Source organism: Talpa occidentalis, unplaced genomic scaffold (assembly GCF_014898055.3).
Source record: "Talpa occidentalis isolate TD23 unplaced genomic scaffold, MPIMG_talOcc4v2.1 talOcc4.5, whole genome shotgun sequence".
Taxonomy (NCBI): domain Eukaryota; kingdom Metazoa; phylum Chordata; class Mammalia; order Eulipotyphla; family Talpidae; genus Talpa; species Talpa occidentalis.
In genome coordinates this window covers 22,597,509-22,669,597 of record NW_023604861.1, presented here as the reverse complement: position 1 = coordinate 22,669,597, position 72,089 = coordinate 22,597,509, and the positions used below count along the sequence as shown (strand labels likewise).

Genomic DNA, 72,089 nt, shown 5'->3' with positions numbered 1-72,089 from the left:
TGAATCATATGGAAGCTCTATGTTTAGTAGGTCCAGAAATCTCCACACAGCTCTCCATAGTGGTTGGACCAGTTTGCACTCCCACCAACATGTACAAGCAAGATTCCTTTTTCTCCACATCCGCGCCAACATTGGTTGTTGCTAGTTTTTTTTAATATGTGCCATTCTCACTGGTGTGAGATGGTATCTCATGGTAGTTTTGATTTGCATTTCCCTGATTACAAGTGGATGTTGAACATTTTTTCATATGTCTGTTGGCCATTTGCATTTCCTCTTCAGAGAAGTTTTCTTTTAGCTCTTGTGCCCATTTTTTGACTGGATTATTTTCTTTGTTGTTGTGAGTGAGTCTCATCAGCTCTTTGCAGATTTTGGTGATCAGTCCTTTATCATAGTGTTGGGTGCAAAAAATGTTCTCCCCAGTTGGTGGGGTTTCTCTTGTTTTTTGTTATTGTCTCTTTTGCTGTGCAGAAGCTCTTTAATTTGATGTAGTCCCAGCTGTTATCTTTCTCTTCACTATCACTGCTTTGGGTGATGTGTCTATAAAAGATGTCTTGGATGTGCAAATCCCGTAGTGTTTCGCCTATATTTCCTTCTATGTATTTTATGGTTTCAGGTCTTACGTCTAGTTCTTTTAATCCATTTGAGTTGATTTTTTGTGTATGGTGTGAGGTAGTGGTCAAGCTTCATTCTTTTGCATGTAGCGACCCGTTTTCCCAGCACCATTTATTGAACAAACTTTCTTTGCTCCAATGCATAGTCTTCGCTCCTTTGTCAAAGATTAGTTGACCATAAATCTGTGGGTTTATTTCGGGATTTTCTATTTGATTCCATTGGTCTGTATGTCTGTTCTTGTTCCAATACCATGCAGTTTGATGATTATGGCTTTGTAGTAATAGTTTGAAGTCTGGGAGTGTGATGCCTCCATTTCCTTCTTTTTTTTCAGTAGAGCTTTGGCTATTCGGGTTTTTGGTGATTCCATATGAATTTCATCAATAATTGTTCTATTTCTTTGAAGAATGCCATTGAGATTTTGATTGGAATAGCATTGAATCTGTATATTGCTTTGGTAGGATGGCCATTTTAATAATGTTTATTCTTCCAATCCATGAGCAGGGGATGTCTTTCCATTTCTTTGTGTCTTCTTCTATTTCTTTTAAACAGTGTTTTATAGTTTCTTCTTTGTATAGGTCCTTTACCTCTTTTGTTAGATTTATTCCCAAATATTGATTTTTTTTGTTTCGATATAAAAGGGGCGGTTTTTTTGATTTCTTCTTCTTCAGATTTAATTGTTTGTGTATAGGAGGCTACTGACTTTTGCGTGTTGATTTTTGTATCCTGCCACTTTACTGAATTGATTGGTGAGTTGAATTAGTTTTTCTGTGGAGATTTTGGGGTTCTCTATGTATATTATCATATCATCCTGCAAATAGTGATAGTTTGACTTCTTCTTTTCCTATTTGGATTCCTTGGATGTCTTTCTCTTGTCTTATTGCTCTGGCTAGGACTTCCAGTATTTATTGAAAAGCAGTGGTGAGAGTGGACATCCTTGTCTTGTTCCAGATCTTAATGGATTGCTTTCAGCTTTTCACCATTGAGAATGATACTGGCTGTGGCTTGTCATAGATGGCCTTTATGATGTTGAGGTATGTTCCTTGTATCCCCAGAATTTCAAGGGCTTTTATCATGAATGGATGTTGCACTTTGTCGAAAGCTTTCTCAGCATCTATTGATATTATCATATGGTTTTTATATTTCTTTTTGTTGATGTGTTGGATAACGTTGATTGATTTTCGGATGTTAACCATCCTTGTGCCCCTGGAATGAATCCAACTTGGTCGTGGTGAATTATCTTATGGATACAGTGTTGGATTCTGATAGCTAAAATTTTATTGAGGATTTTTTGCATCAGTGTTCTTAGGGAGATTGGCCTATAGTTTTTCCTTTTTTGTGTTGTCCCTTATTCAGTTTTGGTATTAGTGTAATATTGGCTTCATAGAACGTGTTTGGTATTGTCCCTTCCTTCTCAATTTTTTGGAAGAGTTTGTGAAGGATAGGCACTAATTCGTCTCTGAATGTTTGGTAGAATTCATTTGTAAATCCATCAGGTCCTGGGCTTTTGTTTTTGGGGAGGTTTTTAATTACCATTTCAATTTCGCTGCTTGTAATTGGTCTGTTTAGGTGTTCTATTTCTTCTTTATCTAGCTTTGGGTGATTGTAGAGTTGTAGGAATTTGTCCATCTCCTCTAGATTGTTGAACTTGTTTCCATATAACTGTTCATAGTAGTTACTGATTATTCTTTTGATTTCTGCTGTGTCCGTTGTGATTTCTCCTCTTTCATTTATGATTCTGTGTATTTGTGCTTTCTCCCTTTTTCCTTTGTGAGCCTGGCTAGGGGTTTTGTCTATTTTATTTATTTTTTCAAAGAACCAGCTCTTGGTTTCATTGATCTTTTGGATTGTTTTTTTAGTTTCAATTTCATTTATTTCTGCTTTGGTTTTTATTATTTCTTTTCTTCTACTGGTTCTGGGGTTTTTTTGTTGTTCTTTTTCTAGATCTTTGAGCTTCGAGATTAGGTTGTTTCTTTGAGTTCTTTCTTGTTTCTTGATGTGAGCTTCTATTGCTATATATTTTCCTCTTATTACTGCTTTTGCTGCATCCCATACATTTAGGATATTGGTGTCCTCCTTGTCATTCAATCAAAGAATTTTTTATTTCTTCTTGATCTCCTCGTTAGTCCAGTGGTCTTCCAGTAGTGTGGCTTTTAATCTCCATGAGGTAGGATAGTTCCTTGCCTTCTTTTTATGATTTATTTCTAGTTTGATGCCTTCGTGGTCAGAAAAGATGGTTGGTATGATTTCAATCTTGGTGTATCTGTTGATGTTTGTCTTGTGCCCCAGTATGTGATCGATCCTGGAGAATGATCCGTGTGCGCTTGAGAAAATGTGTACTCCGTTTTTTTTGGTTTAGTGTTCTATAGATGTCTGTTAAGCCCAAATGCTCTAGGTCCTTATTTAGAGCTTTAGTTTCTTTACTTATTTTTTGTCTTGTTGATCTATCCATTGTTGATAGTGGTGTGTTGAAGTCTCCCACTACGTATGTGTTTTCTCTGATGTCTGTTTTCAGAGAGGACAACAGTTGTCTGATATATTTTGGTGCTCTTTCGTTTGGTGAGTATATGTTAATGAGTGTTATTTCTTCTTGAAGTATTGTCCCCTTAATCATAATGTAGTGACCATTGGGGTCTCTTTTTATTTTTTTGAGTTTGAAGTCTGTTTTATCTGATATAAGTATAGCTGTTCCTGCTTTCTTTTTTGGCCCATTTGCTTGTAGGATTGTTTTCCATCCTTTGACTTTGAGCCTATTTTTATCTTTTGTAGCTAAATGTGTTTCCTGGAGACAGCAAAAGGTTGGGTTTTGTTTCTTAATCCAGGCTGCAACTCTGTGTCTTTTTATTGAAGAGTTTAGTCCATTTACATTTAGTGTTAATATTGATATGTTAGCATCTGTATTTGCCATTATGTTTGTCTTTCCTTTGATTTTATTTATTTATTCTTTAATAACTTTTTTTTTTTTTTTTGGTCTTCTTTCGTTGTTATTCGTCCCTCTGAGGTTCTGGCTTTAGGATTCCTTGTAGTATTTTTTGGAGTGGGGGTTTAGTCGCAATGAAATTCCGGAGTTTCTCTTTGTCTGGGAAGGTCCATATTCTTTCTTCATGGAGGAAAGAGAGCTTTGCGGGATAGAGTATTCTTGGTTGGCATCTGTTTTCTTGGAGTCTGTTGACTATGTCCCTCCACTCTCTCCTTGCCCGTAGTGTTTCTTCAGAGAAGTCTGATGTCAGCCTGATTGGTTTTCCTTTGAATGTTATCTGTTTCTTCCCTCTTGTCAGCTTCATTATTTTTTCCTTGTCCTGGATTCTTGGGAGCTTTACTATTATGTGTCTTGCTGTGTTTTTCCTTTCGTCGTGGAAGTTTGGTGTTCTTCTTGCTTCTTGTATATCAATTTTCAGCCCCTTCTTCTCATTTGGGAAGTTCTCTTCAATTATATCCATGAATATTTTCTCTGTTCCTACATCTCTCTCTCCTCTCCTTCTGGAATTCCTATAACTCTTATATTTCCTTTCCTCATGGAGTCAGATAGTTCCCGAAGTCTTTCTTCATTCTTTTTCCTTCGTACTTCTCTTTCCTTTTCTGTTTTGGTTCTTTTTATTTCTGTGTCTTCAAGATTACTTATTCGTTCTTCCATTTCATCTATTCTGCTTTCATTGCTTTTCCCAGAATTCTTTAGTTCCTCCATTAATTCTTTGATCTCCTGCATTTCTCTTACTTCCCTCTTTAGGGACTCAATTTCCTTCTTCTGATCTATCACTTTTTTAATCATGGCAATTTTAAATTCTCTTTCTGGAAGGCTCAGAAGTTCTTCCAAGTTGCTGTCGTTGCAATCTGGGGAGTGGTTTTCTTTTTGTGGTGTGCTTCTTTCCTGAGGAGTTGTTAGGTTGCGTTGGTTCTTCTACTCCCTACTGTCTGTTTTCTAATTTGTCGTATGCGTTGGGACACTGTGTTGCTCGGACTGACTGACATCTTGGGTGAACTTCTCCGCTCCCCTCTGGCTCTTCCAGGAGCCATCTCTGTCTTCTGGGGGAGCTTTCTGCTGGTTTTAGGCAGTTTTTACTGAAGAAATGTCCCTGTTCTCAAATGGCGAAGCGGGATGCAGTCCCTGCGCCTCCGGTTTCAGGCACACTCTTCTGCGCACCCGGTCTGCCCCGGACGTGGGTGCCTGCTCCCTCTGTGGGCTCAGACTGCTGGTTGGAAGGGCCTGGCGTGGAATAACTTCCCGGCTGGCCACTGGGTCCTCCAGAAACCTTCTGCCCTTTTCAAGCAGTCTTAAGAAATGTCCTGTTTTATAGGGTGTTAGTGACTTTTTTTTTCCTGGTCGCTAGGTGGCGCCAGAGATCTCTCCTATTGTCCTTGGGGGGCTGTTTTTCGCCTCCCCCCACCCCGTGGGACAGAGAACAGAGCGGGAATGGTAGGGTACACCTCAACAGCTTTGGGGTGCTGTGTCTGCCTTGTGCCCCACCGTCGTGGAGAACCCACGCCCCGAATTTTCGTGCCCCGGGTCTCAGTTCAAAGCCCTCAGTTCCAGGACGCGGGCTGTAGCCCAGTTCAGTGGCGCGGGAATGGCGCCTTTTGCACTGCTCCAGTGCCTGGGCGCCTGGTTCCTGCTCACTCAGGGAGGGACCTTCACGTCAGTGAGGACCTCCGCGTGTCTCCCCCCGCAAGCCTAGGTAGTCTCCCCGCAAGCCTAGGTCGCAGGCGCGGGGACCTGGGCAGCCGCGATCCAGGTCTGCACTTGCTTTTCAAGTGCGCGGAGCATGCCGCTTTCCCGCGCCAGCTTACCGGCAGCCTGGGCTGTGTGTGCGTCTCCCGGGGTCTTTGTTCTTCTCTAATGGAGCCCGGAGCCGTTCGCTCACCGCCGCAGCGGATCCTGCAGGGTTCGCCTCAGCTCCCGTTCACGGGGTGTGGTGGCTGCAATAGTTTTTCCGTTCCCAGTCCCGCTTGCTGCGTCGTTTGTTCTTGTGGGCCGTTTTGGTTTGTTGTTTCCTCCTCTCTGCCCGGTCGGAGAGTGCCGCCTCTGTGGGCGGGGGAGGGGAGCAGGGTTCTGCGCTTCCCTCCCTTCTAGTCCTCTTTTATGGCCAACTTTCTTCTTCGGGCAGTTCGCCTGGCGTCACCCGTTATCTTCCGTGTCCCAGTTCTCACTGGGACCTGCCGCTTTTTCCTCCCTATTCACTTTTTTAATGGGAGATCTTACTCGCAGCGTCTCCTCGCCGCCATGTTTGCTCCGCCCCTTTGTATTTTAGTTTAAATGTAAAAATGTGTATTTAGAAGTGTTTACAATAGGCACTGACACTTAACTAACTGACTACTGTTAGAAGTGATATTCTTAATGAGCTCTTTTTCATGCTGGCAGTATGCTAGCACTTTTGTGTACAGTATTTTCTGTATCTAATCTTTATACAAATGTAAAGTAAAGTAAATGGCACCTAATTAGCATGTGATGAGTCAGTTGTCAGTTTGCTCTTCAACTGCAGTCTTACCTTCTTGAGAATTTGCCTAAGTGTCACTCTAGGAAAGAAATGCATGATGTTGGCAATAGGATCTTATTTTGAAATACTAGTCTCTTAGTATTAATCAGCGTCCAGATAATAACATGTGTTTGATTAATATGATGATGCACTTTGGAATAAAGTCATTAAGGGGGTGGCCCATCATTAGTAGCATTATACTTATGATGTACTTAAATATCTCTCCCATCACCTATCTTTGATATTAAAGTCTCCTTCTAATGTGAGTATTTTAGTGTTATTACCTTTTCTATGACTCTATTATATATCATTTACTTACAGAACAGTCCTCATAACTAGAACTAAGAGAGCAGCATGCAACAAGAATGGCATTTAAATCAGTACTTTGCTAGATTTACATCAAAATGTTATGAATTATTACAAAAGGCATCTTTCCTCTGAAAACTTGGATTCTGTGCTATGTTATGGCTGTCTCAAACATTTGGGAAGAATAGTGATAAAATTAGAAAAATATCACTGTTATGTTAGTTGGTATTCCTAGACTGTGTGAGTACAGATCAACATAAATCTAGTTGTCCACAACAATTAAATATAACCAGTAGCATCTTGAGGGCTGATGTTATAGTTAGAAATAAGGAAGAACAGAAGTTTAGGAGACTAGAATTCAGTACAAAGCTATAAATTTTTAGATCATGGGTATGTAGTTCAAGAGAGTGCTTCTATTATTCAAAGTCACAAGATCATCTAAGACTTTTGGTTAAGTAAGACTTTTTCTTTCTCCTGTGACTACTCTAAAGCTAGACCAAAGAATTTTTGTTTTAAAGCATCAACAGATTAGAGTGAAAGTATGGATTGAACCGTGTCCTCCTAAAAAAGCTGTACTGAAGTCCTAGTCCCCCAGTAACTCAATGTGTGACCTTGTTTGGAAAAAAGGTTATTACAGATATAATTAGCTAAGATGAGGTCATAATATATTAGAGAGGTCCCTTAGTCCATTATGAATGGTGTCCTTGTAAGAAGACCAAGAAGAGAGGGGAGCTGCCATGTGGAGATGGAGACAGAGATTGGCATGATGCATCTGCAAACCCAGGAATGCCTGAGACGACCAAATCATGGAAAAGCCCTCCCTGGAGGCTTTGGAGGGAGCAAGGCCTCCTAGACTTCTAACCTGTAGAACACTGAGAGAAATGACTTCTGGCATTCACCCATTTGGGGGTAATTGATTATGACAACCCTAGGAATTAATACCTTGAGGTACTGGGAGGGGAGAAGAAGAATGGGAAAAACAGCAAATTGGAAAGTCTTTGCAAAAAGCATTAATTCAGTAGAACCTAGAAAGCAGATTCTCCAGCTTACTATGGGGAAGGTAAAAAATGACTTAATTTACATTGAACCCCCAAAATGCAGGATGAGGTAATACAAGAAACCTATGGAGGCTGGGGGTTGAAGGGTGTGTGTATGTGTGTGTGTAGGTGGAGAGATAGAGGGAGAGGGTGAGAGGATTGAACTCTAGACAATTATATGGTAACAAAGGTCAACAAACTGACCCTGTGGGCTTTTTAGTAGAAAGAGATGAGGACTTTTGAGAATTTTCCTGAGTTTCTGAAATATAGCAGCAGGCAATTTTTATATTAACAGCCCAGGAAATCTATGTCAGGAATGGGGAGGGAATTTTCAAGAGTGCTGAGCTTGCAGAGACATACCTCTTGATATTTTAAAGTTTAAATGGTGTGACAATACAATTTTTAAAGATGTACAAGGCAGGAAGAAAGAGCAGCTTGCCAAGAATATTACAAAAATAGTTGCATCTTGGCAACTGTGATTTGACAGGTTTTAAAGAAGATGAAGTCAAATTGGAAGAAGTTGAATTCTCTGTAAATGTTTTCTGGTTTAGAATAAGCTTGTTAGAAGGATATCCACTTAACCCTGGAGTTTAGGAAAAGGGAGGTTAAGGAAATGATATAGCATACTCCTGCTCTCAAGGAATTGACAGTTAGTGCCCTTTAGGACTATAATAAAGAATCACCTCACTCTACCTACAAAGAGTAAATGCCAAATTTGAAACTGAATTTTAAGTATGAAAATCCTATAAGCAGTTTATTAAAGATTTGCTTTATCTGGTTGTCAGAGTTCTCAAAATGACTTGGTGTTTTACTTTTAAATATAGATGATGTGTGTAAAAATTCACTTATTTCCCAGGCACTTTTCATTTGGAAAGTAATTGGTTGTACTTCTAGGCTATTTCTCTCACTCAAGGATGAAAAACAATGGACCTAATAGCAGCTATAGTATGAAAGATGTAAATTCTTTGGTGTGTTAGTAGAAAAATCACAAATTAGATTAACCCGTTAAGTAAAATCCCCTAAATCAAAATTCCTTAACTAGAATTAAACTTCTATTGTTTTCTATAAAATATTTCTGTTCAATGGGAACACATATATTACTGTATGACTAGCAGAAATACATTTATATCTGATTAAGCCATGTGTGTTTATTTTTTTAAAGATTTATTTATGCATACAAGAACTGGGGTCTAGGTAGAGGTGCAGGGGGTGAGAGGATTCACCAGAGAAAATGGGGAGCAGAACAGGCAGATCTACTGAAGTACACTGCTGAGGGGAGCAGCAGGCAAGACAGGAGAGGTCTGCTGCACAGTGTGGATCAGCTCCCTGGCTGGTGATCGAACTTGTGCTGCAGTGACTGGCCATAGGTTGATAGTGTGAGATTTTAACCGCTGTGTCACCAGGGGGGAGACCCCAAGGCCATGTGTGTTTAAAGGCTTAATTTAGGAAAATGATGGAATAATAATATTGATGTTTAACTTAATAAAGTAGTATAGACTTTAATTTTCCTTGACTTAAAAATAACCTTGAAACTAAAGCCCCCACACTTCTTATTTTGCCCCAATATTTTCTCAGCTGCATGAAGCCAAACACTATGTTAATTTGGCTAATAGGTTAATTAGCCATACAATATGTTAAACATTAATTTCTAATTATGTTTAAAAACTGTATAACTAAAAGAATTCAAATAATCTTTTAAAAATAAATCTTAGATGGCCTAAACAAATAATTCCTGTATAATTTAAGTATGACATTACATTCCCCAAAGCCAATAGAGGTCATTTTAACTGTTAAATGTGCTATTAAGTAAACACCTTAAATGTTGAAGAATTGGTACATGCAGACAAAATATTATTTTTAAAAATAGTTTATTTTCTCACTTGTAAAATAGTCTAATACCAATTCTTTTTATTCACAATGTCCTATTTTTTAAACTGTGTAGTTAAAAAAAATGGATTTAGGTTAAGGGCTATTTTGAAAATCAAAGAGGGTCAGTAATTCCCCTAAAGAATTATAACAAGTTGTGAAGTGAACCAGTTTTTCTAAATGTTGACTGGATAGTGTATATTGCTTGGATTCAGGTATTAATAGCAATAATGCTTTTTCAGTCGTATCATGTATATTTCAAAAAGAAGCTTTATTCACCTCCAATCTGATGTTACTCTTGTTTTGTGTATGACTTTCCCTTAACTATTAAGTAGTTTGTGTTCTCAAAAGGCAAGGAAGGCTGCATATATCAGAAAGTCAAACTATAAATTTCTTCACAAACTATTCAGTTCAATGAGAAATTTAAACTGAAAATATTTTGATTGAAGAAACTTGAAGGATACCTATTATATGGAAAGAATCATGATCATTTTGACATACAAAAAGATGAAAAATAATGATTTGATATGTGTAAAGGCAATGCATCTAAATAGAAGAAAATATTTTTCTACCACCGATTTAAAAGTTAGAATTGTTTACAAAAATTCACTCTAAAGATAAATGTTTCAAAAATATTGTTTCCATCGCTGTCAATTCCATCTTCATCAAAAATGAACATAGACATGCATTATTTTGAATAATGACTATGCTTCAGCTCACCATAATGCAATAAGCTATTCTATTGTTTTGGAAGTGGGAATGGATTTATTCTGATCAACTTTAGCATTCTTATTTAGTGTGATTGATTGTTCCTTATGATCAATGTTACCCTGGTGAAATGGAAGGAATTAAGTGGGCAGCATATTGGTGCTAACAGCTATCACTCTATTAGTGTTTAGGCTAGACACATTGAATCCTTCACAAATTAATATAGTAAGTTTTAGAATAACCCAATAAGCTGTGTACTATAATTATTCGATTTAACACAGAGAACTTAGGTAACTTTTCCATGGCTACACAGTGGTTAAGTGACAAGCCAAATTCAGATGTTGGTCTTTAAGACTGCCCTAGACCATAATGCCATAGCTCAGGGTTTTATTTTACTTTTATAACTCTTTATTGAACTGACATTGCATTTTAAGTGTTAGGTGTGCATCATTAAAAATCAACGTGTGTATATTCTACCTTAAGATTATCACTAAAAGTTCAATTCTATCCTTCACCTTACAATTAGTCCCTTTTTATCCAGTTTATCCACTTCCTTCCTCTTTCCCTTCTGTAACCACTAATTTGATCTCATAGTCCAAGAGTCTCATAGTCTTTGTTCCATTTAGTTCATTTATGTGTTCAGTTTTTCTATATAACACATAGTGAAATCAAGGCCTTAAATAGCTCTATAGAGTTTTTCACTCATACACTTAATATTAAAAATATTGGGGTGAAAAATGGAAGAGGAAGGAGAAGCTACTCTGATGTACCATGTAGTTAAGGGGCTATATCAAATTCATAATCTTTATATTTGTAGAATTTATCCAATGACCTGTTTAAAGTAGCCTTCATTTCTGGGATATTGAAAATTATAAAAAAGAAAGGAATAACTATGAAGGGTCACCTAAGACTTGCTGTTCAAACCACCAAGGGGCTAGAGACACAACAGAAGAGCCCTTTGGCTGATTTTGATCTTGGTCACATGGACATTTTCAATAAATTGCTTATATCTGACAGTTCCAACAATTCAGCTACTTTCACATCTGTCAAATCAATTAAAAAATATGGACAAGGGCCTCCCCGGTGGCGCAGCGGTTGAGCGTTGGGTTGCGAAGCTGCCCGCGGCCTGTGCGGTGCCGGTTCGATCCCCGGCTTGTCCCCGGCCACCGGAGGAGGGTCCCACATGGCGCGCAGACCTCTCCTGCCGCCCGCTGCTCCCCTCAGCAGTGTACTTCGGTCCTTCTGCCTGCTCTGCTTCCCGCTCTGGCTCTGGTGAATTCTCTCACCCTCCCGCACTTCTGACTGTACCCAGTGCATGTATAAACAAAACAAAACAAACAAATAAATAAATAAAACATGCCTCTATTAAAAAAAAAATATATGGACAAGCGTTAATCAATAAACATGTAGCATCAGCTGGACAATTACAACCAAGTGTCTGAAAACTGAGAAAATGGGCACCTTCCTTCTCTCTGGACATAAGTTCTGCACAGCAGGGTGACAAATGGGTTTCAGTGAGTGTGTCAGGTCCAGTGACTTGCCAGGCTGCCTAGATGTTCAGGTGCTGTGTTTGGTGAGTTCTGAGGCTGCACCCAGACCCTAAAGGGACAGAGGCCACAGTGTGTTATCAATAGTTATGGGGTGTCATCTGGCTAGAGGTAAAATGTTTTAATTCACATAATTATGAAGAGTTCCCAGCTTAATGTGTAGCACTGATCAAATCCTCCCTGCACCTCAGTTTGCTTTTCAGAGATGGCAATTGTCTACTTATACTACTCTGCCTCTGTAGGTTGTCAGGACACAATATGTTCCTAATTTAAAGTCTTTTCAGTGAAGGTATTATGGGAATATAAAGCATTTTAATTCACTCTTTTTAGGTAGAGGAGAATAAACAAATGTGGAAATATACCTCAAAAACTTGATGGCTTTCTACTTGCTATTCTTAAGAAGCTTTAATTCCGGAGAAAGTATTTCCTTCCTTCCGGGCAGCAAAGTACAGCTTATAAAATGAGCGCTCATGGCACTTGAGAAGTAATCGCCTGTTTGCAATAAAGGAACTGAGTGGGATTCTCAGCACGTGAACACAGCATCTCCTAATCACAGCTCTTCCTGCTTGTGCCCATTCTGCAGCCATGTTTTAATTCAGTGAGACAATAACTACCCTGTGAGCAGGTTTCACAGTCACAGACTGCTGTAAAGAGTTGGTGTGAGAACACCATTAGTAATGAGTTAACTGTTATAAATTACTCAGCATCTGGGCTTTGGGGTTGCCAAGAACCATGTTGTGTTCTTGATTGTTGGCTTAAATTCTGGAGCAGATGAAGGATGAGGAAGAAGAGCAGAATCCTGTGCTGACAGGGGATGAGGCAGGTGCTAAAGTGACTAATGGGAGGAAGCTGCATGCAGTACCTTTAACTCAGCAAACATTTCTGGTCCATGGTTTTTAACTAGAAAGAAAGGAGGAAAAATGGAATTCTAATCTTTAAAGGTGCAACTGGAGTTACTTCTGGCTAGAAATTCAGAAGTTTTCTTATCTCCATATATTTATGTGGTTTTCTGAGTATTAGGACTACTGCACATTTAATAATAGCCAAGAGGGGGTTGTGAGGTTTGAATACTTCAAAGTTCATGGGTCTCACAGGAAAGCACAACAGTTTGATTCAAATTATATCCATTCTTCAGCAGTCACAGTGCTCATTAATTGCTCTGTTTGGTTACAAGTTTATAACCATTGCTCTGAGAATTCCCCGGTGCTGTGGGGGTGCTGGTCGGCCAATGGGGTGACTCCTGGGCACCTTTTCATTAATAGGAAACTCTGATCACTATCCTCATTCAGCCCCCTGGTTTTGGTTTCCCCTCTAATGTTTCTGTGCCTTGATATGGAATTTCCTCAGTTGGGAGTGACAGTCTTTCTTTTCTTGTCAATAAGAAAACTCATTAATTATTGAAAAATAAAGACTAATGTCTAAAGAGCAGCTGAAACAGAGACATTTCCCCTAGATCTGGCAATGACCTTCACCTTCAAATCTCTCCACAATGGGGTCTTACTACTCTCACAGGAACTCTATTTAAATTAATGGTATTTATTTAAGGGTGGGTGTGGTGTTTTTGTTCCAGGGCAGGGTTAGGGTCACCCCAGGATGCCCAAACCTGTTTGCTCTAACTAGGTTCTGCCAACTGTCACGTCAAGACAAAACATATTCTAGTGTATAAGACCTTCAATAGAAAATAACTTTAATAATATTAGTGTGCAATAAAAAGAAGAGAAGAATATAGTTTAAATAGTCTCTGTTTAAACACCCCCAATTACCCATCCCCTTGTGGGTAAATGTCCAGTCAAACAGCGTTGACCCACAGAAGCCCAAAAGCTTGCTACATCTAAGGCAGTTTCTGGTGGGGAACCACAGAAAAGGGACTGAAGGGGCCGGGCAAGTCTGGAAGGAAAAGAACAAAATCAAAACCCAAGTCAAAAAAAAAAAAGACTGCATTGTCAGCCTCTCCATTGGCCTTTCACACAGCTCTGTCTCTTTCAAGTGTTTCCAAGGCCCCCACGTTCCTGGTACAAGTCCAAGGCGGAGAAGCAAGCATGGCTTCTTCACATGTCTCTATGCCATGTGGTTCTTGAAGCTTTCCTGCCTGAATCTCCTTCCTGCCTTCTCCCTGTCTTCTCTCCACTTTCTCCTGCCTGCTCAGCTCTACCCTCCCTTAGTGGGGGGCAGGGAACCTGGAACCTTCCCTTCCCCTGGGGTTTACCATTACACTTGGGCACTGATTTGCCCCAAAGGAAAAAGGCAACAAAAGAGGAGATACATATAGACTATTGGAAAGCATATTCCCCAGAAGTTACATCAGCCCACCATTCTCATGAGGGATTTAATTACTTTCTACATACAAATCACAGTTAACTGTGCTGACCACCTTTCACCCGGTTACAGGTAAACTGAATTGAAAGCTCCATTTTAAAATAGTTGGCTTTCAGATGTAATTGTTCTATCAGGTGGGGGGCTTTTCTTTTTTTGTTGGAGCAGAGCAGAGAAGGATTTCAGTGTGTTCTGCACTCTCTAAAACAATAGGTCTTTTATTTTTTTTAAACTATCTTGAAAATATAGGTCAAAATTTCAGCTTCACCTTAAAAAACATGGCACTCTTTAGTTAAGTCTGCCCTTGGCTCATGTCCTTCGGAGCATTGTTTAGAAAATTACTTTTACTGGCATATTTTCCTTCCCACAGCACCCTTGGGAATATCACTACACGGAAATGGGAGGGTAATGACCCAACATCTCCCCAAAACTCTTAGGGAATGATTTGCAAAGATATCTAATTACAAATAGTACCAATTCATGCACACACAAATATTTCCTCAGGAAGAGTCTAAACTTGTGTTGTCACTGGAAATATGTCCGTTATTGTTCCTAGACTTTTGGGAGGCCAAGCAGGCACTGGTCTCTTGTTCTAGTGGAGAGCCACTGAGCCATCTCCCTGGGTGGACCAGTCTGCGCTTCTGGGTACGCTTCATTTTCAGCCTTTTTACAGCTGGTGATTTGTTCTCAAGTCATGAGGGATTGTAGAAAAGAAACTTCCTTTTTTTTTTTTTTCCTGGGCAAACTAGTCTTCTCTTTGCCTGGGAAAACTTTCCCTGAGATTTTTATTTTTTAACTTCCAATAATATCATATTGGAAAAAGAGTGTGAATTTATATATCACTTTTCTATTTGCACAGCACATTTAATTCACATAACATGTGAAACAGATATCACTGTTAGACACCAAATAAATTGGATCTTGAATTCACACTGATTCCTCCAAGGCTCATGTCCTTACTCATGTCATCCATTTCTTTGGAGAATTGGGTTGTTTTTTTTTTCCATCCCTTGACAAGTGTTCCAAATGATTCCACTTTTTTTATGGCCTCAACTCTGGCTTAGCAACTATTAAAGTGCTCTTGTGATCCAAGTCAATCAAAGTCCTTCCTTGGAGTTTTATTTTTCATATTAAGGGTGAGCATGGTGGGCAGGTCAATAAGTGGATAGGAAGTAAGTCTGGAGCTGCTGACAGTCATGTCCCAACAGAGTGGCCTATGGTGCTTTCAGAGAATGAAATCAGCATGAAGAGAGAGGCTGAGATAAACTTGGCAGGAAGAAAGCTCCCTCCTGCAGTTTGCTTACTTGAGCCAATTAATTACCTTTTACGTGTTGAAGCCATTCTGTACAATCAAAATAAATACAATCAAATGTATTTATCCCAACTTAAGCTTGAGAAACTGAAATCTTATAAAAGGAAGTGACTTCTGAGATTTTAATTTTTTTGCCCCTTTATAATAACTTCTTTTGAACTATTCTTTCAAGCCATTAATATAAACTGAAGGAATATAAAAATAAAATTCACATTATTTTAACTCAAGACTCAACCTGTTGTTCACTAACCTGGTACAGTGTTTTGACCTGTGGCTAGGGAGATATTAGTGGGAAGATGTTTTCTTGTATCTTAGGACAAAGAAACACCTGGAAGTATAAGGGAAAAATAGATTTTATGAATAAATTTATTGTATCTTGAAAACATTACATATTTTATTTCTTCTTTTTGATTGGCAAAATAAAAGCTTACCTGTAGTAACTGCACAGAAATACAGAGTTCACGTTTTCTACTGTTCATCTTGCCTTTAGTTTTATTAATTTTTGTGCATTTTTTCCATTGTATTTTCAACAAGTATTGATTTCACTCCCTCTGGCTTTTTCATTTTGTAAATAATCAAGCAATATATAAATGAAATGAAATAATAAGTAACTAAATAAATGATTTGTGTTGCAGTAGACTAGGTTGGTATGCTTGCTTCCAAACTTCCATTGAAAACTATTGAAACACCATTAAGGCAGAAACAAGCAATTGTACCTTAAGTTAAATATAAAATTATAGTTGAGGTCCTTTTTTAATCAATGTGGTTGAACGATAGTTTCCCTTGTTGGAGAAAAATGAACCTCAATCCTTAACCCACTTCATACACAAAAATACCTTCTGGACTGTAAGAAATACAGCCAAAAGTTCAAGTGCCCAGAGAGTATTAAGGAGAATGTCCATCTGGAAACTGGGCAGGAAGGAACCAGGGTTTGTGCTAAAGGTCACCCAATAATCAGGCAACAGGTGTGTATCAATCGAGAGGTCAGGTGGTAGAATAAACACAGAGCCTAACTATATCTTCAGGGCTTCACATAATCACACACTTCAAGTGAAAGTACTTCTCAAATGCACCAAGTTATAGAGAACATGGAGTTAGCTTGAAGGTCATGAAAGTTCACCAGACTGAGCCTATCAATTCCATTACGGCTAGAAGTAAGATTCTAATTACTGCACTTACTTAAATAATCTTTTTTTGAACATTGATTTTAGCAGATCAAAGGACACATTCTGCAGATTAATCTAAGTTGGGGGCTCATCATTCGATTATACTTCAAAGTGAACTTTCTTCCCTATTTTTAACTTAAATTTCTCCTTTTTCTCCATTTTCTCCTTACCTTGTCAGTGTGAAATGTCAATTTGTGGGTTTGAAAGGAATCTTCATTGGGGCAGAAGAGAGGAGGAACTCTGCACTGGACTGCCTCAGCACTGTAATTTTACACTCCATGAGCAGAACATAGAGTCAGAGAAACATCTGGAAACCTATAAATAACCATTTAAACTTTCTAATCTCTTCCCTCCAGAAACTCTCCCGATTATTAACAGATTTTTGCTAGAATTTATGTGAAACTATGAATTAAAGCTAATAGATTTAGTTGCTGTTTACTAAACAAGAGGAAGTGACCTCTTTATTTTTCTATAGGGAAAAATGTCAGAATTGGAATCTGAAACACCCTGAGAACTATTATAAATTTTGAGTCACAATAAAAAAAATGCTATGCTCCAACTGTGAAAAACAGTTGAAATCCTAGAAAAGGGCTAAAAGAAGCAGGAAATGAACGAGTGTTTTACAGTGAAAACTCAAAAGAGGCAAGAGAGAGGAGAAAAGTGAAGGGACCCATTGTCATCAGTGGAAATCAGACAACCGCTGGCATTCATTACATCAAATCTCTAGAAACCAATCAGCGTCCCCATAATCAAGCCTTTGATCAACTCCTCTGTAATGAATACTGTGTATGACTCTTGAGGATATGTACAAGCACATATATAAATTTTAAGACTTAATGTATATAGATATTTACACTAACACCTGAAAATATAAATATAGTCTATAGTTTGCCTTAGGCACAGAATACATAATGCAATTTTAGGACTTAAGAAATCTCCACTAACAACTAAGAAAGTTTTCCCTCCTGTTTTCTACATATTGAAATTGATTTATGGGTGTGAAATAGTTAAATGACACCCTCTATATCACTGACTTAAGGAATATATGCCTGATATTAATGTTTTCTATTAATAGAAAGTCAAAATGGGAGGAAAGAACAGAGTTCTTAACAAGAGGAGACTTCATTTCCTTCCAATTTTGCACAGAGCTGGACATACATATGCCTGATTTATCTCAGCTATAAGAGAGGAAAGTTTGAGAATGAAGACAGATTTTCTTTACCTTTTGTTTGTCTTCTAGCCCTTGTTTGAGAATCTGACCAAAGCTATAAATTATGCCACTAAAAATATATATATACATAGAAATACACACACACTTTCATTCAATATTGAGGGACAATTTCAGGGCCTCAAAGGCTCTGAAATCTATCCAAGATGGCAGGCTGAGAGCCGCTGATCAAAGGGATTGTTGACATCACTAGAATAATGGGGTGTCTGTTAGAAGTCCTGAATGTAAAAAGTGCTTTCATGTTTCGAGAGAAGGCATGAGAGAGGTCTGGAAATAAAATCACTCAGCGGCATGTGGAGTGAGTTGGTTCATCTGGAGTGAGATGTGGAAATAGATAAAATAGAATCAAAAATTGTAACCAGTACCCTGAACAAGTACAATCTATAGGATTCATTTCATAGAGCAAACTTATTTCCTCTTCTCACTGGTCTTTTAGTGCTTGGTGAGCTGGATTTCCCCTGCCTGAGCATGAAAAGGGGCAGTTACAGGATTTCACAGAGTGCAAGCTGAAGATTAGGATCATGTAAGTCACAAAATTGTCTCATTTTGGCACCTACATATAGAAATTAATGCTTCCAACTTCTGCTGGATTGAAGAGGCATCCCTTCCACCTGCTTTGATTCTTCTCCTCCGTGCACTGTCCCTGAAGTCTCATCTTTTACTCTGAGGGTAAAAGATGGAGAGTCAGTGACAGGGAGATGGGAAATTTCTTGCTCTCATAACCCATTGTCTCAGTAGGTGTGAGTCAGACCTAGGTTCGAGCCTATTTTTTGACTAAGAAAAAAAGACCCCTCCCCACTGCTGGAGATATTTTACTGGGAATTCTTGAGATGCAATGATGGACGATTCTGGATCCTCACCATGCCTCCTCTGTGGCCCTTCTTACCCGTGGCCCCTGCCCTGACCCTGGGGAACAGTCATATTTCCTTTGCCCTGACACATTTGAGCCCACTGGTACAGCCCCTTTATTCCTGCTGCTAGCAGAGCTCACCAGCCTCTCTCCTGCCATTTGCAATTTTCAGTCAGGATTTAAACTCAAGTTAGTGAAATCCCTCAACTGCAACTCAGCTGAAGGCCCCATGGGAATTGAGAAGCAGGAGGCAGTACATACCACTCCCCCTCCTGCTGGTCATGGGTGCCCTAAAAGCCAAACAAGCTCTCTGCAAAATTTTTCTTACAAATTCTCCCAGAATCTTTTATACACATGATGTGGAAGACTTATTGAATATCATTTTATACAATAAGCATCTAATTTTTTATACATTCTATTGGTTGTTTTATCTCACAACCTACTTTACAATTAGATACTTATCATCTTTGGGTAAAAAAATGAATAACACTTAAAGCCCACACAAAATAAAAACATATCTGTATGGTTTTACAGAAATGAATATAGAAATTCAAGCATATTCATAATTTTAAAAAATAGCTGTGAATCAATATATAAAAATTTAACAAATTTAACAAACACTATTGTCAGCTTTCCAAACATTTGACAGATAAACTCATTTAATCCTCATCGGCATATTGTCATCCCCATTTTCAGATAAGGCAACTGAGGCCAGAGATGCTCAATAACTTGTCCAAGATCACACAGCTGGTAAGTGGTGGAACCAGGACTTAAACCTGGGCAGTCTGGCTCCTGTGTGAGTGGTAGGAGCCAGTAAGCCATTCTTCTTTCAAGGTACTGGAATGCATAAGGACTTCTAAAAAAAGTAAGTGAATATTTTATCAATCTGAATTGAGCGTGTGTGATTTCAACTACTCTGTTGCCACTACTCCCAGATGCTTTGCTTCCTCATAAAACTGTTCTTTTCTCACCTGGAAAATCAGACCTTGTCAATTCTCTACATAAAATCATTTGTGTTTTTTATTACTCACCTCAACCACATTTCCTAGTGATATATGTAAAGCCCTTCATGTTCATGTTTCTTTTAACTTCACAACCTCATTCCAGGTCATTTCACCAAACATTCTTCACTTCCAATCTACTTGCCCTTCTCCTGAACGTGTAAATGCTATTTTATTTCTCTATGCAATGGAATCCACATGAAAAATCCCTATCGTGTATAGGGATTTATAGCAATTTTTACATATTGATTCACAGCTATTTATACCTTTATATCAATTTACAAGTGGGCTGATTTGTCCCTTCAGAATTTGTGTTCGACCCTCCCATCCATCCATATATCCATTCACCCACCCATTCGCCATGGAGTCACCAAATCCCACAAGTCTCAGAGGAGTCCAGATGTGCATCAATTGTATCACCAAAGTAGATACAATCAGCATTTCTTTCTGTGATTCTCTCTTAATCTATGGAAATAGATCCATTTTGTCCTATATCACATCAACTTGTAATAAGTTTGTTTATATCTCCCTCCCATACTATGATCTAAGATCATTCGGGTCCCTAAATGGGTCTTTAAACAATATTATCTCTATTCTCCAGCATCCCAGCAGTGCTCAAAATGTATATAAGATGCTTAAGAGGTGGACCAGTGAGTTAGCTAATAAATCCATATATTAATTAGAGGTAAATGAATAGATGAATCTAAGGATATCACTTGTGCTAATTTTATGTGATTTTTGATATAGCTAGTAAGTGTTATTCATAAGAGAGATGTTTATGGAGTCTAGGTTGGAGACTTTAGAGTCTGAATGGGTTTCATACCAGCTGTGAAAATAAATGTGGAGCCAGAAAAGATTTGACTTCAATTAGGAAAGCATAAATGTGAATCTCTCTGAAGGCAAAATGAGTTTTGAAGACATTCTGTGCCATCCAGAAACTCTTGAATTGACCAAAGATGGGAAAAATAGCAAAGAGATTTTGGAAGTTCTTAAGAACTATGGTTTCATTTTTTTCTATCCAAGACTAGATACTTTCCTTCAGTTTCAAGGGATTCCAATAAAGGGTTTGATTTTTAAAGACAAAACAAGTAAGATCTCCTAACAAGCCATGTTACTCAGTTTTCTCATGCACAATAAGTTAAATATTCAAAGAAATTAAAGGAAGGTAGATTTAAAATTATGGGTCTCTGTTGACATGTGTTCAGTACTGGATGGGGCTGACTTTCAGCACATTTTCATAAATCCATCATCTGGACTTCCAAAGCATTATTAACAACTCAAAGAAAAGAAACTGGTATTTTTATGCTTATCTAATAAAATAAATAAATAATATTAGTTTCTTTGATGTCACTGTATCAAGTATTAAATTTCCTCTAAGGAAATTATTCATATCCTTTCCACAATATGGTGAAAACGATGAGTCACCTGCCATTGACCTTCATATGTTTATGTGTACTTATCTAAACCACACATCTGTTCTTTATTTTCCAATAAAGAGACCATATGCCCCTTGACTCACATATAAGAGCATAATGTTCTAAAACAAACACACTAAAGTTAATTTAGGGGATAAAATGAACTTTGAAGAGGATCCACATTCAGTGCTCAAGCTGTGAAAAATAGCAGCATTAATCCCTAAACTCTAGTGCAGCATTTCATCCCTTCTTCCACAATACACTGGTGAATAAAACAGCTTGATAAAATAAATTTGTAAGAAAGCTAAAGAGTTAGCATACATTACAGGTGAGTTTTTAATCAAAGGTTATATATAAAATTGTTTTAACAACCTTTGTCTAACTTTTAAGCAAACACCTTGTATCTCAGGAGACATCTTTTAAATTTTTCTCAAACTTTTTTAAGTAGTCAGTTACAGTCATAGAAAAATATCAGTCACAAGTCTGAAATTCACAAAGTAATAATAAAAAAAGATATTTTATATATCCAACAAGGGGCTAACATCCAAAATCTGCAAAGACCTCATTCAACTTAACAAGAACAGGTCTTGGCAAGGATGTAGAGATAAAGGAACCCCGATATACACTGTTGATGGAAGGAAGACTAATCCAACCCCTATAGAAAACAGTATGTGTGTTTCTCAAAACATTAAAAATATATCCAACATATGACCCAACAATTTCACTCCTACTTATCTTCCCAACAGTCAGATGAAGAGATATGTAGGGAGGTTTTAAAGTATAGGAACTTATTTTTCTATGGACCTGGGGAACATTACCCTTCCGATGTATGGATGTGTTTGTTGGCTCCTTGCTCTCCATACATGCATCCATCCAACAAATATAGATTGACTTCCTACTAGTGCCTATAACAGACATTGGGAATAGCTAAGAGAGGAAGGTATACGTGGTCCCAGCCCTAAAGTATTTTAGAGTACAGCATGGAATCAAACATGGTATAATTAAAATAATTTTCCATACATAATTAATTGCAATTATGAAAAGTACATATAAGAAGTTAGGGACAGTAAGAAATAAAGCAGAGATAAGGCTCAGCAATGAAGGAATATAGAGTATCTGAGATTCACACAATAGGTCGTATTTTTCTTCTCTGTCTCCTCTTTCACTTTTTATGAAATTAAGTGCCCATTGATTGCACTGGATGCCAAGGAAGGAGTTATTTATAAAGTGTCATGTTTTTCATAATACAGGTTGACCCAGGGAAGGAAACAGATGTTCTTAATAAGAATAATGCAGAGGTAGCTGTTTAAAACGCAGAGTTGAAGTTTAATTAATGGGAGAAATATTCTTCATGTAAAATTTGAGTGCAGTCTGGGTGAAAAATCAGTGCTCACTTGAATGAGGTGTACTTATTTCTTAATGAAGAAGTAAGCACTATAGGTTTACAGTCTTAGGTGCTTGCTCTCATCAGTTTGCATTTCAGGAATGTGTTTTTTATTTAAATTTCAATTTAGGATAATTTTAGATTCATATACAAGTAAAAAAGTAATACAGAGAGATGCCATGTATTTTTCACCCAGTTTTCCTCCATTGTACTATGCTGCAGGGATTGATGTTGATAACATAACTTACAGTAAAATATCACAAACAAGAATTAGTGTTAATTTAACCTTATTTGGAGTTCATCAGTTTTGCATACGTTTATGCATGTACGTTTTAATTTTTATATAATTTTATGACATTTATAGACTTGTCATTTGTATAATATAACTGTCTTAAGTGTTTTCTCTGTTTTCATGAGAATGACATCAGACTGTGGCATAATTTTTGTTTCAAATGTTGTCAAAGATGGTTGAGAAAATGAGAGGAAAAGGAATATCTGTTGTACTTACCCATACTTTTACTCTTCCTTGCATAGCGACCTTCCTTTAGATATTATTTAGGGTCTGCTGGTGACAAAATGTTTAGTATCTTCATCTGAGAATATTTGGTTTCTTTACTTATGAAGAATTGTGTCAAAACTTGTTGTTGTTTTTCCCCAGCATTCAAAAATACCAAGTAACTTTTTTCTGGCTCCCTGGTTCTGAAAAGAAATGCATGCTCATTTCTATGGTTTTTCTTCTATTGCTAAGGTTTCATTTCTTTCTTGCTGCTTTCACAATTTTTTAAAAGAATTATTTTACATTTCAGAAGTTGACAAGATTTGTCTCAGTGTGGATTTCTTTTTTTCTATTTTTTTTTTTTTAAATTGAGTTAACATTGGTCTACAACTCTGGGATGCAGAGGTACAGTATCACACTGGTGTGAGTTTCTTTAGATTTTTATGTTTTGCGAATCCATGTCTTTTGCCAAATATGGGGAATTATTGGTCATTTGAGTACTTTTTTTATCTCTTCTTTCTTTCTCTGCTTCTGGAACTCTAATGGTAGAAGTGTTAGATCTTTTAGTATAGTCTCATCATTCTCTAAAGCTCTGTTCAGCCTTTTCAGTCTATTTTCTCTCCTTTGCAGATTGGCTTTGTATCCATTTTAAAGTTCACTGATTTTTTTTCCCTTTGTCCCCTCTGTTCTATTGTTGAATTCAGGAATTTCAAAAATTTAAGTTATATTATGAAGGTCTAAACTTTTCCACTTAGTTCTTTATATTTTCTGTTCTCTTGCTGAGACTTTCTATTTCCCCATTTGTTTTAGTATATTCATAATTTCTCAGTGAAATATTTTTATGATATCTGCTTTAAAATTTGTCAGATAATTCTATCTGAATCATCTTGGAGCTGGTATCTGTAGTTTTTATCATTCAAGATAAGATTTTCCTGGTTCTTAGTGTGACAAATGGTTTCAGTGGTTTCTCCACTGAAACTTAGGGCTTTATGTTATGTAATTCCATGTCTTATTTAGGATTTGTATTTTAGATGTCTTATTTGAAAGGGTTATAGATTGTTGCCTCATTACTGGCAAGAAGGGGTGGAAGTCCAAGTCTCTGTGAGTTAGGCGAAGAAGGAGTAAAAGTCCTCAATAGTGCAGCGTGGGCTTGGGGTGGGTTTCCCCACCTCCATCAACCTTCATCCATGGAAAGTTGAGAGCTGAAGGTACATCGCTCCCTGTGCAGCCCTAGCTGAAACCATTATCACTAATAATAATCTCTCATCAGCATATTCTCAGTGAGTTGTGTTGAAAGTCCTGATGCTCCTTTGAGCTTCCTCTGATGCCATGTTGAATGGGGCCACCTCCTTACTCTTGGGTGGGGATATAAATAGCAACTCCCAACTTGGCTTTGTGTGAGACCACTCTGTGGTGTGTTAACACACCTTTTTACAACCCACTGAGGGTGGAAATCTAATTGCTCCATTGAGCACAGTTTTTATTCTGAGACATTTGACTAAAAAGCAAGCCTTAAAGTGCTCTGACTTGCTAGGCTGCCATTTTCTGGTTCTTTGACTTGAAAGAGCAGGCTTTTCTGAGTGATTTATCTTATTTCATTTTTGCCTCTGTTTATGAGTGTTTTCAGGTTTCTGTCTTTTCTGGAACACAGTCTAGGGTAGAAGCAAAAGGAAAACTCTGGAATGTACCCCCCTATCATTCCTTGAACTCCAACTTTGCGAGTCTCCTTGTGCTAGTTTTATCTATATACCCATGAAATGGTTGTAGCTGTAGTTAGCAAAAGAAATAGTGGAAAGAATGTTGATACTATCTTTTGAAGCAAATGTGGAAATCATTTTTGAAATGTAAAAATGACCCTGGCTTGTAGGATGGTAGTGGTGATGGATTTGTGGCAGAGAGCAAGTCCTGAGGAAATGCTCCTTAGTCTTCCTCCAGGGGTGATGGGTACAGACCAGTTCTGAAGCTAATGATTCTAAAGAAAGAGAATCTAAGTTTCATTGACAGAGATTTTTCTTTAATATATTCAAGAGGAAATGTGATCAACAAGAAAGTCTGTTATTCTCCTCCCTCCCTCGAAAGAATAAATTAATTCTAAAGGTGAGAGATAGAGGGGAAACTAGATTTATTAGGATGGGGTGATTATACTAAAGCAATAGGAAAAGATGTAGTAATAGTTAGAAATTAAGCTTTGGGATATATGTGTAAATGGATTGAGAGGTTGCTATTCTCAGAACCCTGAGGAGAAGGAAATCTCATCTCTGTGAGGACATTATATGAGTTTTCAAAGAAGAGCTGTAGGAAATGAGAATAATGTTACAAGAAAGAAATAATAAAGAGTAAGTCACAGATTTGAAAAATTATATTCTCCAAAATAGTTTCTCTCCTTTTTCCCAACTTTTTTCTGCCTGAAAATTTGATGAATTTCCTACAGCTATAGAAAGAATATTTGCAAGGCTGATTCATCTAGAATTCCACTTTCTATTTTGTTCATTAATGTGGCAAAGAATAGATACATTCTGAAGGACAGAATCCACAATAAAATATCATAGTTAGGAGATCCTCTGGGGACTTCCCTGATGGCACAAGGATGTAAGATGCAACCTATGAGGCTGTCCAAGCCACTGCAGCAGAGTTCAATCCCTGGCCAGGGAGCTACCCACATGGCGCAGCAGACCTCTCCTGTCTCACCCGCTGCTCCCCTCAGCAGTGTATTTCCGTCAATCTGCCTGTTCTGCTCCCCACTCTGTCTCTGGTGAATCCTCTCACCCCCCACACCTCTGACCTGTCCCCAGTTCTTGTATGCATAAATAAATAAATCTTTAAAAAAAGAGATGGTGAAATCATTCAATAATACAATGATGATGAAAGCATTCAATAGTAGAATATTATTCTAATATTAGAATAGAATAACAATAATAGAAATCTAATATTAGAATAATAGTTGTGGAAGAAAAAGTGAACTTTGAAAATAGAAGTTGGAGCAATCCTAGTCATATGCAAGTATGATGGCAAATTATTTCTGAGTGAGTACTAAGGCATAGTACAGCCTAATAAGTAAAAAGTAAGTTACATGTAGCAAAAAACTATTGTGCAGATTTATCAATGTACAGTAGTTATGAAGTCCCTCTGGTAATGCACTATCCAGAACAGTCTTCTGAATCATCACTCATTTAGTAAGCAAGTAAATTATTGAAATTTTTTTGACACATTCATGTTAAAGTGTTATATGTGCTTATTCATGCATCCTATCATGTGTACCAGACTGTGATTCAAAATAAATTAAATACAGACACCTTGAATTACTTTTAAGAGTTTGTGGGCCATTTGTAAAGAAGTCTGTTATGATTACATTAACCCAGAGACCATATACATGCATGATGTTTTATAAAATTAGCTGTACTACAATATCTAACATATGATATATTGAACTATGAGTGAGCATTTCACTCAAGCCAGTAGTGATTTGATGATAAAAAGAATTTCTATAGAGGGTACAAAATGCAAGTAGAATTTTTCATGTTGGCTAAATTTTATTACCTAAAAATATAGGCTGAAACTAATTGGCCTTATACAAGTTATTTAAATTCTTTAAGCCTAAGTTGTTAGCACAATTTTGGTACCTTAACCCTAATTGAATCAGAAGTGTCAAAATTTAAAAGAATTTGAGAACCCAAACCATTTCTTTTTACTTTTTAAGATTTATTTTTATTTATTTATGCATACAAGAACTGAGGTGTAGGCCAGAGGTGTGTGGGGATGGTGGTGAGAGGATTCACCAGAGACAGACTCGGGAGCAGAGCAGGCAGATTGACGGAAATACACTGCTGAGGGGAGCAGCGGGTGAGACAGGAGAGGTCTGCTGTGCCATGTGTGTCAGCAACCTGGCCTGGGATTGAACTCATGTTGCAGTGGCTGGTAATAGCTTGATAGCACTGAGACTAACTTCTGAGCCCCCAGGGTGGCCTGAACCCAAATCACTTCTACCTATACAACTTACTATCTACCTTAGCAAAACTGTACTGTCTAGTTGTCTTCAGTAATATCACTTTACTATTCTTGGAAACTTTTACTCAAGAAGACAAAAGTTGCAAATAGTTGAGTTTCACCCCCCACCCCACCCCAGGAACTACCCTTTCTTCCAAAAGACATCTAAATGAATGTTAGACATTCAAATTTTCAATCATTCCTTCCCCTACCCCCTCAAATTACTCTTTTCTTGTCGTTACTGTTTGAAATACTTGTCTAAAAAAAATCTACTTCTTTTGTGTTCCTGGAGACTGTTACAGCACGCCCCTTATCCAATCGTGCTAAAGCTCCCACAATAAAAGATCCACTTTAAATCATGCTTCCAAACCTCACAAATATTCCAACTTTATCCTCCACTTTTTAAGAAGCTACTAAGATTCTATCAATATAATTGCTTTCACCTTGAAAAGCAATACAATCAGCTTTATCTTGTCAACAGTTTGTTTTAGTTGTATTTTTTTGGGAAGCCAGCATTCTCTAAGTTACTGAGAACTAATAGAAAAATTGTATACTTTCAAAATAAAAGGTGATTTTCACATTAGAAAAAATTAACACAAATGGTAATTATAGGAAAGAAGGAAATTAAATTGAACCTCATTGTGTAGACTATAGGTTATGGCATAAAATGAAGTGAGACTAGCCCCACCCCTTTCTCTTTTTATCTTGGTGGCAATGGAATTGGAAACTAATTGAAACTCTCCCCAATTATCCCAGATGGCGAAGAGAAAGCCTTGCTATGTTTACTATAAAAAGTTGCATGCCACCGACTATAATGCTCTGCAAGATCCCATGTGTGCAACCTCACCTCCTGCCATGGGCCCCTTACTCACTCAGCTCTAGTGAATTGTCCTTGATTTTCCTCAAGAAAATTGCTCCTTTCTTCCCAGAGGTCTTTGGCTCTAGGTGACCTTGAGCCTCACTTCTTTTCTTTGTACAAATATTCAACCTCAGGGTCTCCCTGGTGGCGCAGGGGTTAAGTCTCAATACTATCAAGCCATCACCAGCCACTGCAGCATGAGTTTGATCCCTGGCCAGGGAGCTAAGCCACATGGCACCGCAGACCTCTGCTGTCTCACCCATTTCAGTCAATCCACCTGTTCTGCTTACCACTCTGTCTGGTGAATCCTCTCAACCCTCACACCTTTGGCTTATGCCCCAGTATTTGTATGCATGAATAAATAAAAATAAATCTTTAAAACAAAACAAATATTCAACCTCAAAGAGTGTTTTTCCCATATCCTTACTCTATTTCTTTACATAGCTTTTGTTTTCTTCCTAGTACTTAATAAATTGTATCATAGCATTATAAATCTATTAAAGGTTTTTACTGTGTAATCACCAAAATACAAAGTCCATAAGACTAGGATTTTTTGTGTGTGTGTTTAATTGATATTTTGATACCTAACACTTAGGTGCCTAGGACATATTGAGTGTGCAACAATATTTGGAGGGACTTGGGGAACATTGGAGGTGGCAGGACTGGATAAATGATGGCTTGGCTGCCTGGGGAGTCTGGTCATTTAGCATGCTGCCCCAAGGAGCAGTGGAGAGAGCTCTCCAGTGGGAGACAGCTTAGTGGGGTATCCTTGAGGTTGCGCCATTTGACAGTGTGACAGATGGCAGGAGAAGCTAGATACACAACGATGATGGCAGCTTCCCCAGCTGAGGGGATGCTGTTTGGATCTGCCACAGAGATGAAGAGCAGTGGACTTGTACTCTGTGGTCAGATGGCCTGGTTTGCATCACAATGGTGCTGTTACTACAAAATATGCTGCTCTCCACAAGGGAAGCTCACAGATGTTCTCAAGGCCACAGAACTCACTGTCTACCTCCGTGTGACCTTCATAGCCATTGGCTCCTCGGTGCCTTTATTTACCTTCTTCTTACATAAGCATAACCTTAGCATCTACTTCAAAGGGTTGGTGTAGATTAAATTAGGAATTGTGTAAAGGCTTTCATACAAATAGAATTTGGTTATTGGCTGTTAATAGCATTAACTAATAACTAAATGAATTCCCTCAAGCAAGACCTTATGAATATAGATCTCCTCTGACATCTTGAAGAGATACAGCCAACTATTTCATATAACTTGACTCAGAAATTGTAAGTACATCTATTCCTCGCTTTAATCTCGCTCTATTCTTAACTTTATTTCAAGACCAGCAAGGTGACACATGCAAGCTGTTGATACTTATGTTTCAGTGCGCCCATACACACATGCTGAATGCTAAACAGACCCTCCTGAGTAGCAACCAAGTCTGTATCTGAGGAAACCATCTCCTCTCTTGGATGATATTTTAAAGGACTTGACCTTCCTCTCATGCCAGTTGAGATTACTGAGCCACACAGAGAAGTTTCTGATAGGAGATAGTCATAAACAAGCTTTTGGTATGCTGAAATATAAAATGCAATTTGCAGACTATATTATTCCAGAAACCAGTTGAAAATGGAGAGCTATTCATTTTGTACATGGTTTTGTTTTTGTAAACTGAATATCTTTCTTATGATCCCTATAGCAAAGCTTCCACCCGATGGAAGAACTACAACAGACTCAGAATGGCCCAGAATTCTGGCCCTATTTTCCCATGTACTCTGAAGAATCAAGAATCATCATAACATCTCTAAGTCCCACACATTCTGAAAGGGACGCATCCAGCAGGCTCAGGGTCTCTTTCAGTCTAGCCCTGACCATGTGGGTTTGGGGTCCTGGCACAGCCACCCACAAAACCCTGAGCAGGCTCTCTATATTTATACCCTTATTCCCTCGGAAGATTAGTCCCACTCTAAGAAGTCTGACAGGCGCACGCGGTATTTAGTGAGAAGAATCAATGTTTCCAAAGTCGAGGACTTTCAGGAGAGGAAGGACATCCTTCCCCATCTGCCCTCTGACTCCTTGTGTCCCTCTGTGACCATTAATCCATCACATTGGGCCACAGGGGTGCATCTTAAACAGAAGATTCTCTTCCTGGGCACCTGGTGCAAGTGTAGTGCTTAAATATTCTAAGACACATCCATTTAAGTTATTCCTAGGAATCCTACACCTTGTGAGTGACCCACAGGGATCATTGAATAAGCCTTTTTTGAATAACAAAATAATTTGTTGAAAGTAGTGAATTGGTGTGTAAGGACGGTCTGAGATGTAATCACTGCATTTAAGCCTCTGTTACTTGCTAGTTATTAAGCAGTCACTTTCAAATATGTGGTCTTAACTACCTTCTTAAAGTGAGTGCTATTATTTTTATTTTGCTTGTGAGAATACTGAATCCCAAAATGTTTTCTCTAGGGGGATGTTGGCGTATGAGTTCAGTTAGGATTTGTATTCATGTCCGCATCTCAAGATCAGCTTTCTTTGTATAAACTACCTTGAGGAACATAACATCATCAAAAGAAAATATGCCTTAGAAAGGGATTTTGAAGGCACAGAAAAACACGAATTTTATTTCAGGAGTCACTGGCCTTGCATACTACAGGTAAATAATTAGTGATTTTCTATATCGATATTTTTTCATGAAATGAAAGGCAACTGATTTAGTGCACAGTTAAATCTTTTTGTTTGTTTGTTTTATGTTCTTTTTTGAGTGTAAGATGTTTTATTTGCCCTTTTTAAACTTCAATATAGACAAATTTGAATTGTTAAAAGAGTCTTCTAAATTTAGGACAAGCTCTATAACTTACTCAGCTTATTTGTAAGAATAGAGGCAAATGCAATGAAGAGGTCTGGGTGGTGATAATTTCTCCTTTTCTTTGACTCCTTATCTGAGAGGATTTTAGCTTTTACTAGAGATATTGGGATGCAATGAAGAATGATGTGAGAAAGTGCATTTTCATGTTAAAAAGTTTGATTTTTCTAGCTTGGTGGGTGCTGCCTGGTAGATTTGCACTTGGCTGTAGTCGGGGCCGGGGGCGAGGGTCATAGGAGTCTTCTGTATTTTCAGTGATGGACTACTTTTTAAAAAAAAAAAAGATTTATTTTATTTATTTAGGCATACAAGAGCTGAGTTGTAGGCCAGAGATGTGAGGGGTGAGAGGATTCACCAGAGACAGAGTGGGGAGCATAACAGGCAGATCTACTGAAATACACTGCTGAGGGGAACAGCGGGCAAGACAGGAGAGATCTGCTGTGCCATGTGGGTAGCTCTCTGGTGGGGGATTGAACTCATGCTGCTGTGGCTTTATAGTGCTTTATGGTGCTGAGAGTTAACCACTTTCATCACCAGGGAGGCCCAGTGATGGACTACTTTTGACTGCTTTCTGGACACTTGCTTTTCACTGTTAACTTGGACAATGTAAGAATATGAAAAGCCAGTATGGAAAAGTTCTTATGAGTGGAAGAGGAATGAAGTGGAATGTTTGCTTCTTTATATTTTTAGAGTGCCCTATTTTTCTAACAATGGACTGGTGGCAAAGACATTAGGATTTGGATTTGACCTCTGCCATTTTTTGGCTGTGTTGACCTAGTCACATTATTTAAATTCTCTATATCTCGGTTCTGTTCTTCAGAGAGATAAAGATACCTGCTTGAAGTAATTATGAATAAAATTAAGACTTAGTACTCAAGTAGTTTTGAAAGCATACCTGGCAAAGGTACATGTTAGCAATTTGTATTAATTATGTTTGGTATCTTGAAAGGCATATGAATTCTTGAATTCAAGAATTGAATAATGTTGCTGACATTTCATGTGAAATATAAAAACAGCTGTTCATTCTTTGTCCTTTTCTTTATTTGCAGCATATTTCATTAAAATTATAATAGTCTTAGGATATAGGCCTGAGCTCTTACTCTTGATTTAGACACTGAGAAATAATATATTTCAATATATATCTACATTTCTATGTGTCTTTCATCCAGGGAAGCTGTCAGCTCTGTGTAGGAGTCAGGAAAAATACTATTGACATTTAGGGATGGTATTCAGGAAGGTTTTCATTCAAAAAGAAAAGTTGGCATTGTTATGGTGGTAGCAGGCTAGAATTTTAAGTGACCTGAGCTAAAAAAAGACATGGATGGAGGAGTTCTAGCAAATTTGATTTCTTGGCCCTCATAGAAATCAACAACCCATATGAAATGGGGAGTGGATAAAATACCAGGTAAAAACCCCACAAATGCTTTTTGTAGTGACAAAAGTCTTCCAAGTATTACTTAAAGATAGTATTGCAGATTCAATTTAAAGAGTTAATACCTTGCATGTGAGAACTCAATTTTACTAGATCAAAGATGACAACTGAGTTAAAAATTATGGTTAATTTTATCCAGATATTGATGAATGTATCTTGAGAAACATCTAAATCAACAACTGAACTCACAAATAAAGAACCCAAGACGTAGTGTGATTCCAGGAGTATTTATTTTTTTTTTTTTTTTTTTTTTATTTTTTTTTTTTTTAATAATAAATTTTTTTATATTACCCCATACAATTGCAAGCGCCCCATTCTGACCCCAATCCTTCCCCTCCCGCCCCCACCCCCAAAAAGTGTCTCTGGTTCATAGTTTTTTGTTGATTTTGATTTTCACTTTCTTATATTCATTTTCCTGGTCCCTTATTTAAGTTTTCTAGATTCCTGCTATGAGTGAGACCATCCGGTATTTTTCTTTTTCTTTTTGGCTTATTTCGCTGAGCATGATCCCTTCCAGTGCCATCCATGTTGCTGCAAATTGCATGTGTTTATCTTTTTTGAATGCTGAGTAATATTCCATGGTGTATATGTACCACATCTTCTTGATCCAGTCATCTATTTTTGGGCATTTGGGTTGTTTCCAAAGCTTAGCTATTGTAAACAGTGCTGCTATAAACATAGGAGTGCAGGTGCTCTTTGGAATTGATGTTTCTGTGTCCTTTGGGTAAATACCTAGGAGTGGAATTGCTGGATCATATGGAAGCTCTATGTTTAGTAGGTCCAGAAATCTCCACACAGCTCTCCATAGTGGTTGGACCAGTTTGCACTCCCACCAACAGTGCACAAGAGTTCCTTTTTCTCCACATCCTCGCCAACATTTGTTGTTGCTAGTTTTTTTAATATGTGCCATTCTCACTGGTGTGAGATGGTATCTCATGGTAGTTTTGATTTGCATTTCCCTGATGACAAGTGATGTTGAACATTTTTTCATATGTCTGTTGGCCATTTGCATTTCCTCTTCAGAGAAGTTTCTTTTTAGCTCTTCTGCCCATTTTTTGACTGGATTATTTTCTTTGTTGTTGCTGAGTCTCATCAGCTCTTTGCAGTTTTTGTGATCAGTCCTTTATCATTAGTGTTGTGTGCAAAAATGTTCTCCCAGTTGGTGGGGTTTCTCTTTGTTTTTGTTATTGTCTCTTTTGCTGTGCAGAAGCTCTTTAATTTGATGTAGTCCCAGCTGTTTATCTTTCTCTTCACTATCACTGCTTTGGGTGATGTGTCTGTAAAGATGTCTTTGATGTGCAAATCCCGTAGTGTTTCGCCTATATTTCCTTCTATGTATTTTATGGTTTCAGGTCTTATGTCTAGTTCTTTAATCCATTTTGAGTTGATTTTTGTGTATGGTGTGAGGTAGTGGTCAAGCTTCATTCTTTTGCATGTAGCGACCCAGTTTTCCCAGCACCATTTATTGAACAAACTTTTTTGCTCCAATGCATAGTCTTTGCTCCTTTGTCAAAGATTAGTTGACCATAAATCTGTGGGTTTATTTCTGGATTTTCTATTCGATTCCATTGGTCTGTATGTCTGTTCTTGTTCCAATACCATGCAGTTTTGATGATTATGGCTTTGTAGTATAGTTTGAAGTCTGGGAGTGTGATGCCTCCATTTCCTTCTTTTTTTTCAGTAGAGCTTTGGCTATTCGGGGTTTTGGTGATTCCATATGAATTTCATCAATAATTGTTCTATTTCTTTGAAGAATGCCATTGAGATTTTGATTGGAATAGCATTGAATCTGTATATTGCTTTTGGTAGGATGGCCATTTTAATAATGTTTATTCTTCCAATCCATGAGCAGGGGATGTCTTTCCATTTCTTTGTGTCTTCTTCTATTTCTTTTAACAGTGTTTTATAGTTTTCTTTGTATAGGTCCTTTACCTCTTTTGTTAGATTTATTCCCAAATATTTGATTTTTTTGTTTCGATAATAAAAGGGGTGGTTTTTTGATTTCTTCTTCTTCAGATTTATTGTTTGTGTATAGGAAGGCTACTGACTTTTGCGTGTTGATTTTGTATCCTGCCACTTTACTGAATTGATTGATGAGTTGAATTAGTTTTTCTGTGGAGATTTTGGGGTTCTCTATGTATATTATCATATCATCTGCAAATAGTGATAGTTTGACTTCTTCTTTTCCTATTTGGATTCCTTGGATGTCTTTCTCTTGTCTTATTGCTCTGGCTAGGACTTCCAGTATTATATTGAAAAGCAGTGGTGAGAGTGGACATCCTTGTCTTGTTCCAGATCTTAATGGAATTGCTTTCAGCTTTTCACCATTGAGAATGATACTGGCTGTTGGCTTCTCATAGATGGCTTTTATGATGTTGAGGTATGTTCCTTGTATCCCAAGAATTTCAAGGGCTTTTATCATGACTGGGTGTTGCACTTTGTCGAAAGCTTTCTCAGCATCTATTGATAGTATCATATGGTTTTTATATTTCTTTTTGTTGATGTGTTGGATAACGTTGATTGATTTTCGGATGTTAAACCATCCTTGTGCCCCTGGAATGAATCCAACTTGGTCGTGGTGAATTATCTTATGGATACATTGTTGGATTCTGATAGCTAAAATTTATTGAGGATTTTTGCATCAGTGTTCATTAGGGAGATTGGCCTATAGTTTTCCTTTTTTGTGTTGTCCTTATTCGGTTTTGGTATTAGTGTAATATTGGCTTCATAGAACGTGTTTGGTATTGTCCCTTCCTTCTCAATTTTTTGGAAGAGTTTGTGAAGGATAGGCACTAATTCGTCTCTGAATGTTTGGTAGAATTCATTTGTAAATCCATCAGGTCCTGGGCTTTTGTTTTTGGGGAGGTTTTTAATTACCATTTCAATTTCGCTGCTTGTAATTGGTCTGTTTAGGTGTTCTATTTCTTCTTTATCTAGCTTTGGGTGATTGTAGAGTTGTAGGAATTTGTCCATCTCCTCTAGATTGTTGAACTTGTTTCCATATAACTGTTCATAGTAGTTACTGATTATTCTTTGGATTTCTGCTGTGTCCGTTGTGATTTCTCCTCTTTCATTTATGATTCTGTGTATTTGTGCTTTCTCCCTTTTTCCTTTGTGAGCCTGGCTAGGGTTTGTCTATTTTATTTATTTTTTCAAAGAACCAGCTCTTGGTTTCATTGATCTTTTGGATTGTTTTTTTAGTTTCAATTTCATTTATTTCTGCTTTGGTTTTTATTATTTCTTTTCTTCTACTGGTTCTGGGGTTTTTTGTTGTTCTTTTTCTAGATCTTTGAGCTTCGAGATTAGGTTGTTTCTTTGAGTTCTTTCTTGTTTTTTGATGTGAGCTTCTATTGCTATATATTTTCCTCTTATTACTGCTTTTGCTGCATCCCATACATTTAGGATATTGGTGTCCTCCTTGTCATTCAATTCAAAGAATTTTTTAATTTCTTCTTTGATCTCCTCGTTAGTCCAGTGGTCTTCCAGTAGTGTGGCTTTTAATCTCCATGAGGTAGGATAGTTCCTTGCCTTCTTTTTATGATTTATTTCTAGTTTGATGCCTTCGTGGTCAGAAAAGATGGTTGGTATGATGTCAATCTTGGTGTATCTGTTGATGTTTGTCTTGTGCCCCAGTATGTGATCGATCCTGGAGAATGATCCATGTGCGCTGAGAAAAATGTGTACTCCGTTTTTTTTGGGTTTAGTGTTCTATAGATGTCTGTTAAGCCCAAATGCTCTAGGTCCTTATTTAGAGCTTTAGTTTCTTTACTTATTTTTTGTCTTGTTGATCTATCCATTGTTGATAGTGGTGTGTTGAGGTCTCCCACTACATATGTGTTTTCTCTGATGTCTGTTTTCAGAGAGGACAACAGTTGTCTGATATATTTTGGTGCTCTTTCGTTTGGTGAATATATGTTAATGAGTGTTATTTCTTCTTGAAGTATTGTCCCCTTAATCATAATGTAGTGACCATTGGGGTCTCTTTTTATTTTTTTGAGTTTGAAGTCTGTTTTATCTGATATAAGTATAGCTGTTCCTGCTTTCTTTTTTGGCCCATTTGCTTGTAGGATTGTTTTCCATCCTTTGACTTTGAGCCTATTTTTATCTTTTGTAGCTAAATGTGTTTCCTGGAGACAGCAAAAGGTTGGGTTTTGTTTCTTAATCCAGGCTGCAACTCTGTGTCTTTTTATTGAAGAGTTTAGTCCATTTACATTTAGAGTTAATATTGATATGTTAGCATCTGTATTTGCCATTATGTTTGTCTTTCCTTTGATTTTATTTATTTATTCTTTTAATAACTTTTTTTTTTTTTTTGGTCTTCTTTCGTTGTTATTCGTCCCTCTGAGGTTCTGGCTTTAGGATTCCTTGTAGTATTTTTTGGAGTGGGGGTTTAGTCGCAATGAAATTCCGGAGTTTCTCTTTGTCTGGGAAGGTCCATATTCTTTCTTCATGGAGGAAAGAGAGCTTTGCGGGATAGAGTATTCTTGGTTGGCATCTGTTTTCTTGGAGTCTGTTGACTATGTCCCTCCACTCTCTCCTTGCCCGTAGTGTTTCTTCAGAGAAGTCTGATGTCAGCCTGATTGGTTTTCCTTTGAATGTTATCTGTTTCTTCCCTCTTGTCAGCTTCATTATTTTTTCCTTGTCCTGGATTCTTGGGAGCTTTACTATTATGTGTCTTGCTGTGTTTTTCCTTTCGTCGTGGAAGTTTGGTGTTCTTCTTGCTTCTTGTATATCAATTTTCAGCTCCTTCTTCTCATTTGGGAAGTTCTCTTCAATTATATCCATGAATATTTTCTCTGTTCCTACATCTCTCTCCTCTCCTTCTGGAATTCCTATAACTCTTATATTTCCTTTCCTCATGGAGTCAGATAGTTCCCGAAGTCTTTCTTCATTCTTTTTCCTTCGTACTTCTCTTTCCTTTTCTGTTTTGGTTCTTTTTATTTCTGTGTCTTCAAGATTACTTATTCGTTCTTCCATTTCATCTATTCTGCTTTCATTGCTTTTCCCAGAGTTCTTTAGTTCCTCCATTAATTCTTTGATCTCCTGCATTTCTCTTACTTCCCTCTTTAGGGACTCAATTTCCTTCTTCTGATCTATCACTTTTATAATCATGGCAATTTTAAATTCTCTTTCTGGAAGGCTCAGAAGTTCTTCCAAGTTGCTGTCGTTGCAATCTGGGGAGTGGTTTTCTTTTTGTGGTGTGCTTCTTTCCTGAGGAGTTTTTAGGTTGCGTGTGGTTCTTCTACTCCCTACTGTCTGTTTTCTAATTTGTCGTATGCGTTGGGACACTGTGTTGCTCGGACTGACTGACATCTTGGGTGAACTTCTCCGCTCCCCTCTGGCTCTTCCAGGAGCCATCTCTGTCTTCTGGGGGAGCTTTCTGCTGGTTTTAGGCAGTTTTTACTGAAGAAATGTCCCTGTTCTCAAATGGCGAAGCGGGATGCAGTCCCTGCGCCTCCGGTTTCAGGCACACTCTTCTGCACACCCGGTCTGCCCCGGACGTGGGTGCCTGCTCCCTCTGTGGGCTCAGACTGCTGGTCGGAAGGGGCCTGGCGTGGAATAACTTCCCGGCTGGCCACTGGGTCCTCCAGAAACCTTCTGCCCTTTTCAAGCAGTCTTAAGAAATGTCCTGTTTTATAGGGTGTTAGTGACTTTTTTTTTTCCCCTGGTCGCTAGGTGGCGCCAGAGATCTCTCCTATTGTCCTTGGGGGGCTGTTTTTCGCCTACCCCCACCCCGTGGGACAGAGAACAGAGCGGGAATGGTAGGGTACACCTCAACAGCTTTGGGGTGCTGTGTCTGCCTTGTGCCCCACCGTCGTGGAGAAACCACGCCCCGAATTTTTGTGCCCCGGGTCTCAGTTCAAAGCCCTCAGGTCCAGGACGCGGGCTGTAGCCCAGTTCAGTGGCACGGGAATGGCGCCTTTTGCACAGCTCCCGTGCCTGGGCGCCTGGTTCCTGCTCACTCAGGGAGGGACCTTCACCTCAGTGAGGACCTCCGCGCGTCTCCCCGCAAGCCTAGGTCGTCTCCCCGCAAGCCTAGGTCTCAGGCGCGGGGACCTGGGCAGCCGCGATCCAGGTCTGCACTTGCTTTTCAAGCTCCCCGAGCGCGCCGCTCTCCGCGCAAGCTTACCGGCAGCCCGGGCTGTGTGGGTCTCCCGGGGTCTTTGTTCTTCTCTAATGGCGCCCGGAGCCGTTCGCTCACCGCTGCGGCGGATCCTGCAGGGTTCGCCTCAGCTCCCGTTCACGGGGTGTGGTGGCTGCAATAGTTCCTTTCCACTCCCAGTCCCGCTTGCTGCGTCGTTTGTTCTTGTGGGCCGTTTTGGTTTGTTGTTTCCTCCTCTCTGCTGGTCGGAGAGTGCCGCCTCTGTGGGCGGGGGAGGGGAGCAGGGTTCTGCGCTTCCCTCCCTTCTAGTCCTCTTTTATGGCCACTTTCTTCTTCGGGCAGTTTGCTGGAGTCGTCCGTTTATCTTCCGTGTCCCAGTTCTCACTGGGACCTGCCGCTTTTCCTCCCTATTAACTTTTTTTAATGGGAGATCTTACTCGCAGCGTCTCCTCGCCGCCATGTTGCTCCGCCCCCTTGATCTTATCCATTCTTGGCACTTCAGTTATCACTTACTCACTGATAACTCCTCTCTCATCCTAGGTTCCTTCAAAAGCCAAGTGAGGCAAAGACTTGAGTGCCAGTAGTTTATTTGGAAAGGTATCCAGGCAGTGGCAGCAATGCAGGGGAAGTGAGACAGGGAAGGAGGAAAGGCCAGCAGATGGATGCTTTTCAAGTAGACCCTCCTGTGCAGGGGCCTGGCGCTGGAGGCTTCCAACATCTTTTTTTTTTTTTTTTATTCCTATGTGATGGAGATATGAATAATTTTAATGATCTTTTCATACATGCATATTCTATTTTATATTCTCTATATATTCTTTTTAAAATATCATTCTTAACAATAGCAAGATATTGGATTATCTAGATATTACATTATTGTAAATTATGTAATAAATTTTCTTTTTGTGGACTTCAAGGTTAGTACTTATTTTCTTTCCTAATTTATATAATACTGGCTTGTACATCTGTAAACTAATTTCTTTTTCAAAATTTCTATATATTTTCTTTTTATTTATTTATTTATTTATTTATTTATATATTTTTATTTTTATATTCCCCATACAATTGCAACCCTCTTAACAAATGAAGCTCAGATTGATCTGCCCAAAGGAGAACAGAAAGAAGCATTTATTCATTAGTTTCTACTTCCCATTGATCAAGGGTTGCCTCTTAGGAGTTAACTCCTCATCCCTCTGGGGCACACATATACAAGCCTCAGGCAGCTAATAAAGACAAATGGTTAAAACCCAGGAGTGGAAATATTTGCAAATTGCAAAATACATTCCAGACTAACTTCATATTTCCTTAATACATAAAGAATTCCCACAATAGAAAAATGAGCAAACATTTTACAGAAAAAAATTACAGAGTGACTAATCAGCTACATGGTGAAAGGCTAAAATCCACTTTGAAATCCACTTATAACTACGCACATTTAAATACAACAATACACCATTTTTCTCCTATCTTATTGAAACACTAAAATGTTTTATAACAGCTAGTGTTGGCTAGAAGAAACAAATATTCTCAAATTATGTTGAGATATTTGGAAATACCAAGATTTCTTGTGAACAGTAGCTCATAAAAAGGAATTTATCTAACTGTTTTACTAACTGTAGAGATGTTCATTGAGGCTCAAATCTTGAGACAACACCATTTTCATCAACAGGAAATATATTAGTGATATCCTTTCATTGTGCTACTTTGCAACTGTGATTAGAAATGGGTAGGTTTAGGGCCTCCCCAGTGGCGCAGCGGTTGAGTGCTGAGTTGTGGAGCTGCCCGCAGCCTCTGCAGCACTGGTTCCATGCCCAGCCAATGGGCGAGGGTCCCACATGGCACGCAGACCTCTCCTACCACCCGCTGCTCCCCTCAGCAGTGTACTTCGGTCCTTCTGCCTGTTCTGCTCCCCGCTCAGGCTCTGGTGAATTCTCTTACCCTCCCGTGCTTCTGACTGTACCCAGTGCTTGTATAAATAAATAAATAAATCTTTAAAAAAAAATGGGTAGATTTAGCGACTTACATGGAATGTCAATATATTGGTTAAGAAAAGAAAATTGTAAAACACAACACTTGTGTAAACAAAAGGATCATTTACTTATCATGTATACATAGATTTTCCTGGGCTTATATATGCAACTGATAATATAGTTCAATCTGGGCAGTAACACCCTAATGGGAAGGGAGATTGGTGGGGACAACATCACCTGCAAAAATGCCTCGTTGTTCACATCATTTTTTTAAAAAAGATATATTTATTTATGCATGTAAGAACTGGGGTACAGACCAGAGGTGTAGGGGTGAGAGAGTTCACCAGAGACAGAGTGGGGAGCAGAACAGGAAGATGTACTAAAATACACTGCTGAGGGGAGCTGCAGGCGAGACAGGAGAGGTCTGCTGTGCCATGTGGGTAGCTCCCTGGCCTGGGATTGAACTTGTGCTGCAGTGTCTGCGGATAGCATCATAGTGATGTGTCTTAACCTCTTGTGTCACCAGAGAGGCCCTGTTCACATCATTTTTTATAAGCCATATTTTATAAGCCTGGTTATTTATAGATTTCTATTTTTCCAAAAATGGCAACTCTTCTTATCTCTGTCATTTTAGGCTGAGACAGTTTTGGGGGAATATCATGTTGTTCTGAGACACCATGTGTCTTCCTGATAAATGATGGCTCTAGAAATTGAAATATTCATGCTCTGATGGTGACAAATCCCTTTTGGGGTTAATTTTTATATTTATAGTTTGCTCTGACAGGAATACTAAAATCCGCATGTGCTTGTCACTGTTAGGACATTTTTGGCACGAGCAGACTTTTGCTGCTCCAGGAAAGAAAAGCTGGACGCCTCCAACAGGAGCAGCAATGAGCTGGCGTGGAACAGCCCCTTTAAGTTTGGCATTTCCCACCTCTGACTTTTTTCTTAGTCCTTTGCTTTTTTGCATTTCCCTGTGGGTTTGTCAGAAAAAAAAAAAAAAAGACTTCACACAATTACTATTTTATCAGTTGCTTCCTGGTAAAATAAGGAAGGAAATGTTGCCTCTCTGTGTGATTTAATTATCCAACATGGAAGCTTGGCACGTAACAGTGTAACTACAGCTTCAGCTAATTAGGTGAGTGACTCTTCTGATTCCCTTGTACCTTCTGTACCTGATGCTGAAGTGTGTTACTCACTGATAACTCCTGTCTCACCCTAAGTTCCTCCCAAAGCAAGGCGAAGACTTGCATGCCCTGCTTTGTTTGGAAACGTACCCCAGGCGTTGGCAGCGATGCGTGGGAAGTGAGACAGGGAAGGGAGAGACAGAGGCATATCAGGGCAACCCCTTCCACACCATTGAGCAACTCTTCAACACCAGCTGGGTGAAGCCCAGTGCAACTCCATCCTGACACTGTCTCCCCGCAGACCACAGGAGAGTCCACAGGATAAGAGCTCAGTCAAACAAGCCTGCGTCTATTTCCAATGCCAGTCACAAGTGCTGTTGACTGCTGTCCTAGCCACTGACTAGAGGTCTAAGGGGTTCCACAAACCTCTCTTTGGGTTTGCTTAACTTGCTCTGGTGGCTCACAGAACTTGGGAAACATTCTACTTACTAGAGCTTTCGTGTAGAAGGATGCAACTCAGGACCAGCCAGCTGGGGAGATGCCGAGGACAAGGATTGGGGAGGGGCACAGATTTTTGTGGTGTGAGTGTGCCAACCTCCTGGATCCTCCTCCTGCTCGCCAACCCAGAAGCACTCTGATCCCTGTCCATATTGGTTTTTATGGCGGTATGAATGATTAAATAATGATTTAATCAATGATTAAATCATTAAATGAAAAATCATTAAATCTCTCTCCCCAAGGTCAGTAGGTGAGACTATACACTCCAACCGTGGATTCATAAGGTTGGCTGCATTGGCAAGAAGTCCCAGTCACTAGCTACTAGGAACTTTCCAAATTAACATAATAAAAGACACCTTCATCTCTTTGATGACTCAGAAGTTATGAAGGTTTTAGGAGCTCTGTGCCAGGAAAAGGTTGAAACCTAAATATATATTTTTTATTATAAATCGTAGTATTTATGATTTGGTCAGAACTTTGAAGGTCTGTACTATAACAAATACGAATGAGACAACAACATAAAAATAAAAATCATGGTGGGTGTCTTGCCTATTGTCCTTTAACCCAGAGGTGTTAGTTTCTAGGATTTTAGTGGATTCTACCTATTTAAGTCAAGGGCCAGCATTCAATGTCCTTGGGAAGAATAACAGGGCAAAGACTGGTTATTTGTAGCCATGTTTTTGAATTGAATTCCTCATCATTAACTCTATAATAATTGTTCTCAATTAATGGTTGTTTTAAAAACTTAGTAACTTCTTAATTTAATTTAGCGATAATGATAACACAGATACAAAGGGCCTTTATTTGGTGATCGTTCAAAGAATTTATTGACTGTCATACTTTTTTGTTTGTTTTTTAAATAACAATAGGCATGCAGAAGACAAAAATTTCAACTTAATATTCAGTGTATTTAATCAATTAGAAAAATAAAATTATAGTTAGGAGCCAAATTGCAACTATTTAAAAGTAAGAAAATATATAATTCTTCATCTCTCACTATGACAGATGCCACCCCCTTTCTACAGGGACAAACAGGCTTCCTGGCCAGGTCGCTTGTGTTGCTCCCCTTGCTGGTGTCACTGGCTGGTGAGCGTCAACCTGTGCTCAGCCCCCATGTGCAAGATAAGGCTTTCCCTTGCCTGCTGGTTTTCTGCATGGGTCGTGACCTCTTTCTCTTGCAGATACTGTCTAACTTTCATGGTGGTGTGGGCAGAGCTGTTTGGTCCAGGCCTGAGACAACTTGGGCTGTCTTCTCTTGCTAGTTGGAGATCCTGAACATGGGACTGGGTAGCTTTCTCTGCTGGGTGGAATGATGAAAGACCCTGTCACTATGCTTTTCCACCAATTCACCTTCCTCTTTCCCTCATTCAGCGTTCTCCGTCCATTGCCTCTCACGTTATTTCTAGGGTTATAGCTACACGTGGTGAGAAGAGGGAAGAAGAATATATGAGCCTCTTGTCCAGTCTGGAAATCTCAATGTCTGTTTCTCCTCCACTAAATTAGCAGTGCTCAAGTAAAGGGACCATATTTTATTTTGTGTCGTCACCGTTTAACACAATTCCTGACACATAACTGGTACTTATTAAATAAGTATTAATGAGTTAGTATACAGAATTGATTTCAACTTTGTTTTTTTACTACAGTGAACAGGAGATTTCTGTGTGGTGTTACTCGGCAGTTGTAGCTAAGGCAGATTAGGGCTCTGTTTGGCAAAATAAAAATGTGACCTTCTCTCTCCTTGTTTGGATGCCAAACTTTACATCTGTCTTTTAGTGTTATTGCCATTGCATGGAACTCAAAGATATCAGCAAAGGATTTCAGCATGCTTTATGTCACCACAATATAAGCATCAGAGAACATGTGAGTGGACAAAGAGCTTTCTAGGAGAATTTTAGAAAATGATCTAGAAACAGTTTGGCTACTCAAGGATACTGTAAAGGTAAAAAAGGAATTTTTGCTTTTCTAATAGCAGATGAGTCTATGAAACAATAGGCAACGAACATAATTAAGCATTTTATTAATTAATTTAGTGCCATGCTTTAATGGAATTCTGGGGCAAAAATAAATATAGGTTAAGATTGTTTTATACTAGTAGTAGCAGCTCCCTCTTCTTCAATGTCTCCTTGTGTGAAGCCCTAATTGAGCCACAGTACTTCTATAACTAATAAACTTCACAAATCTCCATTCTGTAGAGACAAAATTGTGGATTAGAGAAATTATATTATCTAAAGTCATATTATGTGTAAATGATGAGAATTCAACCTCAGGACTGTCCATTTTATATATTTTTTAAAAGATTTATTCATTTTATTTATACAAGAACCGGGGTACAGGCCAGATGCTTGGGAGGGTGAGAGGATTCACCAGAGACAGAGTGGGGAACAGAACAGGCAGACTGACTGAAATACACTGCTGAGGGGAGCATCCGGCCAGACAGGAAAGGTCTGCTCACCATGTGGGTTGCTCTGAGGCCGGTGGGGATCGAACTGGCACTGCAAAGGCTGCGGACAGCTTTACAGCACTGTGCCCCCAATGCCTACGCCATCAGGAGAGGCCCAGGACTGTCCACTTTAAAGCTACTGAGCTTTGCTTTCATTATGTCTCTGACAAAATGCAAAATTTCTTAAGGGAAGTATGAAAATGTAATGTGTGACAGAATAGGATTCTATGAAAAAATTTTTCTAGATTTATACAAAAATATCAGAGTGAAAACTTAGTTAATATTACAGGTTGATTGGCTGCAGTGATAGTAACAACTGTCTTTTAACAATACAATGAATTGTAATTAGCTCATTGAACTATAACGAAGAACATTGTTTCCAATGGCAATAATGTCTTATAATACAGTGACTTCTGCCCTGCCCCCTACTGTGTTATTTTCTTTCCTCCTCACTGACAAAAGCATTCAACAAAATGACAAAATAGTAGAGGGCACAGCTGAAACAAATTTTGAAACAAACAGCCAAAGATAAGTGTGTCACATGAGAACAGCTCTTAATTGTTCTGTGATAATTCACTCAAAATATAATGATGTTGTTAGAAAGAATGAACTAGTTTCTTGCAGATTAAGAGAAAATCATTTGTAGAAGATGAAAGGGCATCTAGCATTTGAATAGACAGAGAAAAGAACTGCAAGAACATGAAATTACTTTTTTGCCTGATAAGACATTTATCTGTGTTTCTCTATCCTTTTGCTAAATGAGGTCTAAAAGTTAGAGTCCTTTGAAAGCAGAAATAGTATTAGGTTGGAATTCTGTTCCAACCATTCAGCAGACAGACATAAATAAGCATTGCATGGGGCTGGTTACTAATGAGGAGACCTCTACTGCAAAAATTATCTTAACTAGCATTTTTTGTATTTTTTTTTCCTGGAAATTGCTCAGGGCTTCTTACCAAAAGCCAAGTTCTCATGCTGTATATGCAAGGAAATAAGCAGTGTAAAGAGTCTAACCTTCACTGGGAGAATTTGGAATCTAAACTACATTAGCTCAAATGGTGCTTCTAATGTTCATACAGATTTCAAAGCAGATAGGTCATGGTAATTGCCTTAGAAGATAAGTCCAATCCACTCAATTTTTTGAACAATTCATTCTTCTACTTGAGGCTGCCTAACAATATAAAATAGACTTTGGATTGAACTTAAATTTGAGCTTCCCAATCTGTGACTTTTGTTGTTAGCATCCAATATGGAATCTTTATCCCACTTTATGATTGTCTCTCCTACTCGAAGTTGAACAGCCCATGGATGGTGTGTTTGGCAGGTATGGGAAGAATCTGAAGTTTTTGCATGAAACAGTGAAATTTGGCTTTTAAGTGTTTTCAAAATTAATAGATGGAAATTCTTGGAGACTTCTTGGAGTAATATTCCTGGGAACTTTTTGCTATAAATCTTTTCAACAAGGGTTTCTCTAGAAATAGGGATCTAACTAGTGTAATGCAGAGGAATGAAAGGATGGAAGAAGGAGGACTGAAATTATAAGGGTTAATTCTAAGCAATATAGCACATAACTGTTTCTGAGAGACCCACCTACTCAATATAACCAATTTGTGCAGAAATTATAAATGTGTATATTCAAAATATGCATATCAAAAACTCATGGACGTGAAACAGACAAAAAATTGAAAGAATGTATTTGAAACCTACTTATTGATTATATCATTTTCCAGAAAATACAAGGAATTTGTATCCATTGAGAAATGTTTGGGAATTCTGATAATATCAAGTACTGATGCAGATGAGGATGAGTATTCAGCGATCCAGTGATTCACTCTAGGTTTATAGACAAAGGAGTATTTCTCATGTGCCCTAGGGGACAAGTGCAAAAATGTCCAAAACATTCAAAATTATTTTGAACATCCACACAAATGCTACATACTTACTGTTAGGGGAAATCATGCCCCTCCCTCCATTCATATGTTGAAACTCTAACCCTGGTACCTCAGAATATGGCTATACTCGGAAATGGAGACTTTTTAAGAGATCATTAAGTTACAACAGGTCATTATTCATTATGATGGTTTCTAACCCATGTCTGGTGTCCCTGTAAGGAGAGGAGATTAGGACACAAGAGAGATTCTGGGATGGGGGAGAAGGTGACCATCTCCAAGCCAAGGAGAGAGGATTTAAGAGAAACAAAATCTAAGGACACCTTGGGCTTCCATCCTCCAGGAAATAAATTTCTGTTATTTCTAACACCTAATCTGAGATATTTTGTTATGACAGTCTTAGCAAACTAATAAACTTATCCTGTTTGTAGAAAAAGCAATCCAAATATCCATCTGCAGGAAAATGTATTTTTAAATGTAGTATATTAAAATCATACATAACATAATATTACACTGGAGTAAGCAATTATATATTATAATTGCACTGGAACTGCAATTATATTAACTCACACTCCTTCAAACATAGCATTAATTAAGTGAGTACTACAGATGCATGTTTTGACCAAGATGACCTTAATTTTTCTCTTCAGCTGACTACACTTGAGATTTATTCCTGACTACAGGATCTGGACCTCCCTTTTTATAGTGTTTATTTTAGAAAACTTTTATTCCTAAATTTTTTTCTGGGCCCCTTTTAGAGGTCTGTCTTCCAGCCTCCTGCCAGCTTTATAACCCAGGAAAGGCTTTGTCATGGATCTGGGAGTCATTTCCTTTGAAATGTAATCATCAAGCCAAGCCCCTATCTCCCAGTCTCTGTGGGAGATGGTCTGAAATAAAGTCTTCTTATCTGTTTAACTTTTTTTCCCTTTGACAATGTGAAGTATAATACCATTTCTAAGAAACCTTAATCCAACAAAAGAAATGTGTAGCTCAGGGATTTGTATATATGTGATAAAACCATTAAAAACAAAACCTCTAAAGAATGAAAAGGACACATTTGGAAGGTGGTTTTCTTTGGGTCAGATCATTTACACAGTACTAGCGCTGTTCTATTTCTTAAATCATTTCAGAAGTTTTTAAATAATTTTATAATGACTCACAATGTATAAATTTAATCTATATTATTTCTATGTATGTTGTCTGTAATAAATGGAAAGAAACCAATAAAGTTAGGTCTACCTTTAAGAAATCATATCATATGCTAGAGAAAGGAATTAAACAGAAAAGCAAAACAAATAATAAACAATAATAATAATGAATAATAATTGAGAACAACCAAGTTGGGAGGGAGTTGGCTACACTGTTAGATTTTTCAACCATACAGAAAATTTGAAATGTATTTATAGTTGAAGTGGAATTTTCATCCTTTATAGATCAAATTCTAGTCTAATGACAGCAGCTGGACCCAGAATTGCAGCACAAAGCTATCGCCATAATCGGAACAGTTCTCATATACAAATTTTTCGTTCTTACAGTGTTCCAGGTATCTCTTGTACTCTTACTGTTTATAGAGTTAAAGAGCTGGGAAACCAAACTTCTGGAAGAGCAGGAGCCCAAGGCAGGGCCAGAATAATCAGCAGTAGCGATATATGAGCCTTGTCCTGAGATAAAACCTTTACTGTAACTCAGTGTGAGGGCACCTCATCCCCCTGCATTTCAATTATTTCAAGTTCCCGAAATGTAGAAGAGAATCTGATTCTTTGCCTGGAGCATGGACAAAGGCGGCTCCTGTGGGTTAGTCCACCAGTTTGAAAGAAAATGTCAACCTGGGATGATCTCCAGCAGTTGAAATGGCAGCCCAGATAACCCCCGCTGTCAGGGAAGGTAAATGTTTTTCTATTCAGAGAATCTGAATGGTTCTCTGACAAATATTTTAGGGGCTCTTTGCCTTCCTCTTGTGCTGTGTTTTCTCCACCAGATCTGGCACTCATCTCTTGAATGTCCAGAAGCGGGAAGAAAGATGAGAATCAGATTTTAGGGGTAGAATAGTAAGATTTTTAAACCTGTACTAGAGTGGAGTTTATTTTAATCTCTTAGTGTCTCCACTCCTTTTGATGAATGTGTGCCTCTAGGCAGACAAGAAGACTTGAATGTTAGATTCCAGTGCTCTGTCTCATAGGAATTTTGGAAGGTAGATAAGATTATAGAATAACCATCAATCAAAATTTATAAGATCTGGTATTGAGGAATTTTCTAATAATCTGTAGAGTAAGGCAAAGCTGACTGTAGATGAGGAAGAAATGAACTAATTTATCCAAATAATTGTTTTCTATTACCTTCAAAATAATAATTGTTTACATACTAATAACAAGCAAAGCACACATTTAGGAGATACATTCTGATAATTATGTGTAGTAAAAGTAGTAGGTCAAAAACTTAACTGAAGTTAAACATGTTACAAATAAAAAAAAGTGATTCAACTCTATTCATTTTTCTACCAAAAGTTTTAAGTTTTGTGTGTCAAACATAGATAACGAAAATGGTTTCAGCTAGAATTTGACAGTAGAGGCAAATATTTGCATAAACAAAAATGCTCTCAGAATTTAACTTGTAAAAGTAAACAAGAGGCATTGTAACCATGGCTAAACTTCATGGAAATAATTTTTTTATGTATTAGAGGAAATTGTCTCTTTATGATGTGTTATCTATATCCATTTAAGCAACACTTCTTTTTTTTTGTTTGTTTGTTGTTATACATGCACTGGGTACAGTCAGAAGTGCAGGAGGGTGAGCAGAGCAGGCAGAAGGACCAAAGTACACTGCTGGTCTGTGTGCCATGTGGGATTGGCCGGGGAGGCTTCGCATCAATTCAACACTTCTTTAGCTTTGGTTATATTCAGGCATAATTCCTGGTGTTGGGGATTTAAGAATTAGACAAAGTCTATGCCACCAAGTTATTCATTGCTTGAATTGAAATGACAGAAAAGTTCACAGCTATCATCATGTATTTTAGTCTGAGCTAGTTATGCAAAATCAATCACTAACGATGGGGTTTAGAGTAGTGAGAAATTCCCAGATAAGTGTGTCCCAGCTAAAACTTGGAAATGAATAGGAATAGAGATTTATCAGGTCGGTGGCAGAATGGATGGATGCCTCTAGGTGGATCAAAGATGACTGATTTTCATAACGAACCATCTATTCAGAAGATGCCTTAAGGTCATTTGTGAAACACAAAAGAAAAACAATTCAAGTTTTGAAAAGATACTTACATTAAGCTTCAGAAAATAAAAATAATAGTTAATCTCTGGAGCCTAGGAGAACTTGATCCTCAACTTGTACTGATCTTGAAACAGTCGGAAACTCAGCCATTCTTGGTTTATCTGTGTCCATACAATCTTATTTATTTGCTTACAAATTTAAGTAATATTCTTAGTGTTTCTATTTGTCCTACAAGCTCTAGACATTTTAATTCTTAGGAGTCACCAGTCTCAAGATTTCTAAGAAGCATGTAGGGCAGTTTTTAAATCCTCCAAAATTTTTAGAACATTCAAGAAAGGCAATAAAACACTAAATTGAATTTTCCAGCATCTTATAGATATTCATGTGTCAAAAGTAACCCTTTGTAGCCCAAGGTTATATGTCATAATTCCTCTGATTTCACTAAAGTTTATTACAGTGAAAAAAATACCCACATGGCTTTGCCTGTATATTCAGTTTACCAGCATCCAAGGAAGACAGATTTAGATATATTAAAATGTGGCTTCTGTTTTTTTTAATGATATGCAGTCACATAAAAAATAGTTTGCAGAACACTTTGTCCTACAAATTAGCTGTGAGGAAGTCTTTGACTTAAAATTCTTCTAGCTTGGGAACACTAGATTAGATATGAAAATAAATTAAATATATTATTAATTAATTCATTTGAAATAGTTGAACATTAATGATTGTTCCAACAGTGGAAACAGAGATGGAAAACTGTCAAATAATAGTGAGTTGCTCTGAATTCTGTCTGGCTTCCAGAAATTGAATTGGGAACAGATGTCTGCCCACATGGTGAAAATGCTCTTATTAGTAAATGTTTCTTTACATGAAGGACATGATCACAAAAATGATTCTGTAGTGGACCCCCAGTCAAGGGAAAGAAATATGAGATAGGCTGAAAGCTATGCCATTTTCTTCAAATTTCAGGATCAGAGTCAAGTAATTCTGAGCAATTTTTTTTCTAGGATACTTAGAGAAGAAAAACTTTGCAATTCACTCATAATTTGTTTTCTGTGAACATTTTGATGAACAACAAGGGATGGTTGATTAAAAGATTAGACACATAAAATAGGCTTAGATTTAATCCTCCTTAATTCAGTTTTAGACCCTACTATATTTACATTTGCTAGTTAGAGAGACCAAAACAGACTTTTAATTAAAAAATTTAAGGAAATAGTGGTTTAAAAAAATAGAAAGACTTATTTATAGTAAAATAAAATAAAACAGTTTACCTTATCTGGATGTTGATTATATGTGTAACCTTTGTTTTAATTCTAGTATTAGAACAGGTTAGTTTTGCTTACTCTACATGCTTCATCAAAATTTTCATGACAATTTGATATAAAAAATATTTGGTTAGGTACTTGGAGTTATCTTTCAAGAAGAATGAATATTTTTCTGAAATGCAGAAATACAAATGAGCGAGCATATGGCGTTGTGACATAGCTCCCTACACAATACCTCTATTTCCTTTTCAAAATTTATTCATCTATTCCCCATTTACATAGTCATTTAACTTCTTAGAAAACATGTTATCGCAAGTATTTTTTTTCAGAAAACACTTTTTACTTAGCCTTTACCTAGGTAAAACTCCCTGGATTGTTTTACTTAGAAATAAGAAACACTTATTTTAATATTTAAAAGAAAGTCTTTCTCAGAGTAAAGGGTGTTAGAAACTTTTTAAAAAATCATTTATTTTTTATTGATGTTACTTTGCATTGTAACATTCTATACATTTCAGGTGTTCATCACTGAGGATCAACATGTATACCATACTTTTGACACAGTTTTTTCTCTGCAAATCTTTTTTGATTTCATTGGAGAGCTGACTTGAGAGGGTAAGGTAAGTTTAGTAGTTACCAGCAGGGGGCAGCAGAGGCTATAGGATCTGAAAATCTGAAAGGAGCTCCACCAGCTAAGATGGGTGTAGTCTTGCAATCTTCCATTTTTGCTGTGTTGCGTCTCTAGGCTATGAGTACATAGGAGAGTAGTCCAGGGAATTTTGAATCATACTCTCTGTGGCAGTGGCTGGGGTATATGTAGTTTCCAAAAGCTACCAGTTATTCTCCTGCATACGAAGGGGTACTAAGAGAGTAGGCTAGGAAGGATCTTCAAGATGGACACCTACTTTCTCAAGGGGTCACCATACAGAACTGTGGAAAGACAAACCACGGATAGACTTTCTAGCAACTTCTTCTTTTTTTTTTGAAAGATTTATTTATTTATGCATACAAGAGCTGGGGCACAAGTCAGAGATGCGGGGAGTGAGAGGATCCACCAGAGAGACTGGGGAACAGAACAGGCAGATTGACTGAAATACATTGCTGAGGGCAGCCTTTCTAGCAACTTCTCTGCAGGTATTTGGTCTCATGTTATCTCATCATATGATAGGAAGAGCTTGAAATAGCCTGAATTATTTCCTGAGATCCCCAAAGGACTCATACGTACCCATGAAACTGAAGTTTAGACTTGGCTGCTGTATAAAGAAGACAAAGACCTTCTGAATCTGTCTTCTGCAATGGCTCTCTTATTACAGCTGCCCTATGCTTTAAACTTAAGTCAGTGGCTTTAGCCTTCACTTAAATGGCAAAATGTTTCCCTCTGTACTAAACTCTTAATATTTCCACTAAAGTCATCACTAGTTGTTAGAACACTTAGTCCCAATTTGGCTTAGATATGCAGATTTCTATTTGAGCTGGAGTTCCTTGCATATTAACTCTTATCATCATGCTGGATTCAGTGATGGGTAACTTTCTTTTCTTTTTCAAGTAAAACGTGGGTTTCCATTTCTATTTTAAAGCTGAATCTGCACTGGTCAAACAGGAGTTGAATTAAGACTTGGAATAACAAAAGGTAAATAAATGTAGACATTTTTGTGATTTTAGATAACATTTCTTACAAGGCAGGATTTACTTTCTGTGCTCACTACTTTAATTTTCCAAGATAGAGCCCAAGATGAGAGAACATGAGTACTGTATTCTTTTTTTTTTTAAAGAGAATTTATTTTCAGTATGCCACATTCTTCATTGACATTTTATTTATTTATTTTTAAAGATTTATTTATTCATGCATACAAGAGCTGGGACTCAGGCGTCGAGGTGAGAGGATTCACCAGAGACAGAGTGAGGAACAGAACAGGCAGATTGACTGAAATACACTGCTGAGCGGAGCATTGGGCGAGGCAGGAGAGGTCTGCTGTGCCATGTGGGTTGCTCCCTGGCTGGAGATTGAACTCATGCTGCAGTGGCTGTGGACAGCTTCATAGGCTGCATCCCAACCCCTGCACCACCAGGGAGGCCCTCTCTTTTTTTTTTGTTATCGATTGGTTCTTCTTCCAATTGTGTTCATAATATTTCAACTTCTTCTTCCAATTAGGTTAAAGGGAATGCATTCTAAATGTGTTGAGAAGCTTTTATAAGATTTTAACCATGCTCAATTTGTGTTTAAGAGAGAGGAATCTAACTGTTCTATGATGAACAGATGGCAAGAGGATAATAGCAAAAGCAGGATAAATTAGGAAACTAAATAATGATCTTGGAGAGATCTTGGCTACTTGGGTTATGAGAGTAGTGATGGAACTAGAGAGAGTAGAGCTCTCTAGAATGTACTTTGGAGATTATAAATGAACTGGGTTGATTTTTCCATAGAAAGGTGGGAAGGCGGAGAAGAGAGAGAAAGATTTGGAAAAGAAATGTTTGGAAATCTGTCTTGTTTTTCTTTCAGTGCCCTTGTAGAACTCCTTGCATCACCATTTGTCCTCATATCTTACTAAAGAAATCAGGTAGACTAAGACTAAACCAAAGTCGGAAAGGCTAGTAAATCTTAAAATTAAAAACACCAAGAGTACAAAGACAGGTAGATTTTCATTATTAAACACCTGTGTGTTTGAGGTAGTCATGGTGGATGATATTACTCTTGGAATATAAATTTAAAATTTCCTCACATTTAAGACTAAAATAAAAGACAAAATGTCTGTCTTATTGTATCCTATGTTGTAAGGGAATTAATGTGTTTTCTCTTACTCAAATATGTGTATGCAAAACATGATATATTCTGAAGAAAAAAACAAACATGTGACATCACGCTGTTTTATGGAGCGAAAGAAATGGGCACATGGAGTGGGGTGACATGTGCTATGTAGTGCTTGCCAGAGGCGCTGGGAAATCCCAAGTTGTTTCCACAAAGTGTGTTTCTGCATGTCCAGTTCTGGGGTCAGTCTGTCTCAATGTCAAGTGTGAGCATAGACGCATTTGGTTGGACCTTAAACATCACTATGTAAACATTCTTTCTGTTTCCTTTAGTAGTCTGTTCTTTTTAGTGAGGTTCTGGCTTATTTTCTTTTTGCCATTTATGCAAGTGATTTAAAAAAAAAGTTTGCTGAGTAATGACCCCATGAGAGCATTAGAATGGGAGTCTGGATTTCTTTTCTTTTTTTTTTAATTAAAGATTTATTTATTTATGCATACAAGAACTGGAGTACAGGCCAGAGATGTGGTGGGAGGCGGGGTGAGAAGATTCACCAGAGACAGAGTGGGAACCAGAACAGGCAGATTGACTGAAATACACTGCTGAGGGGAGCAGCGGGCGAGACAGGATAGGTCTGCTGCACCATGTGGGTCACCTCCCTTGCTGGCCGGGGATCGAACTCGTGCTGCACAGGCTGCAGACAGCTTCATAGTGCTGTGCTTAACCCCTTACGCCACCACCAGGGAGGCCCCAAGTCTGGATTTTTGTTTGTGATATCTGGCTTTCTTACCAAATACCTAGGCAAGTCATCCTTCCTGGAGAAATGATTATAATTTGGGGTGTCTTGCTCGATGATTCGCCAAATGTCTTCCAGCTCCACTTATTTGTGACTCTTATATTTGATGCTCATGTGAGAGTAATGTCAGTTCTTCATGACATCCGTGGGCTGCCAGTTTTGTTTTAAATGAAAGAGCCTCAGCAACCGCATCGTATATCAGCAATTTCAGAGAAACATAAATATTTAAACTTTCAAGGCAAAGAGAATGTAATGACTACAGGCTGTTGTTTTAATCCTGATGATAATTTGTTTTCAGTGGGGAGGGGATGTTCATTGAATCCACATTTTGTTTTTTCTTGGAATTATATTCTTGAGCCACCTTTTTTTCTTGAATACTGTTTATTTCTATCTGTTCCACCTGCCTGTTATTTATTTATTTTTCTCTTCTGAAAAATTTAAAAAGTTAATGAGGAGCAAGTTTTCAAATTCCCCTGAGTCAAGAGTATCTGTATTCATTCTCTCTGTTGTACAGGGTAACATGGATTATAAAGCCGGTGGATCACTTCTTATGATCTGATACATTTTATACAGATGCTGCATTTCATGGGGCTAACCATGTTCTGTTATACAATGATCTAATTCAATGCCAAGACATTTCAAGAATGTTATACAGACAGTACCCTGGCAAGAAGAATTTCTCCTTGATTGGAGTGAGCCAATAAAATCAAAGTTAGACATAATAAGCAAGATACATTGGCTTAGTTGGTAACAGGAAATGAACAGTGAATGGTTTCCTTTGTGAGTCCACAGTGATCAGATAATTCTATTGTCTCTTTCTTGCTATGATGTTTATTGGTAGTTATCTACAACAAGAAGCTTAACCTTAAGCACTGTGATAGCTCAGAGAGCTGCCAGAGTACATTCAAAGCATATAAAGAAAAGGGTGTTGGATGAAGATACTCCTGCCTGGTGTACTGAAAACCCAAGCCATCTGATAGACTGCTGGTTTGATTCTTCTCCATTTGGATAAATTTGAGAACTCCCATAATTTTGAGAAGTAAAGTTGAGATTCTCAAGTTCCTGTCCTAAGATCAAACAAGGACCCATTTCCACGTGGATGTTTTACTTTTAACTTGGAGGAAATTTGTGAAAGTTCAAATTGCTCATTGCACCTGCCCATTATATCCATTCTCTACTAAAAATTTCTTTTTTTTTTTTTAAAGATTTATTTATTTATTTATACAAGCACTAGGTACAGTCAGAAGTGCAGGAGGGTGAGAGAATTCACCAGAGCCAGAGTGGGGAGCAGAACAGACAGACGAAATACACTGCTGAGGGGAATAGTGGGTACTGCAGGAGAGGTCTGCGTGTCATGTGGGACCCTCACCCAGAGGCCGGGAATCGAACCGGCACTACAGAGGCTGCGGGCAGCTTCACAGCCCAGCGCTCAACCGCTGCGCCACCAGGGGAGGCCCTACTAAAAATTTCTATTGTCACATTAGTTTCACTCACCCCATTTGGCAGTTGAGAGTTACCAACTCTTGTTTAGGAGCTGCTTTCTTGTTGACTATTTCATTGTCAAGACAAAGTTGATAGTGTACTCTGTAAAGCTTTCGCAAGTGGGGCTGGCTCCATACTGAGAATAGCGCATTCATGGGCTACTTGATCTGAACATGTTTTCTGTACAACTAACATGATACCTGTACACACTATACAAAATCATTGCTAGATTTTAGTTTCAATTGTGTTAACAATGCAAACACATCTTGAAGTAGAGCTTAGCATACATTTTGAAATAGAGGCTAGTCCGAAAGTTACTTTCTGCCTCTAAAAATTAACAGCAATTAGCATCTTTATCTGCTTTAGCCCTCAACCCCCTCTCTCTCCTAGACCATGCCAGGCAGCTACAAAACTGTCTCACAGCACTGATCTGTGAGACATAAATACTGAAGTTGCAAAAACAACACAAAATCATTAAAGTTGACGCTTTCAAGCCTGAGGAATTACAACCAACTTGAAACTTTTCTGCAATTTTCATGCGAATTGTGATACAAAGAAAGAGCAAGTCCTTGATAAGATGCTATAAACCAGTGTACCATCTACCCTGGCTGGGAAGGTAGAGGAAATGCATTGAAAGAAGCAGAGAAAGAGGATGATGGAGAAAATCCAGCCAGCATAATAAAGTGAACATGAATCACACATTATCTTTACATTCAAATAAAACTCTCAGTGTGAGCTCATCCACCTTTAATCAGCCAAAAGTTTGATAGTCCAAAAGCCCCAGTTAAATTGCTGCCAAAAGAAAGTGGGTGAATTCAATCAACAATTGAAATCAGATTTCATGCCCAGAAGGTGTTTCATCCACACAGCTCGGTCTCTTGCTGAATAAAGATTTCTGGTGTCTCTGTGTCTACCACAGTTAGCTGATGCACATTACAAAAGCCAAGTTTTGGCAGACACTTTAACTGTGTTTTCCTTAGCAACATTTTATACACCAGAGCAGTGATTTTGAGGTCTGTATAAAAATGTCTATAAATAAATATATGATTAAATTTTGCCCTTAAATGCTCAGACTGAACTCAAGTTGAAGTACTTTCAGATGGGGAAACCACAGGAATTTGGTCAGGATATGCTCAAAGGAAAATGGCAAAGCTCAGGCTTGTGTCTTTCAGGACATTTGGACTAAAGAAGATCAGGGAGGACAAGGCCATACATTGTGAGTAATTGGGAGAACTTAATCACATCTCAACATGCACTCTAGTTCATGGCCCCACAGGCTGCCTTTCAAATGCTATGTTAATATGCAGAGGCAAAGCAGCAAGGCAATTTGGGGTGTGAAAGAAAGCCATGTCACACAGACTGTGCTGTCCTGTATGTGTTCAAAAGGTTCTAGTAGAGATATGATATGTTTTAGCCTTGTGAAAATATTTAATTCAGCAAGGAATGGCTTATTAAGTAATTTCTAAAGCATGTTTTACTAGGATGTCTTTACCAGAAGACATAGATTTGGGGATTAAAAATTTTAAATTGGTTTTATAGAATCTGACTCAGGAAATTATTTTCTAAAAATAATTGAATCGTAAAATTGAATGTGTTCCCAGTGGGATGCAATTAGCAAAATGTAGAAGGTTGAAAAATGTTACAAAACAAATGGCTCATTGTTCTCTGTAAAAATATTAAAATAGAGGGAGGGGAAGGATCCATACTGTACTGCGAGAAACTTAAGATATTTATCAGCCTATTTTAATATATTGACCTCATTTGGAATTTGATTCATATAAACCAAAACATAAAGTTGCATCTCATTTATCAGGAAATTTAGAAAATATGATAGGGTATTAATAACATCAAAGAATTAATTTTATTCAAGCATGATGATGTCTAAAACCAATAATTAGAATCATTTGGCGGTCCATACTTATATCTTTGCAAAAAAAAAAATTAGTGAATGCGTTGGACTCAGATTTTTGCTCTTGGTAATAAAGTCAATGGAAAACTTTTTAAATAGCAGGGTTCTTGACTACTTAGTCTTTACCTAATTTAGGGTATTTAAAGCAATTCCTGTCTAAAGAACAATGAGGCATTTTTAGTTTCTTGGTGTTTACAAATAACTATAGTCACTGAAAAATAATCCTTAGCACCAAGAGAATGCACAAAAGAACCACATATGCAGTCTGCAGAAGAAAATCCATGTATTCCTACTTTGATGCAAAACAAAGTCAGAATATTTCCAAGGTGGCCTATTTTCCATTTATGCCTATTTCCTGTCACAATTAAGTGCATTCAGAATTTTCTCTCTTCTTTGAAGAAATGCCCATCAATGACCCTTTCTCACTTCTGGGCCATTGTGTAGGGAATCCAGCTGGCTCTGTGTCTGGAGACAGCAGGGTGTGGGTCATGATCAGGATTAGGCTGCCCAGCAATATCTGTGGTTATGCCACCTCTCCTAACTCTTGACTGGGTTAGAGACTCAAGTCAGTTTACAATTCCAGATGGTCAGCAAATTGCATGTTCTGTCTATCTCATGCTCCCTCATTCGATTTCCAAATTGTATCTCTGGGGTAATATAATGTGCATATAGTGTAGGTGCATGGGATTAACTTTAAAGGGTTAATTGCGGAAGAGTTCAAAGGGGATATCCCTAGAAGAAACCAAATAAGAGTAGCAGAGCAAAGGGAAGCTCACCAGAATAGGCTTCCCTGAGAAAAATAACAACAAACAACAAAACAAAAACCAGTCTCAGGCCATGGCAGCTGGGAACCAAGCAGATGACATGCTGGCAGAAGAGTTCAGCAAGTAGCTGAACTTATGGATGCAAAGTGGAAAAAAAAAAAAAAAAGACTTGGGAACCAGACAGAGAGGACTGCAAATGGGGTGGAAAATCAGTTGGAATTGGGGACTTGAGAGTGAGAGGTTAGTAAGTGGTGATAGTTAAATACAGATAAAACTTGGATCCGGGCCTCCCCTGGTGGCACTGCGGTTGAGCTCTGGGTTGTGAAGCTGCCCGCAGCCTTTGCAGCGCTGGTTCGATCCGCGGCCACTGGTGAGGGTCCCATATAGCACGCAGATCTCTCCTGCTGTGCCCGCTGCTCCCCTCAGCAGTGTACTTCATCAGTCTGCCTGTTCTGTTCCCCGCTCTGGCTCTGGTGAATTCTCTCACCCTCCCGTGCTTCTGACTGTACCCAGTGCTTGTATAAATAAATAAATAAATCTTAAAAAAAAAAAAAAAGTGACCATTTGAAAAAAACAAACAAACAAACAAACTTGGATCCATTCCTTCCTGCCTTCCATAAAGATTATGGAGTACTTCCTGGGCACTGTACTCTCCTCTGGGTGCTACAGATGCGGTGATGAACAGGCAATAGTTACCTTTAGCTTACTACTTGTGGACGTCTATCAATTCTCTTGCAGGAATGAAGGCTTACTCTAGACATGCATGCTTGATATGAAGAAACTAAGCAAATGGTACATGTACTGTTTGTAGCTAAATGGGCACATACTCAATGAAATGCTGAGAGCCTCCTCTCCCCAGATCTGGACATAACTCGTCAGTTAACTCAGGCTCAGCCCATGCCCGTGACAGAAAGTGAAAGTCAGTGATTCTAAATCCAGAGGAGGAGTTGCAGATAATGAATCAGAATGTTTTCCTTTCCTTTCCTTTCTTTTGATCCTTCTCTTCCTTCTTTATTTTTTCATGAAAATGAAGTGTCAACCTCTTGAATGCTCTCTGGATTTAAAAAAATCCAGGCACAGAGAAGTACAGCAGAGACCAAAGGCAAGGGAGAGGCGTAGAAGCTGAAGTCGAGCTGCACATCATATGTGTTTTAATCAGGAATCCCCATGGAATTTGTTAGGAAATGAAGAATATGGCTTCTGAGTTCCCTGAAGGAAGCAGATACTTCTCTGTGGTTATAGTACTTGATTCCCAGGGACCTACCACATTTTCTGATACATATTAGTAAATATTTATTGAATGCCTGAATGGCGGTGACAAAGAGTTTACGATGTCAAAATAAATGAAATGTATGAAAATGGTCAACCTTGAAATCTTGCCTTCCTTAATCATGTCCTATAGTCTGAATGTCCTCTTCTCTAGCAACTCATGCTTGTTGGCTTCTCAGTCTTTGAAGATACATTAAAGTAGATAGAGACTTATTTATCCAAGACACCAGCTAAAACAGGATCATAAATTTTGCATGCATTGTCTATCAGTAGTTAGTGTTTTATACATAGTTGAAATATTGAATCGAGAAACATTCCTTTCCCTCAATAATAATAATTCAAAAATAAATCCAATGAGCATCGTGCCAACTCTCATTTATTCAATTCTGGTTATCTGATGAGAGAGACTCTCTTGGGTATCAGTGTGAATTAAAATGGTTTCATTAGCATGTGGGCATATAATATACTGTTATCCATATGTTATAAAGGGGCATGGAATACGATGATGGGAAACAAAAAATACAACATATTGAAGAGCTTTTTTTGAAGGTTATCAGCTGGTCTTGGTGTCTCACAAAGCCAGAACATCTCGGCATACCTTCACATTTCCTTCTCACACTGTCCCCCTCCCATGTGTGCCCTGGGATGGTAGTGCTGGCTCATTGTGTCCTCTGCAAGGGGTGGTAGATAGAAAAATTATAGGAGGATAAGGCAACCAGTTTGGAATTTTATCTTCATCTTCCATATCCAGAATTCCATACAAGCCGGTGTAGACATACACTTGGGGGAAATGAAAGTCCAGAGTTAAGTTTCAGACTCAGAATTGACTCTCTGTTGTACTACTTTAGGACTGTTTCACTTGGAGGGGGTTATTTGTTTTCATATTAAAATTTCTTTCTTTCCAAAGATGGTAAGATGCCAAATTTATTTTAATGCAAGAATTAAATTGTTAATGCATCAAAAAATGCTCAGTACAGTACTTGACTATTGTTAGTGTGCAAAAGAAATAGCTAGTATGTTTTTCCTTCAACAGATAAGTAATTCAATATTTTGCTATAATAAAATAATATAATTAATTGTAATCATAATTGCCATTTTGGTAACAATCCAGTTTGCTTTCATTGAAATCTGGGAACATGCAGATCTACTCTTCTTTATCATTGACCTGGGAGACATTCTTTTAAGATAAATTATTGTTAGCAGTGAGCTTATTCTACTTAGTGTAGAATAAGCCCAAGCTAATTTTCAATGATGAACACCTGGAATTTACATAATGTTATGATTCAGAGTTCCTTCAATTAAACAAAATTGTGGGTGTTTAAAATATGGACTTCAAGGGACTTTCAAAAATAATTTATTCTAACCCATTGAATCTGCAGGTGACTCCTGCAATCTTTACCACTGTGTTGTGAGATCTTTCCAGAGTAATTATCTCTTTGTGTAAGCAGGTTCTCATTGGACTAGAAAGCAGACAGACCACTCAAGGTGGACTCTTTCCCCCTAACATGAATTTATGACTTAGAAATGGTGATGATGCATGGGTGAATTGGTGGAGGAAATTCTAGGGGGACTATACCTGAGGGGGAAAAAAAAAGCAAACATTATTTACAAATGAACAATGATATAAAATATATATAAATAAATTAAAAAAAAGAAACATTACAACTTGAGGTTGCTGTTACAACTGAGAATGTGTGTTGGAGCAGAAACAGCGTTGTGCTCCAGTACAGAGTGACAGAGAAAACCACACTATTTGGAGAACAGAATGGAATCCCAGCTCTGTTGTCACCCCCGAAAGCACTCCTCATTTTTTGCCTCTACCAGTATAACCAGAAAAGCCTTGACAAAGACTAAAGGAATCATCATATTTTGCACAGATCAAATAAGTATTTAACTGAGAATTTATACCTCATTAATAGACATTAATTAATGCAACTTGCAGTTGAATTTCACAAATGTGTTGGCATTTTCGCTGTACTCTTGTCTTTTATACGATAGAGCCATCTGCTAATAGCTCCGATCAAAGTATAAAACATCACTTATGCTAGGATAGAGCTTTGAAATGGAAGCTTGAAGAGAAAGAGTCTTTCATTTTCTAATTGCTCTTTCCCTGTTATTGAAATTAGGCAGCATTTTATCTTTAACTGTAACAATTATGATGAAAAACCTTTGCTTGCTAATTTAAAGGTTACCCACTATGGCATGACTAATGTTCATGGGAAAAGAACCAGCAAATTACTACTTTGGTGTAATCAGTATAATTGATAGCCCCAATGAATACCTGGGATAGGTAACTTCTGAATTTCTTCAATGGGTCAAAACCACAACTGCCACAAAGTAGGAATTCAGCACATAAATGTTAGTCTCCTACACTTGACTGTTAAAATATATGCTTCTATTTTTTTTTTTTTTTTTTTGATAGAGGCATGCTTTATTTATTTGTTTGCTGGTTTGTTTGTTTGTTTTGTTTATACAAGCACTGGGTACAGTCAGAAGCGCGGGAGGGTGAGAGAATTCACCAGAGCCAGAGTGGGGAGCAGAGCAGGCAGAAGGACCGAAGTACACTGCTGAGGGGAGCAGCGGGCGGCAGGGGAGGTCTGCGCGCCATGTGGGACCCTCCTCCAGTGGCCGGGGAGCAGCCGGGGATCGAACCGGCACCGCAGAGGCCGCGGGCAGCTTCGCAACCCAGCGCTCAACCGCTGCGCCACCGGGGAGGCCCTAAAATATATGCTTCTAATAATAACCAGACTTTGTCTTTCATTTAAAACATTTTGCATTCAATAAGAACAGTTTTCACTTTGATGACCCGTTTTCATATTGCAATAACACTTCCTCATTAGCAGGTGGGGAGAAAGGAATTGGAAATTCTGAGGGTGGCAATTACATTAGAATTGTGACATCACCAGCTCCAAATATGTCTTCTGGGAGCTGAGTCTGGGAGAATTCTTCACTGACATTTATCAGGACTCTCTGTTTAGTCCTTTTATCACTCAGCAATTTTCCATGGTATTTCCATGTAAATTGGGGAAATGGAAGAAGTGGTTTTAAAAGTTGACCTTTCCTTTTGGCAAGCTTGAAGACATTGATACTTTATTTTTATGTAACTGATGTTTCCTAAGTAAGACAGTTAATTTGTCAGGTTGAAAATTTATTTCTCTAAAGAAAAAAGCCCCATCAGATTCATATTATTTAATAGTATTCTTACTCTGGTCACATCCCAGAAACCATTAGTTATGGTGCCATATATCTTAAGCCCAAGCCTACAACTGTGCCCCTAGAATGCCCTGGTGCAATGTTGTCATTTTCTAGACAAGTAGTGTGGTCTGCCACTTGGTATCAGAAAGCCCCTTAAGTGGCAATATGAACTGGAGGAGCTGTCTGCAATATTCATCTCTGCCAACTAGTGATGATTAGTTTATTTTTACAAATCACTCACTAACCTTTGTGTATGTTTTTCTCTTGGACATGGCAGCCCCACCTCCATGAAGAAAGAGAATACTCTTTGTTCAGCTGCAGTGTTTGGTGGATGGTTGTAGCCCTTCTGGTCTCTAATAGAATAGAGAGGCATAGCTCAAGATTGACAGATGACCGGTTCTACTCGGACTTCTGAATCAGAATCCCTTGTCCTTAGGGATCTGGTAATGTGATTTTTTTTTTTTTTAAAGATTTATTTTTATTTATTTATTTATACAAGCACTGGGTACAGTCAGAAGCGCGGGAGGGTGAGAGAATTCACCAGAGCCAGAGCGGGGAGCAGAGCAGGCAGAAGGATCGAAGTACACTGCTGAGGGGAGCAGCGGGCGGCAGGAGAGGTCTGCGCGCCATGTGGGACCCTCCTCTGGTGGCCAGGGAGCAGCCGGGGATCGAACCGGCGCCGCGGAGGCTGCGGGCAGCTTCACAGCCCAGCGCTCAACCGCTGCGCCACCTGGGAGGCCCTAATGTGATTTTTTTGAGCAACTTTTCTAGATGGGTCTGAAGCAAAGTGAAGTTTAAAAATCACTGATTTAGGGGAATTCGCCATAAAGTTCTATCCAAATAGAAGAGGTTGATTGAGCCCTTTGTGTTTTCCCAAAGTGTGACTGCCTCACTGGTCTGTGGTGAGTGAGCCTTCGTTCTGGAGTGTGTTATTTAGATATCCTGTAGGTCCCCGAATATACCTTTACCTCCATTTTCTTGGCTTCCTGCAGTGGTCCCAACGTGTTAGAGAAAGGAACCCCCAAACCCTTAAATGCAAATAATATTTTCATGCTTTATCTTAAAAGGAGGAAGGCTATTATGGAACCAGTATCCTCATTTTGCCCCCTAACATCGGGATCACATTTGAATCCCTACACTGGCACACATGGCATTATAAAGCCTGACTGTGGTCTCGGAGGCAAAAGTGCTGACATGAGGAAACACTTGGTGTCTTTTGTCAGGGATGAGACTGCCCCAGTGGAGAATATTTCAGCCAATTTATAGCGGTGGAGCTTTCCTTTTAGTTCCTTGCTCTTTTTCCTGTTTGGATGTAATCCGAGTTAGCGGTTCCCCCAATGGAAAGTGAGATGGTGATTGTAACAGACCATGGAAGGAACGCCAGACTGGATGCCTGCCAGTTGTTGCGGTTCAACTCTTCTGAGCTCCAGAATTCAGAGCAAGGAGTGACCTGTGTGGGCTGAAGCAGTCTCTTCAGCGACTGTAAGCGGCTGCCCCTCTTTCTTACTATTTTTAGGGGAGTCTTTGTCTCTCTCTAGATAGGAATCTCTCCGCATTTATCCTCAGGCAAAACAAATAGCAAACCTCCACTGAAGCCCTCCAGGACCTCTTGGTTATCAACTGTTTTTCAATATTATTATAAAGTAATATATACTCGTTGCAAAACATTAGACAACATGTCATATAGGAAGAAGACAAGAACTTTTTCTTTCATAACTAGAACTTTTTAAACTGTTTAATCCATTGCTTTTTTTTTCTGTCAAATACAATCTGCACACACATTCGTCCCACTTCTCACAAAAATGAGTTCCTGTTGCCCACAGTGTTAGTGCTGACATTGTTTTAAAAATTATCTTCGTATTCTAAACAGCTTTTCGTGTTGTTTAATATGCATCACTGGCAGCCTTTTAATGACTGATAACGACTGTCTATGTCTAATGGCATAGACAGTTCCCTATTGCTGGACACTTCAGTTATTTTAGTTTGTGTGAGTAAATCCAGATAGAGGAGTATAACCTCATAGATTTCAAAGTGTTAACACGTCCAACGTAAACCTTCCTTCCTTCTTTTCCTTACTCCTTCTCCCTCCCTCCCTCTGTCCCTCAATTCCTTCCTCTTTATTGAGGTGTCATTGGTTTACAATATTGTATGTGATTTAGGGGAATACAGGGTCACCCCACTTCAGATCAATGTTACCAAATCACACCCTCCACCAAAGCACCTGCCACAGTCCTCTATTATAGTCCTTAGGGTGCCTCCCTCCCTCCCCCTTAGTAGCTGAGACACAGCTGCAGGCTATAAGGTGGCTAATGAAGTTGCCCTGCAGGCTCCTCAGTAGTTAAAAAATGAACAGAGCTGGGCAGAGTCTGTGAACAAACAGTCCTACATCTTTAGTTGATGATAAAACATGTATAGCTCTTTAAGCAGGAAGAGTTATTCCAGTTTGCAAAGTGAACTAACTAAATAAGAAGCTAGGCAGGTTACCGGCTGGTAGATGGGTTCTGGGGAAATGATGGCTATAATTGATGGCCTCTAAATATAAAATAGAAACAGGCCTGGCAACTGTTTAACAATTTTAGAAGGAAAAAAAAAAAAAGCTTTCCTCTGTCCCACAAGTAAAACTTTTAAAAAATAGCCTTATTGAAAAATTGTATCAAATCACGTTATTTTTATTTTGGAATCTTTTAAAATCTTTGAAAAGATACATTTAATAAAACTTCTTTAGAGAAATCATAATCAGCATTTTGAACCAAAGAACAATTGTGGGAGGGAGAATTCTTTTCAGAAATACAAAGAACAATGCCAAGTTTCTGATTTTCAAAGGAGTTGTTAAATAAGGCACAAAAATGAACTGGGGGAAAAAACAAGTTATAAAATTTTCTCAAGTTTCTCTCAAGTCAGAGTAAGTGTATTGCAGAATTCAGCAGCAGAAAAGATTAGGCTTGAATTTTCAAGATATGCATGTTGAGATTATCAAAATCTATAAGTCTTATTTATAAAATGACTTGCAATATTTAAAATGTTTTATTTGAAAATTAAAAAGCAGAAATATCACTAAAAATAAAATATTTTATTTGACTATGGGAGCTATGTTCAGTTGATTAAAATAAAATGTCATATTTATGCAAGTGTCATGTTATGGATAAATCAGCACAGACTTCATATTACCATTTGGGGAGAGAGAAATAAAACATTCCAACTACCCCTGATATACAAACATCTCTGGATGGCTTTCCTCCTGCAAATAAAGTTTGAAACACGCTCAGGATTAAAACTTTTAAACTGACTTTAGTTTAAAATTATAGTATCAAAACATGTTTTTTTTTTTTTTATTTTGGAATCCTTTAAATCTGAACCTATTTAGAAACATCCTTAGTATTTCTAACCAAAGAACAATTTAACATAGCATATAACAATAACATATATGAGCATAGATATAGATTACATTCATATATTATGCATGTATGTGGCAGAGCAAAAATTAACCATGGAGTATCCTGTCTTCGTCATATGAGTCACCGTTTTCTTATCATGTGAGTCCCCCTCCTGTGTCCTTGAAGCCCCAGACTGCTAGATCACTCCATCTCCCTATATATATATATATATATATATATATATATATATATATATATATATATAGTCAGCCTCTGCCTCTTCCTCTTCCTGTTTTCAGTCTCTGGTGACTTCCTCTCCTTTCCATCACACCCTCTGCCTACAACCTAAGCATTCCTAGCTCCCAGGAGGGGCCTCTTGTTTCTTAGTCACCTATTAAGACGTAAGGTTTCCGCTTTCTCCACTCTCCTAGGTCACTTACCTCTCCTCGATTTGCTCTTCATCTTCAAAAACACAGTGCTAGCTCTCGCCAGTGTTATGTCAACTCTTCCTCTCTTAGCCCTTGTGTGTTTACCGCTTTATTCTTTTAGTCTCATTTGCCAGGGTTCAGGATAGCAGAGAGGATAATGTTTGAGGCTTCAGCCATGTTTGTGTGTATGCCCAGACTTCGAGTGCAGTGCCTTAAAAAACAGAGCACAGTTTTATAAGCAGCCCTCAGCCAGACCTGTGACCTACCTCCCTCTTTGCCGAAACTGCTTTCTTCCATGGAACACCAGGAACACCACTTCTGAGCTTTGATATCCATGCAATGTTGGTCCTAAAAGAGAGGGATATGATTCCTTCCTTCATATCCTCATTTCCTATCCTGGTGTTACGTCCACTCCACACAGAAGGGCATGACCCATCCATGTAGCCCCAGGCTTACAGTTGTCTAGCTTCACCACATGGGGTGGATTCTATGCTGTGAATTCATATCAGCTGCCCTGGATGTACTGCACCACAGTCCTTGCAGCCTCTTCTTGGCCATGATTTAGAAATCCAAGCTCAAGCTAAAGCAGGGTCTTCCTTGTCAAAGACAATGACAAAGGGGAGGGTAACAATCAACATGATAGAATTGACACCAATCACCTATGGAGCAGATGCAACCATTTCAGCTGAGAGAATCTTTTATTTATTTATTTATTTTTGGTGACCGTGAAGAACAAAGATCCCAGCCTTACCTTGGACAAATCTGATAGCCAAGAAGGTCTTCCTTATGTCCAACCAAATTGCCTCTGACTTTATTTATTATTTTTTTAAAGATTTATTTATTTATTTATACAAGCACTGGGTATAGTCAGAAGCATGGGAGGGTGAGAGAATTCACCAGAGCCAGAGCGGGGAGCAGAGCAGGCAGAAGGACCGAAGGACACTGCTGAGGGGAGCAGCGGGCGGCAGGAGAGGTCTGTGCACCATGCGGGACCCTCCTCCGGTGGCCGGGGAGCAGCAGGGGATCAAACCAGAGCTGCAGAGGCTGCGGGCAGCTTCGCAACCCAGCGTTCAACCGCTGAGCCACCAGGGAGGCCCACCTCTGACTTAATTTAATGCTCTTTTATTTCATTCAATTCACCGCAGAAAGGGAAAAAAAGGCAGTAAGTTTCAGTTTCATAGAAGCCCTTCAGACACTTGAAGACAAAGATTAAGCTGGTTCTTTTCCAACCCAAACAACCCTGACAAAAAACCTTCTGAAATGATTTTTAGATCAGGTTCCAGGAATATTTCTATCAATAAAACATGATCTGACTGAAGACTTTGGAATTTTCTCATCTCTTCTGATTTTCTGGCTACGCTTTTTTTTTTTTTTAACTAGCCATGGGCTTCAACCACAGTTTATAAAGCTTATTCGTAGTGTTCAGCACTTACATATTCAAAACATATAGGCCTTTAAAAATACTTTATTTTTTAACTTTTTTTAAAGATTTATTTTATTTATGCATATAAGAGCTGGGGTACAGGCCAGAGGTGCGGGGGGTGAGAGGATTTACCAGACACAGCGGGGAACACAACAGGCAGACTGACTGAAATACACTGCTGAGGGGAGCAGCGGGTGAGACAGGAGGGGTCTGCTGCACCATGTGGGTAGCTCCCTGGCCAGAGATGGAACTCATGCTGCAGTGGCTGGCAATAAATTGATAGTGCTGACACTTAACCCCTTGCGCCACCCCAGAGGCCTATTTTTTAACTTTTTATTGAGGCTACGTTGGTTTATAGAGTTGTTTGTATTTTGGAAGTATGGACTATTCCCCTTCAGGTGTTGTTACCTTAGCACATCCACCACCAAAGCACCCATGGTCCACCACTGTGGTCCACTGTGCTCCCTCCCACTTTGTGCTGGCTCCTCTCCTCCCCCTTTGGAAGTCTCAGCTCTATAGTCAGCTTTCAAGCTTTTGTTTTTGGGTTTGGCTTTATTTCTTCCTTTGTTTGGTCTCTCTATATTCCCCATGTAAGTGACCCCTCTGGTATTTGTTTTTGATTTATTTCACTTAGCGCAATCCCAGCTCTATCCATGATGAAACAAATGAAAAATACAACTTTAAAATAACCTAAGCAGGGCTTCCCAGAGGCGCAGCAGTTTGAGTGCAGTGCTATGGAGCTGTCTGTGGCCTCTGCAACACAGATTCGATTCCTGGCCAGCCAGGGAGATACCCACATGACACGGCAGACCTCTCCTGTCTCACACGCTGCTCCCCTCAGCAGTGTATTCGGTCCATCTGCCTATTTTGCTCCCCACTCTGTCTCTGGTGAATCCTCTCACCCTCCTACTCCTCTGGCCTGTACCCCAATTCTTGTATAAATAAAAAAATAAATCTTTAAAAAAAAATAATAGCCCAAGCAGATACTGGGGTGAGACAAAAGTGAACACTGGCTAAATTTGGTCTATGCACTGTTCCTCTGAGATGATTTTCCTTTCTTGAGTGGCCACTATTTGGAGAACAGACTATGTAGAAAGGAGCATTATTTTTGCAGACACTACTTGGAAGCAGCCCTAAGTTTGTCAGTGCAGTTCATTTGAGAAAAGAAACAGTAAAAGCACAGATTTAATCAAATCCAGTTGAGAACACAGTCTTAGGACTGTGTCTGGGATAAGAGGAATTATGCCACAAAGCAACTTTCCTCAAACTTCTCTATATAAGTATCTCAAAAGTTGTTTTCAGTTAGAAAATATCATACCATAAGTTGATTAATAGCTGTTCATGGTTTTTTGACATGATTGACCTTTACCTTTAAAGTATACTGTGCTAACAAAGAAAGATTGCTTAATAAGGGTTATTTAGTGTGTGTTAAGTCTTGAAAACAGGATCAGGAATTTAATCATCTTTAAAATATGGAAAACTTTATTTCATGGTCACTGTAATGGACATAGTCTTTTTTTTTTTTTTTTTTTGTGAGTCCTGCATTCCCTTTTCCTTTTCAGTAAGAAAATCTCTTTTCCTAAGGAAAATAATTCCTTGGAATATAGACAGAGTGACCTCTCTTCCTCCACTTCCATGCTCACCCAGCCTTAAGGGGTAGACAGATGACATTGACCTCCCTAGTGAAAGATACAGGACCCTGGCTGCAGTAACTGTGGACAGACATGTGCTAGAAGGATGGTGCTTTTAGGATTTTCATCTGACTCCAAAAAGGAAAGTGGAGTTTCAACAAAAGAGCAGCAAGATCTGTGTCAATCACATTTCTTTTTTGGCCAGTTTTAATTTCTATTGCACTTAAAAATTCAACTTAATATGATACATCAACACTCCATTTTACAAACAAGGAAAATGAGGGCTGAAACATCAAAGGATCTGCCCAAATTAATGTTCATTTGGTTTGGTATGGAGCTATGCTTCATATACAGTATTCTTTTTTTAATTCATTTTTTTCCCTCTCCCTTCCATCTTCAGTTTTACTGAGTTACAATTGACATATAATATTGTGTAAGTTTAGGGTGCACAGTGTGTTGATTTGATGCACTTGTATACTGGCCACCTCTCTTAACTTTTGTTTTTTGAATCCTTATGTCCTGGGCACCTGCAGAAACTCAGACCCTGGGAGTAGAGAGGTAAGCCTCCCCTCACAGAGCTCACAGTCTATTTACTTTTAATTATTCATGTTGTTCTGAAGAATGTGTTTTTTTTTTTTAAGACTTATTTATTTATTTATGCATACAAGAGCTGGGGTACAGGCCAGAGATGCAGGGCGTGAGAGGATTCACCAGAGACAGAGTGGGGAGCGAATAGGTGGGTCTACTGAAATACATTGCTTAGGGGAGCAGCAGGGGGAGAAAGGAAAGGTCTGCTGCACCATGTGGATGACATTCCTGGCAGGGATTGAAATGAACTCGTGTTGCAATGGCTGCAAAGAGCTTCATATTGCTGCATCTTAACCCCTTGCACCATCAGGGAGCCCCTGATGAATGTTTTGAAGAAGCAGTGTGGTTTTGTAAGTGGTACCTGAAACCAAACACTGTTATAGGTGGCACCCCCTGGTGTGGAGTGCTAGTGAGGATGGATAGCCACAGGGAAAATGTGAGCAAAGTATGGGGTGGGGGGTGTGGAAACTCTTATAAGAAATACAAGGGACTGCAGACATAGCCCTGGGGATCCAGTGTTCTGGATTTCAATGTTATCGGATCATCAGGGATTCTGGGGTCAGCGATTTCTGCCCCACCATGCTGATCTTCCAGAATTCTATCATGGGGAAGCTTCCAGCAGTCAACCTCAGAGAGGAAAAGTTTGGAGGCTTTACAAGTAACTGAGCAACTGAAACTGTTCCTGATTTTGCTACTATTACAGCCTGGCAGAAAAGGTGAAGACCTGGACCTGGGCACCTCGCTGAGCGACCCGGGCACCTCCCTGAGTGATCTGGGCACCTCGCTGAGCTGTGTGTTAATTTTATCTCCGTAAAGCTGCTTTTAAGGAATAAGAAAGGTGGAAAATAAGAACAAAAAATGATAAGATACATCTATATCAGGCAATTCATGCTCGCAAGTGGATAAAAAGTATTCTTTCTGGCTTACATATACACAATTATTACAGCAAGATTTGTCAGAAAGATTATTCCCTCTATAGACATGTCATTGTAATTTTGTGAAAAATTAGTTGTATTTCTGTAAATTTAAGGGGAGACGATCATTTGACCTTTCAGGGAAAACTTCCAAGTGAAGTCATGATATTTTATTTGAAAATAAAATATATTTTATCACAAAATTATATAGGAAAATGCAGAAAACATATAGAAATCTTAGACTCAATCATAATATGACTGTCCAGAGATAACTAACAGTTTTCTAAGAATTCAATTCATCCTTTTACCTTTTAATAAAAATGGGATCAGAATATATTCTTTTGAAATATGCTTTGCATATTACTAAAGTAGATGTGATTTTGGACATTATTAATATTCTATTATACAGTTTTTAATGAGATCATAGTTGTGACCATAAAATCTACCTAGAGACAGAATATATTCTTGTGTATAACCAAGTTCAGGAAATTAAAAACTGAATAATTGATAATTAAATAGGGAGTTTTCTTTAAATTACTCAAAGTAGAGTAACATTAACTTGTAACTTTTTTTCTTTTTAGTTCATGTCAGCAGTTCTGGATTTTCCATGCTAACAATTTGTCTAAATTATTAGTTACCCTTTCTTATTTACAAAAGAGAAAAAATAATTCTGGCACAAGGTTTTTTGATTATAGCAGAGATTTCGATATTAACAATATTTAGAATTCATATGAAGTTATTTTATAGGAGTATGAAGCTGAAAATTAGGAGTTATAAATAGAATTTTGCTGCCCAATGTTTTTTGGTCTTGATTCTCAAAGTCACTCAGAATGATGTTATTGGAACCCAGCCAAGACTACACAAACTTCCAGGCTCATTGAAATGGAGACGATAATATATTTTGAAAATTGCATGAAGTCCATCTGTGAATAATCAAATTAAGCCTTTAAAGATAGAGAGCACTCTATAAGCTTCTAATGAATTCCATGAGTGATTCAATAAAACTGACTGAGTTTCAGTTATCCAAAACCACCTAGCCACATTTGAAATCATGTTAATCTTTTTGTATAGAAATGTGACTCAAGAGAAACAAGGCTGTATTAATTTGGTTTGTTGCTAAGGGAAGTGCTGGCCAACTTTTATAACTGCTCTAATAGAAGTGAATAAAAGTAGAGAGGATATGAATCCGCTCGTCTGGGTCAGATCTCAAAGGGTTACTTT

General features: G+C 38.4%; 2 long non-coding RNA genes across 2 annotated transcripts in view; both read left to right on the top strand.

Moving 5' to 3' along the window:
* The first annotated feature begins 28,543 nt into the window (after window positions 1-28,543).
* Window positions 28,544-54,722, top strand: LOC119259606 (uncharacterized). Its single transcript, XR_005128511.2, has 5 exons — window positions 28,544-28,838; window positions 30,019-30,205; window positions 50,871-50,972; window positions 51,930-51,982; window positions 54,406-54,722. It is a non-coding gene; the product is annotated as an uncharacterized LOC119259606 (long non-coding RNA).
* Window positions 54,723-69,898: 15,176 nt separating this feature from the next.
* Window positions 69,899-72,089, top strand: part of LOC129146925 (uncharacterized) — a 3,303-nt gene continuing 1,112 nt past the window's right edge. The window contains exons 1-2 of the long non-coding RNA XR_008554307.1: window positions 69,899-69,924; window positions 70,658-70,745. This is a non-coding gene — a long non-coding RNA (uncharacterized LOC129146925). The remainder of the gene's footprint in view (window positions 69,925-70,657; window positions 70,746-72,089) is intronic.